The 69,905-nt window shown below is 45.7% G+C and overlaps 4 protein-coding genes across 6 annotated transcripts; 2 read left to right on the forward strand and 2 right to left on the reverse strand.

Moving 5' to 3' along the window:
* Positions 1–14,883: 14,883 nt before the first annotated feature.
* Positions 14,884–26,043, reverse strand: LOC116516202 (iduronate 2-sulfatase-like). The gene is made up of 9 exons (XM_032228622.1): positions 25,903–26,043; positions 23,883–24,064; positions 22,444–22,621; positions 22,264–22,352; positions 21,095–21,295; positions 19,480–19,650; positions 18,249–18,375; positions 17,061–17,234; positions 14,884–15,525 (listed from the first exon to the last, which is right to left on the reverse strand). Exons 1-9 carry the CDS (start codon positions 26,009–26,011, stop codon positions 15,023–15,025), a joined length of 1,734 nt encoding a protein of 577 aa, XP_032084513.1. The 5' UTR covers positions 26,012–26,043; the 3' UTR covers positions 14,884–15,022.
* Positions 26,044–27,627: 1,584 nt separating this feature from the next.
* On the forward strand, positions 27,628–41,389 carry LOC116515778 (transmembrane protein 185A-like). Of its 2 annotated transcripts, XM_032227996.1 has the most exons (7): positions 27,630–27,860; positions 34,395–34,571; positions 35,564–35,771; positions 36,911–36,994; positions 38,294–38,470; positions 39,217–39,340; positions 40,092–41,389. In XM_032227996.1, the coding sequence occupies exons 1-7, from the start codon at positions 27,823–27,825 to the stop codon at positions 40,334–40,336; spliced, it is 1,053 nt and encodes a 350-aa protein (XP_032083887.1). In that variant the 5' UTR covers positions 27,630–27,822; the 3' UTR covers positions 40,337–41,389. The 2 variants fall into 2 exon arrangements, with proteins under 2 accessions (XP_032083888.1, XP_032083887.1); XM_032227997.1 differs by lacking the exon at positions 34,395–34,571 and having other exon boundaries at positions 27,628–27,860.
* Positions 41,390–41,810: 421 nt separating this feature from the next.
* LOC116515779 (heat shock transcription factor, Y-linked-like) lies at positions 41,811–45,563 on the forward strand. Its single transcript, XM_032227998.1, has 2 exons — positions 41,811–43,298; positions 44,691–45,563. The coding sequence occupies exons 1-2, from the start codon at positions 42,738–42,740 to the stop codon at positions 45,465–45,467; spliced, it is 1,338 nt and encodes a 445-aa protein (XP_032083889.1). The 5' UTR covers positions 41,811–42,737; the 3' UTR covers positions 45,468–45,563.
* A 4,302-nt stretch (positions 45,564–49,865) lies between these two features.
* Positions 49,866–53,000, reverse strand: EOLA2 (endothelium and lymphocyte associated ASCH domain 2). 2 transcript variants are annotated; one of them, XM_032227167.1, is made up of 3 exons: positions 52,924–53,000; positions 51,302–51,595; positions 49,866–50,358 (listed from the first exon to the last, which is right to left on the reverse strand). In XM_032227167.1, the coding sequence occupies exons 2-3, from the start codon at positions 51,552–51,554 to the stop codon at positions 50,144–50,146; spliced, it is 468 nt and encodes a 155-aa protein (XP_032083058.1). In that variant the 5' UTR covers positions 51,555–51,595; positions 52,924–53,000; the 3' UTR covers positions 49,866–50,143. The 2 variants fall into 2 exon arrangements, with proteins under 2 accessions (XP_032083058.1, XP_032083059.1); XM_032227168.1 differs by having other exon boundaries at positions 51,302–51,592; positions 52,924–52,967.
* Positions 53,001–69,905: the final 16,905 nt, after the last annotated feature.

The following is a 69,905-nucleotide window of genomic DNA, read 5'->3' on the forward strand; positions in this document are numbered from 1 at the left end:
TCTTACAACCTTTCTTGCCTTGGTCGTTAAAGTGAATCGTTGCAGTTGATAAGTTAGTAGCCTGGTTGTTGAGTGAAACTGGATGTCTTCATTGACGTCGCTTGTCAGGAAGGGGATGACGTGGCCTGGGGACACAGCAACGGTCGTAAAATAGGATCCTGTTGCCAAGCGTCTGGATTTTGATCACACGATCCTCGCTGCAGTGGTCGTAAGTGTGAAATGTGGTCGTAAGCCACTTTTCTCAGTGCCGTTGTAACTTTGAACGGTCACTAAATGAACTTTTGTAAGTTGAGGACAACTTCTAGATACAGATGAAAACCCCATCATGGATATCATAAAATTATGAACCCTCCCAGCACCCAAATCCCCATCAACTGCGCCCCGTTTTTGGAGAAAGTACTTTTAAATAGGAGTTGTGGGTTCCTCTGATCTCCAAGTCAGCCCTGTTCCGGCTGCCATAAAGACTGTTAGGTCAACTCATGGACTGAGAGAACCTGTAGGAAATCTCACCATCATCATTTCTCTTCTCCAGGATTAATGGGGAGATTAATTGTGCCAGGAGCTTTAAGGGCTGCCAATTTCTCACACATTTATCTATTTAAATGTATTCCAGATTTACACAGTTCCCTTTGAGGAGTAAAAAGAAAACCATGCACCACGTCAACAAACCTTGAAGAGCAGCAAAAATTAAGGTCCAATCTTCTTTGCAGCAATCCTTGGTAGGGTTACACAGTGGCACAGTGGTTAGGGTGCAGTACTGCAGGCCACTTCAGCTGACTGTTATCTGCAGTTCAGCGGTTCAAATCTCACCGGCTCAAGGTTGACTCAGCCTTCCATCCTTCCAAGGTGGGTAAAATGAGGACCCGGATTGTTGGGGGCGATATGCTGACTCTCTGTAAACCGCTTAGAGAGGGCTGAAAGCCCTATGAAGCGGTATATAAGTCTAACTGCTATTGCTATTGCTATTGCTATTTAAAAATCCTACTGCTCAGCTAAGGAAAAAGGAAGGAGGTGAAAGGCAACCGAGGAAGAAAGAATGTCGAGAGAGAAAAGAAGGACCAGGGGAGACATGATAGCAGCCTTCCAATATTTGAGGGGCTGCCACAAAGAAGAGGGGGGGTCAAGCTATTCTCCAAAGCACCCGAGGGCAGGACAAGAAGCAATGGGTGGAAATTAATCAAGGAGAGAAGCAACCTGGGACTTAAGGAGAAACTTCCTGCCAGTTAGAACAATTAATCAGTAGAATGAGTAGCTCCATCATTGAAGGTTTTCCAGAAGAGATTAGATAGCCACTTGTCTGGAATGGTATAGGGTCTCTGGCTTGAGTAGGGGATTGGACTAGATGACCTCCAAGGTCCCTTCCAACTCTGTTATTCTGTCCCATTCTTCTCCTGCCTCTTTAAAGAGGGGCTTGGCAGGCGGAGAGGTGCAGTGCGGTGGCCTAGAGGTTTCAGCTCTCGCCTCACAATCAGGAGGCTGTGAATTTGGTCCTAGGTAGAGGCAAATATTTCTCTCTCTGGGCACAGTGAGAATATACTATCTGCTGAACAAAACTCCGCTCTGGTGACAGGAAGGGCATCCAGTCATTAAACGCTCTTCTAGCTCCATTCAGTTGCAAGGGATTATGGGGTTGTTAAAAGATGATGATGATAATGATGACGATGATGATGATGATGATGATGAAGAGGAGGAGGAGGAGATAGAAGAAGAAGAAGAAAGAAAGAAAGAAAGAAAGAAAGAAAGAAAGAAAGAAAGAAAGAAGGAAGGAAAGAAAGAAGGAAAGAAAGAAAGAAAGAAAGAGGGGCTTGGCAGACCCCAAGTCGCTTTAACGTACTCCAGAAGTTCTAAAAGGCTACTGATCATTTGCTCCTAAGTGTAACTCCTCCGCAACGCTCACCGGAGTATGTCGCTGGAGCGTATGAATTTAGACAGCTCATTGGCTGCAGGAGACTAAGCAGGATCTCGCCATAGTATATTTTCAGGTCTTTCAGAAATTAGAAGTCAAATGGAATCTCTTTTGCTGTGCCTACCTACGTATTCCAGCAGAACTCTGAATTACTACTCTGGTTCTTCCGTACAAACTTTGATGGCATCAGGAGAGTCCGTCCTTCTCCGTTCCTTTCCTTCATCCTCTTCTAATATATTGTTGTTATTATTATTATTAATACTATTAATAATATGGTTTTCCTCTTGTCTGGCTGCTACCTCCCAGTTGCCATCAACAGAAGTGCTGGTTCCTTCCTTCTGATGTGAGGTTAATTGGAATCTTAGAAATGAAACACGGCGTCACAACGATGACTTCTCTACCTCCGTCTGCAAGATCTGAGTGTCCCTTCATAATTATTCAATGCTAAATTCCTGCTTCTCCCTCCCTCCCTCCCTCCCTCCCTCCCTCTTGAAGCTGACAAGAGCAATGATAGGAAATGGTATTTGATTTGTTGCCATGGAAACCCATCGCTGAAGAGGTGGACTAAATGTGCGATAAACTTTGTCTCTTCAGACGGGTTTTTTTTCTCTCTCTCTCTCTCTCTTTCTCCCCCCCCCCCTTCTCTTTTTCGGACATTAAAAATAATAATAAGAACAATGAGACCAAGGTCAGTTTTAATAACTGTCTGGATTTCCCCGGTTGGGTATTCTTCATGGCAGATTTAGAATTTTCCTAAGAGAAAAAAAGTTTTTTCTTTTAAAAAAAAAAGCCTTTTTAAAAACTGTTCTGTTGTTTGCTTTCACGAAAGAGCGCATTTTGGAACACCCAAAGTGACGGCTGTGTCATATTAATAGACGGTGGTGCCTTTCATTGTTGTATCGGTGGCTTCGTTAAAGTTGCTTGCAACTCTCTGCATCGTCTTGAGAGATGCTAACCTTTTGCCAATCTTTGTTCTTGTGAAGGCACACAGAGACAGGGGGAATCTGTTCGACTTGCCAACAAAACGGTGTGGACAGGGTTTTTTTTTGTTTTTTTTATTAAAGTTTTTTAATTTTTAATTTAAAACAAATACAACATCCTTCTTTACATGCTATAGAAAGTGTATCAGTTGGTTACAAATAGACTTTTGCGCATCTCTTCCACAGTCAAGAAACATAGTTCATGTTAGCTCGAGCATTTTAACTCAAATATTCATACATGTCACCAAAACGGTGTGGACAGTTTTGCCGAATGCCAGCCTGGCTTAATCACTTCTATGCTTTGCTGGGGTGCCTGCTTGCAATGGCTGCTTACCCCAAACTTACGACTGGCATTCCAGGCTTACGACGGTAGGTGGAAATAGCCATAGGAGACAGAAGGAAGATCTGTAGGCTGGACAATAGACATGTACAAAGGTATCTTGGTCCCATAGAAGGAGGGGAGATGTGGAGTGGGGGGATTCAAAAAAGTGTTAACACGGGTTCTGTGGGCGTGGCTTGGTGGGCGTGGCAAAGGGAAGGATACTGCAAAGTCCCCATTCCCTCCCGATCAGCTGGGAGGCAGAGAGTAGATGGGGAGTGGGGCCAGTCAGAGGTGGTATTTACCCGTTCTCCAAACTACTCAAAATTTCCGCTACCGGTTCTCCAGAACTGGCCAGAACCTGCTGAATGCCACCTCTGGAGATGTGGGAAGAATCTCAGATGCCACCCTCCCTAGTTTTCCAGAGAGTAGAAGGAGAAGAGGGGAGAAACATTTTCGGACCGTGGGGTCCTCGGTGTAGATGTTTCACTACCCAACTAGGTAATATCATCAGTGCTAGAAAGGAGAAGGATTTGCAGGGGGAGGGGGGACTGTGGAGGTCCTTGCTGCCCTCTGAGCTTGGTTGTTTTCTTGCAGACGTTTCATCACCCAGCTAAGTAATATCATTAATTGTTATCGTTAATTGTCCTCACTAACAGGAAATTTCCCCTTAGTTCTAAGTTGCTTCTCTCCTTCATTCGTTTCCACCCATTGCTTCTTGTCCTACCCTCAGGTGCCTTGGAGAATAGCTTGACTCCCTCTTCTTTGTGGCAGCCCCTGAGATATCGGAAGACTGCTATCAGGTCAAATCCAATCTGGAGAACTGGGTTTCCTCCATTATTGAGTTCAATTCAGAACAGAGCTGGATGGGACCCTGGAGGTCTGCTAGTCCAACCCACTGCTGAAGCAGGAGACCATGTATCATTTCAGACAAAAGGTTGCCCCGTCTCTTCTTGAAAACCTCCAATGACGGAGCACCCACAACTTCTAAAGGCAAGTCTGATGAATTGTTCAGAAAATGCCTCCTCGTTTCTAAGTTGCTTCTCTCCTTGATTAATTTCCATCCGTTGCTTCTTGTCCTGCCTTCGGGGGCTTTGGAGAATAGCTGGAAACCCCCCCTCTTCTTTGTGGCAGCTGCCCAAATTTTGGAATTGGCATCACTTTAATTGAGCCCCACTATCTCCCCATCTTCAATAACCCTGGAAGTCATGCTTTGATTTGGAGATGCATCATTTTTGTTGAAATGTTTCCATTCTCTCCTTTGCAATAGGCTTTCCTGGAAAACCAGGATCACCATTAAATCCAATCCAATTGGTAGCATAGCCATGCTCTACACTTCAAGAACCTGGAAGGAAAAGACTTAACCATCAATTATATTGCCGGCCTGTTCTCGGAATAGCCACCGCAACAACACTCAAAGCAGAAAGAGTTTCCCTCCGGTTAACTAAATTTGAAATTTTAATTGACTTTCTATAGGCTCTTTTTTAAAAAGGTCATCTCGTTTAAAGCATTTTTTTCCCCATGTGATTGATGGATTTTATACTTCAAAAAACACCATCCTCCCTTTTGCAAAACCTCCCAGAATTTTCCCAGAAGCAACACCGGTTCAAGGAACAGGAGAGTCCTTCTCGTGTTTTCAATTCCTTCGCGCTCCAGGCTGCCTTTTAATTGTTCTTCATTTCGCAAATCCGTCTTCCGAAAAGAGCCAGAGGGCTGCACTGGGAAGGATGGAAATTGTCGGAGTCCTCCAAGATAATGGATTCCCCCTCTACCTTTTTCCTGCTTTTGAAAGAGAGATCATTGTGAACTGGAGGAGAGAAGCAGGAAGCTGAGAAGAGAAGGGGATCTTGGAGAGATCAATAGGAAACTGGAGAGGCAGGATTATATTTTCAGAGCTGGGAGGGTTGACTGGGCATTGATTTTTGAAAACCTTCAAATGCAGAACACTAATAAGGAACACATGGCTGGGAAAAGAAGGCCTTCCAATTGTCACACAGCCTGCTGTAAGCTTTATAAACTGACACAGCGCTGAAGGTTTAGTTAATTGTGCTGACGAGCTCTTGAGCTGGGTATTAAGCAGTGTGTGATCCCAGCCACGATTAAAGATACATTGGCTGGAGACTCACAGTCAACTTTTCACAACAGGAGTCCAAATTCCATCCTTTTTCTAGAGAAGAAAGATTAGCAGGCTTCCTATTGTGAACCGAAGATTTGTTTTCCTCTAAAATCTCACTTAAAAGCTGGGATGGCCGATCTGCAGCAGGATTTCTCGATCCTGAAAACTTTAATATGGGTGGATTTCAACTCTCAGATTATACAGAACTTAGACTGTCGACATCGCTGTCTTTTGGACACCTGAATTTGGATGGTTTAGTTCAGGGCTCAGCAACTCTGGAGCCGCATGTGGTTCTTTCATCCCTCTGCTGTGGCTCCCTGTCGCCAGTCGGCACCACAATTTTGAGAATTTTGTTCTGAAATGGACGTTTTCAAGGAGGCCTGGATATACATACATACATACATACATACATACATACATTGCTTTATTCCATCCTTAATTTGGTTTCTTCCGAACTAAGATTCAGTACTTTTGCAACAGAATAAATACATGAGCATTTTTAAAACTTTCAAACAGGAAACACTGGTTTAAAAGAATGATTTAAAAAAATCATTAGATATCTCTCGATATCTTTATCTATTTCTCTATCTATATCTATATGTCTATATCTCTCTATCTCTATCACTCTATCTATCTCTACCTATCTTTCTCTATCTACATCTATCTATCTCTATTGTCTATATCTATCTATCTCTATTCTCTCTCTCTCTCTCTCTCTCTCTCTCATCTATCCATCCATTTTTAAACCACCTTCAGATTTGTGTTCAAAAGAAACACCAAAAAGAAAATCTAACAACAGCAGAAAACCCAAATGCCGTCCACTTTGCCTTCTGGGTTAAAACCAAAGTTGAGATCTCTGTTGAATTGAAAAAGGAAAGTTCTGTTTCTCATTGGGGAAAAAAAAAGAAGCAGGAAAAGATATTTCCTATCTCCGAGATGCACACATGCAAAGATTTTTTGGGGGTTTGTTTGTTTTAATGGCAAAGTTGCTTGTCCCATTTTCCTCCCATTTCAGAAATGGAAGTTGATTTTTCTCTTCCTCGGTTGCCATCTGCTTCTGCTGCTAACAGTCTTCCCGAGTAAGGAGCCATCTGCTGATTTTCATCCGAAGAAGCTTTTTATAGAGCAGCAAAGTGGCGAAGCTTTTTTTTAAAAATGACTTAGAATAAGTTGGATATGAATGCGGGGATGAGTTTCTATTTTGTTTCTACTCAACGTACCTAAGGCAGCCTGTGTAGACATCAACAAATTTCACTATAACAACCTTCTTGAAGGAATGTGGTGGCTCAGTTTTTTGTTTCTACTCAAAGTACCTAAGACGTTGAGCTTGTCAATCAGAAAGATCAGCAATTCAGCAGGTTCGAATCCCCAGCGCCGCATAACAGAGTGAGCTCCGGTTTCTTGTCCCAGCTTCTGCCAACCTAGCAGTTCGAAAGCAGGTAAAAAATGCAAGTAGAAAAATAGGAACCACCTTTGGTGGGAAGGGAACAGCGTTCCGTGCGCCTTTGGCATTGAGTCATTCTGGCCACATGACCACGGAGACGTCTTTGGACAGTGCTGGCTCTTGGGCTTTGAAACGGAGATGAGCACCGCCCCCTAGAGTCGGGAATGACTAGCACGTATGTCTTTATCTTTACCGTTGAACCTTCTTGGGGTTATCACAAAAGGGAGTCTGCCTTCTAATGAGGCTCAACACTTAAAAGACAATGGCTACTCTTTTGAAGACAACTATGTCCATATTTTGGACAGGGAGGACCACTGGTTTGAAAGAGAGGTCAAAGAGGCCATTTATGTCGAAATTGAACAGCTCTCTTTCAACAGAGGGGGAGGGATACAACATCATCTATCTCCAGCCTACAACACAGATCTCAGGTGACCCAGAGGACACAGAAAAACGCCCAGGTGGCCTCAATGACCCTGATAAAAGAATACAAATGTCCAGCTGTCTGCAAGGAGTATAAATCCTTCCCTTCCCCTCCATCCAGCCAGAGCTGGAGAAGCTTCTGGGATGGGGAAGAGAAATGTCTTCAAAGAAAAACCAGAAAGTCCAGTTGCCTCTTGAAAAAGCACCTTTAGGAATTGGGGGTGTCTAGTGTAATGAAAAGAAGAGCCAGTTGACATGATGGAAGTCTTCCAATATCTCAGGGGCTGCCCCAAAGAAGAGGGAGTCAAGCTGTTCTCCAAAGCACCTGAGGGCAGGACAAGAAGCAATGGGTGGAAACTAATCAAGGAGAGAAGCAACTTAGAAGTAAAGAGGAATTTTCTGGCCATTGGAACAATTAATCAATGGAAAGTCTTGCCTCCGAAGGTTGGAGGTGCCCCAACACTGGAGGTTTTTAAGATTGAGCAACTATTTGTCTGAATTGGTATAAGGTTTCCTGCCTGAGAAGGGGGTTGGACTAGAAGACCTCCAAAGTCTCTTCCAACTCTATTATTCCGACCCTAGAAAGAGCGCAGAGAAGAGCAAGGGAGATGGTCCAGAGGCTAAATTCTCCACAGTCACAGTAGACACCTCTGTTGTGAGGCAAGTTGTGCATCGCAATGGGATCTCTGCTCTGCTCTTCTCTATCCCGCACAAGGCAAGCTGTCACGTCAAAACGTTTAGCAGAAACGCGATGGGAATTGAGAAGCGTTAATGTTTCCCAGACTGCCGTCTGCCACATTTACAAAATCTTTCCTCTTTCCAATAGACAATCCTGCCAATCACGGTGACAGTTTGAAGAACACCATTCATTGTTAATTAATTATTAGCTGTCAGCCCAAAGCTTCTGTTGAACTACCTGCGTTCAAGTGTTCACCTGTGATTTAAACTTTTTTTCTCTTTTAAAAAAAAAGGATACGGAATACCTTCAATTACTGGAGGGTGTGGAAATGCCTTCCGATATTCCTTTTCTTCAGCGACGGCTTCAGGTACAACATTCATAATTAACCGTTGCAAAGTTGCAAACGTGTCTTGGTGATATTTTTTTTTCCTCCCAAGGTTGGGAAACTCTAAAACAGGGAAAGGAATAAGGAGGCTCTCTTGGCAAGCCCTCCCAGCCACACCAGAAAGAAAGCATGAAGGTTGACTCAGCCTTCCATCCTTCTGAGGTGGGTGAAATGAGGACCCAGACTGTGGGGGCGATATGCTGACTCTGTAAACCGCTTAGAGAGGGCTGAACGCCCTATGAAGCGGTATATTAGTCTAACTGCTATTGCTATTATTAGTTAGCTGGGAAGAGATGGTGGAGAGAAAAATAAAATAAAGAGGGCAGGTTGCGGTGGGGGTATTTTTGCAAAATACAGTAAGGCGTTGACCAGATAAATGTTTTGAAGAAGAAGAAGAAAATTAAGGAAGACCATAATGACATCTATAGCCGAAGACCTGCAACGTGATTTTAATCATTTTGCGATCCCAACAGCGCCTCGGCTCAGCTCTTCGTTAACATAATTAAAGCAACTAAAAATAAGGGTACCTTTTCCAAGACGTTGTAATGAGATGCTTGGGAGGCTCCAAATATGCCGGAGGGGAATTGCTATTAAATATTGATTGTGTGTGTTGCCTGTCTGGCCGCGAGAGAGAGGAGGAGAGGCCACAAGGAAAAGAATGGGCGTCCATGTTTATCTGAGTGCGACTATATTTGTCATGGAACCGGAAGCAAAATTGTTAAGAATAGAAGCAGAGGCTGGACATCTTATTATCAGGATTTTTCCCCCGTCTGTTGTGGCCTGCCAGGAGAGCTGGCAGCAGAGTCAGACAGTGAGGAGGGTTGGGGAGGAACCTGGGCCAGTCCTGGAGTCTGGGGAAGATTCAGACAAGGGCTCTGTGTCAGAGGCAGAGAGGGGGCCAGAGCCATATGCCAGTTATCAGCTGCCTTTGGAGCTAGACAGCAGAGGAACAGCTGGAGCCTGTTCCCAGTGTCCACGTGTGCAGAGCTGCCAGAAGAAAAGAACAGCTCAGAAATCAGGGTCGACTTGGGAGTAAAGCCACAGGTGGACAGTGAATGGCCCCTCCCATAGGACATAAAAGAGGAGGGAAAGGGGAGGGAGCTTTTGCAGGAAACAATTTGTCCATTCATTTGTTTCAGGAGTGTGAAGATCTGTCTGTGAATCTTAGAGACTCTGTGCCAAGTTTTTTTCTTGCACAGCACCAGATTTGGAAAATATTTCCATGGCAGTTTTCCAAGCTAGATAAGGTCTGTGGTCATAACTTCACCTTTGGAAGACTGTTTGCCAGGCCTTTGATGAATGTGAATGAGAGGAATTCACATTCGTTTAATAAAAGGGGTTTTTGTCAGGACCAGGAATCTGCCTCATGGTTTTTGGGGTGGGAACATCGTCGGTCGGAACATCGTCAGAAGACTTTTTTGATTCCCAGAATTTACCAAAATGTGTCATTGTGGTTTGGAGAAGTGGAGGGGTTTGTGTGTGAAATGGAAAGAAGGGAAGAGTCAAGTTCCCAAAAATGCAAGTGAAAAACAAATGAGAGTTTAGCCGTTTTTCACAGGGTGGTAAGGATACCAACATTTATTCTGCAGTTTTTGAATTGCTCTCCTTCAATGTAATTTTTAATTTTATTTTTAGATTATTTTTATCTTGACTTAATTATTTTTATGAATGACTCAAAGTGGTGAATGTGTTTAACACCGTCTCCTATTTCCACCAGAACAACAACCCCTAGGTTGGGCTGAGAGAGAGGGACTGAACCAAAGTCACTCAACTGGTTTTTCATGGGGAACTAGAACTTCCAGTTTCCTTGTGATTGGCCCAAGGCATGCAGCCAACTTTCCTACCTAAGGTGGGACTAGAACTCACAAATCTTCTGGTGATTGGCCTAAAGTCACCAAACCATATTTCATAACTTAGGTGGGACTACAACTCACCATCTTCTGGTGATTGGCCCAAAATTACCCAACCATCTTTCATGGTGGCGATTTCTATTTTCAGAGAAAGATAGATAGATAATAGATAGATAGATAGATAGATAGATAGATAGATAGATAGATAGATGATAGATGGATGGATGGATGGATGGATGGATGGATGGATGGATGGATAGATAGATAGATAGATAGATAGATAGATAGATAGATAGATAGATGATAGATGGATGGATGGATGGATGGATGGATGGATGGATGGATGGATGGATGGATAGATAGATAGATAGATAGATAGATAGATAGATAGATAGATAGATAGATAATAGATAGATTCTTTAACTTTTATCGCTTGCATCTATTATGGAGAATTCTGTGAGTTGAAGTCCACACATCTTACAATTGCCAAGGTTGAGAAACAGAAGTTTAGATAATAATGGATTCAACACTTATGAAGACCCACTGGAATCATATGGCAAAAAAAATAACAAGAATTCCAATGCTGGAACTTTAAAATATTAATAGAGGGATACTCACTACAACTCCTGGATCCGAGACAAAGAATGTTACTAATTCAGCATGGATCCAGAATTTGAGAGAAAGGGGAAGTTCCATTAGTTAGCAAATGAAGCACCCGTTTTTATTAAGCCACTTGAAACGGACATATGGACCAGGATATACAGAAGAATGAAATGTATTAGAAAGCTGGAAATGAAACACCTCCCCCCTTCACTACTGGGAGAGATGGAGAAATTAGAGAGATGAATTTGCGAACTGGGTTGAGATGACATATTGAGATGTGTTATTTTGCATAAATATTGGACAAGCAAGTGAGTTAGTTTATATGATTGATCTTTCCATAATGGTTATTCTCCTTGCTCATGCTGAAATGATTTCACAATGCTGACTTTTTCTCTCGCTAATAAAGCAGGCAATAATAAATAAAACACACTTTGGTTGGATCCAAATTTAATCCTAGGTGAAGCGTCGCTACAGACATTGAAATGAATTCTAATTAATCCTATTGATTTTTAAGGAACCTGCCCCGGATGGCCATCGCTTTGATCCCGCCAATCCAAGCCATCATTTCCACTGATTGGGAAACAATCCAATATCTGCTTCATTATTTAGCTTTCCACTTGGATGGATGGGAATGCAATTAGACTTGCCATTTTTAAAGAAGGGAAACATGCAAAATGCAAACGAGGCAGCCATAATCTACCACCCAAAGGAAAGGGAGGATGAGTTTCGTAAAGAGCTATTGGGTGTTTACGCCATCAGATATTTATAGTGATGTCAGATGTAGGAAAATGATGGTAAGGGAGGACCTCTCCTCTGCCGTCTTGCTGGCCAAGTTCCATTTGTCAGAAGGTCATAATCAATAATAAAAGCAGGCTAGAGAGACAACATAATGAGACCTGCAATCCACTACTCTGTTTTATGCACGTCTCAATATCTTCCCTCAAACATCTCCGCCTCAAGTCTTTAGAGATAGTTATGGAGGCTTCTGTAACTCCATCCCATCTGAAGCTGATATAAAATTGGAGGAAATCTTATGAAGCTTATCAAGAGAGCCAGTTTGGTCTAGTGCGCAAGGCCCCAGGCTAGAATCCAGGAGACAGAGAGTTCTAGCCTTATTAGGCATGAAGGACAGCTGGGTGAGTTTGGGACAATCACCAGGAGACGGAGAGTCCTAGTCCTGCCTTAGCCATGAAAGCTGTAGGGTGACTTTGGGCTAATCACTAAGAGACGGGCTCTCAGTTATCAGCTGCCTTCGGAGTCAGACATCAGTGGGGCAGAAGAACAGCTGGAGCCTGTTCCCAGTGTGCGCATGTGCAGAGTGGCCAGACGAAGGGAACAGCTAAAGAACAGGGGTCGACTTGGGAGTCAGGCCACAGGGGGACCATGTGCAGCTCTGTCTGTCTTGTCATATCAAGCATGTATCTTTCCATGGTTCTTTGCGCCCCTCGTAACTTTTGTCTCTATTGTGAGGTTAGTGTCGATGTTTCACCAGCCGAGGTTAGAGATGATGATGATGATGATCATCATCATCATCATCATCATCATCTATTTTAAGAAGAAACGTGTCTGATCCCTAGGACGCTGGCAGCAACCTGTATCAACCATTAGCACCAGTCAATGGGATTTGTGACACATTTTTAAATGTTCACTTGTCTGATTTTCATGTTTAATGAATAAGAGAGATAAATTCCGCACTTTGAAGAGTTGGGATTAAAGCAATTTTTCTCTATAGTCCTAGTGACCTCTAGTGGATGAGGTTAGATTTACACCCTGCTGCTTTTCAGATGCATATCACATTATTTTTCAACTTTTACAATTTCCAAGACGTATGGACTTCAACTCCCAGAATTCCCCAGCCACCATCTCTAGACCTTAACGCCTAGAATCCCCCAGTCCATCCCAGCCAACTTCTGTTGCTAAGCAAGATGGTTATTAAGTAAGTCACATCCATTTTTACCGTTTTTTGTTTTGCCACAATTGTTATGCCAACCACTGCAGTTGTTAAGTGAATCACACAGTCGATAAGCAAGTCCCTCTTTTCCCATGGACTTTGCTTGTAGAAAGTCAACTGGGAAAGTCCCTGGGATACCGCAAAGCTGATAAATACATTCCAGTTGCCAAGATCCTGAATTTTGAAAACATCATCATACAGCTTTAAGGGCGAGGAGTAAGTTGTAAGACCATTTTTTTTCCCCACATATAATTTTCATTGTTTTATCCATGTATCAAATACAAAGAGAAACAAAAATAGAAAATTAAGGGAAGGAAAAATAGGAAAGGAAATACGAGATACAAGGGAGGGGAGAAAAAGGCATTGACTTCCCACTTTTCTTTACAAGATAACATTACAACCTCAACTTTTTACTTTTACACTTTATATTATTATATACAATATATTCCAGACTCCAGAGTACAAATGGTGCACAGTTTTGGTGAAATAAGAGAAACTCCAGGAAACTAGAAAACAGCCTCCAGGAAAACTAGCTAGTTGAAATCATGTGGAAGGAAGGACATCAGAACAACCTTAATAGATCTGGGACAAGACTCTGGACCTTCTGTCCCTCTTGGTAGTCAGATATTTCTCCAAAAGAGGAGGAGAGGTAGACCTTGGGAGCGGAATCAAGAGAGGACTCAGCCTAGAATCCTTAGATGTCCACAAATGTTCCAAATCTTGAATTCATCCCTTGAATCCCATTGACTTTTATCTGACACCAATTAATGTTGACTGTTAGTTGACTCTAGAGTCTTAAGTACAGACATAAGCAATAAATCAGTTTAACATGCGGCCCTGATTCTTTGCACCTGACGAAAACCTAAAAAGAAGGAATCACTGGCTCCCTGGGGGTTGTGGCCCGCCAATGGCCAGTGGGACTGGCAGCAGAGTCGGACAGGGAGGAGGTTGGGGAGGAGCATGGGACAGTCCTGGGGGCTGAGGAAAGCCCAGGCGAGGGCTCTGCATCGGAGGCAGAGAGGGAGCTAGGCAGCAGTGAGGCAGAAGAACAGCTGGAGCCTCTTCCCAGTGTGCGCATGCGCAGAGCTGCCAGAAGACAAGAACAACTAAGGAAGCAGGGTCGACTTGGGAGTAAAGCCCCACCTTGGAGGTGATTGACCCCTCCCCTAGGAAACAAAAGAGGAGCGAATGGGGAGGGGGCTTTTGCAGGGAATACTTCGGTCCTTCAGTCGTTTCAAGAGTGGAAAGTTCTGTTTGTGACTATAAGAGACTCTGTGCCAAGTTTTGCCTTTCCCTGCATTTGGAAACTGGTTTTATGGTAGCACTCCAAGGGAGATAAGGTGCGTGTGGATAAATATTCCTCTGAAAGACTGTTTGCCAAGCCTTGCTGACTGGGAATGAAAGGAATTCACAGTTCTGTAAATAAAAGGGGTCTTGCTTTTTAAGGAAGCCTGGCTCAGAACACTGGGGATGCAATTCAGAATTCCCATCCTGGTTCCTCCAGGGATTTCGAGACGCCTGTCAGAATTCCCAGCTAGCCTTTTCCTTGCTCTCCAAAAGAATATTCATAGAACCATAACGCAGATCACTTAACTACTTAATATTGCTGTTTTCTATCTCTTGTCTAATATTATTATTGTTTTTCTCCAGAACTATTTGACAAACATGACAGATTTCATATATACATATTCAAATGTATTATTTTATATTAATAATACATATATAAAGATTTATTTTTAATTTTTCAGTTTTAAAATCCATCTTTCCTTAAGCAGTAGTGTCATCTGGGCACAGATTTTTCTCTGCAACATTCTTCCATAAATTATAAGACATTGTACAGTTAAACCTTATAAATCTCTTCATTTTCTTCTTAACATGTCTTCTAATATAAATACAAATAATAACATTAAATGTAGGGTTTTTTTTCAGTAATGCCGACAATTATAATTTTATTTTTATCTCTGTCTTGGTACATTTTTCTATTGTTCTACCTTCTTTTATTTCCAATTGTCCTTTTTTGTTCTCTAACCATTGGCAAAACGCCTCCCACATCGTATAATCACGAGATTGTTCTTTCTCCTTAATTGCCCAAGTTAGTCTGTTCATTTCTGCGTATTCTAATATTTTCCTAATCACCTTCTCTTCAGTAGGAATCTCTTCACTTTTCCAATATTGTGCAAATATTTTCATTGGGGATATTAGCTGAAACTCATAATAAAGAGAATACATATTTAATTATTCATAAATTCAAATTTATTCCTATATCAGCATTTAAAACCTTTTGATACAAAAATGGAGCCGTCTTTGTGTACAACACAAAGCATGACGTCTATACGACCCCCATGGGAGGTCAATTGCTTGGCAGAGGTTCACTGAATTGAAGTGGATCCCAACGGATCAACTAGGCGGCAAAGCTTTGGAATGGGGGATCCCTGCAGGGTTTCGTGGTACCTGTTATGATCTTCATGGGGGTCGCTCTCCTCAAAATACAGCTCTCCCCCATGGATGTCCTTCACGTCGATGGTGAAGTTGTCGGGATTAAACCCAAACCAGACGGTGCACCTGTAACCGGCCGTACGGATGGAGTAACCCATGACTCTTATATCTTGAAGTAACGGCAAATCAGAATTCGGTGCAGGGGTGTCTCCCGGACGCGGATACTGGCTGAAGGCAACCGGGGTTCCTTTTCGCTTGGAGCCATGGTCTTCCCGCCCTCCGCCGGAGGATGGGAAGTACTGAACCAAGCTCTTCCCTTCACTGCAAAGAGGGACGTGGAAGGAGGGATGGGGACACGCAGGGGGGACGGTCAGTCCAGCCAGCTCTGCAAGGGTCGGGAAGAGAGACACCAACTCAACCATTTCTTTGGGTTTTCCTGGAGTGGGATAGGAGAAAGAATTAGAGTAGGGAGTGTCAATCAGCCAAGAACGATACCCGGAGTTACTTCTGTCCTTTGTTCTTTCTTACCCACAGACAGAATCGTGCCAAACTAAAGTAGCTATTCACATCGCCAAAGATACACTCTGAGAATAGTTAAGGAGGAGCCTGCCTAACTCTCTTCCTGTCTATCTAAGCCCGTGAGGGGGAACCTATGGCATGCAGGCCCAAAGTGGCATCTGGAGACACGTCGCCTGGCATTGCGCGGCGTCGCCAATTCCTCTTCTGGGTTTCTGGCGCCCAACGATCAGCTGGCCTTTGTGCGTGCGGCTGTGCCAGAAACTGGAAGACCTGGTTTCCTGGTGCGAGCATGCATGCCAGCCAGCTGTTCATTGCATGCACATGCATGCCAGTAACCAGAAGTCAGGCTGACCTCGAGCAGGCATCTGCTGGAAACTGGAAGTGCATTTTCCGGTGTGCGCATGACTCCTGGGCAGCTCCACTTCTGGGTTGCAGCCCAGACAAGCGCACGCAGAAAGCACACACACTCATGTGCTCCTCATGTGCTTAGATCAGTGATGGTGTCTCTTGGGAGCTTCTCCCTCCTTCCTGGAATCCAGACACCATTCCACCCCAGTGAGAACAGCAGAGGCAATTATTCGATGATCAATGCCCGGGAATCCATTCAAGATGGAGATACATTGGAACCCAACTGGAATCCTTGAGTTGAGTCCGTTAAAACCAATCAAGGACAAGGACAATCAACAGTTGATTGACCAACTTTGATCTAATTCAAGCAAGGGGAGCTTCTCTCTCTCTCTCTGGGGAGTTGATTCCACTGTCAAATTGCCTTCATTGTTAAGACCTGTTTTGCTCCCAACATTCAATCAGATTTGGTCCTCCTACGACCTACGTCCATTCTTCTGCGTCCCGTAGCGTGTGTTTTATGACAAATAGAATGCGAGTTCTATGGATGCCCTGCCTTGGTAAGCAGAGCCATTCTGGGCCTTTTCAACATTATAAATGAACTGAAGCCAGGAAACCTGGGGGAAAAACCGGTATCTACCAGGGATGAAATGCTCTGAAGTCTGCTATCAGTTTGCTTCACTGGCGCATGTACACCGTAAGTGCTAAGAAGCCTTTTCTGAGCCCTGGATCAGCTGTGCCACGTGACTTAGATTCCCTAAAAGGCAGGATTTCCTGCTTTCTAGCGAATATAAATCGAACGGCACAGCTGATAGTTGGAACTTTCTTTAGCATTTTTTATCACCGGTTTGGGCAAACCAGCCTGAATTGGTAGCATTTCACCTCTGGCATCTACTTACTTTGAAAGATTTTACTGTTTTTTTCCAGAATGGCTTACCAAACCAAAAACGGCCCCGCAGAATTTTCACGCTAAAATATACATTGGCATTGAATAAAATCTAACAAGGAAAACAGCCGCATGTCTGAAGCGAACAGGGAAGGCCTCCTCGGATTAGCAACCAAAGGTCAGGCTTTTTAATTTTTGCACTGTTAATGGTGGGTTTTTACCTGGAAGCGCAGAGCAGGAATCTTGAACAAAGGGATCAAGGAATGGGAAAACTTTCTGTCCCCGGTCAGAGATCAGAGTGGTCACTCCCGGCACGTAGAACATCAATGGCACTCGCGTGGCTACGTCGAAGTTGCTGTATTTCGCCCACTCGCCGTGTTCACCCAGGGACCAGCCTAAATGAAACCAAGAGCCATGAAGGGGAGACAGCATTGAGAGGAATCCTGTGGATCGACCACAAAGATATCAAGGAACAGCCGAGCTTTTAAAGTCTCCAAAACTCTCCAGCCAGTCTTAGAACCAAATAGGAGGTGATGATGTCGGAAAGAGACTGGACAAGGTGTGGAGAGGAGTCAAGCAGGGAATTAGTCTGGAATCATTAGGCACAAGAGGGCAAGTCCCACCCCGCTTCATTGTTTTTTAACGAACCCATAATCCCTTGCAGGATGGAGTCTGGGCAACTGAATGGAGCTAGCAGTGTGTTTAATGGCCGGATACCCTTCCTGTCGCCAATGCGGAGTTTTCTTCAGCAGATATATTCTCACAGTGCCCAGAAACACCTGCCTCTAGCTAGGATCGAACTCACAGCCTCCTGATTGCCAGGTGAGAGCTCCACCTCTAGGCCATCGCACCACTCCGGAGTAGGGAGGGAGTGGAGATTTTGCAGTCTCCGTCCCCTGCCACGCCCACAGAACCAGTGGTAAAAAAATGTTGAATCCCCCCCACTGCTTCAACTCCCAGAATCCCCCAGCTGGCTGGGAAGTTGCAGTTCACGCCTCTTAAAAGGTGCCAAGGTTGGGAAACCCTGACGTAACTCATTGGACGAGACAAGCCTTTGTGTAGGAGCTGCTTTATTCCGGAGGCCAAGAGCTGCAACAATCACCACCCTCCAGGCCTTCCGCAAAGGCCTTAAAACCTGGCTGTTCCGACAGGCCTGGGGCTAAAGAGCTGTTGCCCCCGTCTCGAATGGTATGACTGTTGTGTGTTTTTAAATTATGTATTGTTATGTCTTGCCTTTTTTATTCCCTTGTCTGTACCCCCTTCCCTGGTTTGAGTTGTGAGCCGCCCTGAGTCCCCTTCTGGGGAAAAGGGCGGCATATAAATATAATAAACGAAACGAAACGAATGTTCTCCAGAAAATGAAGCTGTGGAATTTGCGATGAAACTCCCAAGCGGCCAGGAAGTCTTACCGTGGTCTGCGGTGAAAACCACCACCGTGTTGTGCGAGAAGCCTGCCTCATCCAGGGCAGCCAGCAACTTCCCCACCAGCGTATCCACGTAGGAAACAGAGGCAAAATAACTCTGGCGAATCTTACGCTACAAAACAAAGTTTGCAAAAGGGGAAGAAAAAAAATGAGTTGTGGCTGCTACGCCGTCAATCAAAGCAGCCCCTGAAAGATCTTCCGTTTGCAATAGGCCTGTCTCCCCAATTAATGCAGGTAGTCCTCAACGTATGACCACACTGAGCCCAAAATTTCAGTGGCTGAGCAAGACCGTGTGAAGCGAGCTTTGCAACTTTTCCTTGCCACCGTTGTTAAGTGAATCCCTCCAGCTATTCAGGTAGTAACGTGGCTGTTAAGTGGGTGTGGCATTCCCCCATTGCCTTTGTTCGTTGCAAAACAAAGGGAGGAGGTGACTCCGGGACACTGCAACGGCCAGAAGCAGACGCCCGTTTCCAAGTGTCTGAATTTTGATCCCGTGACTCCCGGTCCTAATTCTGAAAAATTGTCATCATGGGCCTTCTCTGTAGCTGCGCCGGCCTTATGGAACGAGCTGCCCGCAGAGATCCGGACCCTTACCACTCTCCCGGCCTTCCGTAAAGCAACCAAGACCTGGCTGTTCCGGCCTTATGGAAGGAGCTGCCCGCAGAGATCCGGACCCTTACCACTCTCTAAAGCGACCGAGACCTGGCTGTTCCGGCAGGCCTGGGGCTACTGATTAAAATCCAGCCCCAAGTGAGTGAATGGATGATATTTTATTTTTAAATAATTGTATTTTTTTTGATATTTTTATGTTTTTACTTTTGTTGCGAGCCGCCCAGAGTCCCTAGGGAGTGGGCGGCATACAAATCTTATTAAAGTTGCGAAGTTACTTCTTTCAGCGCCATGGTAAATTTGAACCATCGCTGAATGAACTGTTGTAAGTTGAGGACTACCCACAGGAGAAAAAACAGGAGACTCGCCACCCAACTCCCTATCCCGGGGGCTTCTTTCAGACCACAACCGGACCATCATCTAATGCAGTGTTTCTCAACCTTGGCAACTTGAAGATGTCCGGACTTCAACTCCCAGAATTCCCCAGCCAGCATTCGCTGGCTGGGGAATTCTGGGAGTTGAAGTCCGGACATCTTCAAGTTGCCAAGGTTGAGAAACACTGATCTAATGGAAAGATGACCGAATGGACCCATAAGGGAAACTCTACCTGGAAGTGTTCTGGGATGGGCCCGTAAGGGAAACTGAGGTTCAAGGCTGCCACGTCGTCTCTCCGCCGCAGGTCCATCCAGGGATTGTAGGCAACGGGAGGAAGCTTTTTAGGGAGTGCCGGGTCGGGAGCCAAGGTGACATTTTCCAAAGGGTACAATTTGAGAAATTCCTGGAGAGAAGAGATGATCCAAATTGACTTCCTAACGAGACTCCATCACTTGGGCTGGGCTCAGTTGCTTTGACAACAGACAAATATTTTCCGAACAACACTCTTTTCCCGCATCTAACTCTGTCCTTTAGCTAATCTTCCCTACTCCAGGCAATCGAAACAGTGAGAGTGTGACCTTGTTCGTGAAACCCACTTTACATTTTTCCTCGTTGTTAACGACTCCATGCGACAGAAGAAGAATTGGATATTGGGGAGAAATTTGGACAGTTAGAAGGATACAGAGAAACCTCCATGATATACCCAAGGTCCATGTATATAGTTTGAATCAAGGTTTCTTTCCCTTGGCGGATTGAAGATTGTGGACTTCAACCCCCAGAATTCCTCAGTCAAGATGCCCGCCTGGGGAATTCTGGGAGTTGAAGTCCACACGTCTTCAAGTGGCCACAGGTGAGAAACACTGGTTTAGATAATCAACCAGCCGAGTCCCTTTTGACTTCTTCAATGCCAACTTTTCCTTTCTTTTGAAGACCCTTTCTTTTGAAAGGGTTGGACTGGATGACCTTCAAGGTCCCTTCCAACTCTGTTATTCTATTCTATTCTTTTTTTCATTCCAATATTTGTCCTGCCACATACCTCCCAACGACCAATTAGATCTCACAGGTTGGGCCTTCTCCGGGTGCCGTCGACCGGACAATGCCGGCTGGCGGCTCCTCGGAGGAGGGCCTTCTCTGTAGCTGCTCCGACCCTGTGGAGCGACCTACCCGTAGAGATCCGGACCCTTCCCACTCTCCCGGCCTTCCGAAAAGCCACTAAAACCTGGCTGCTCCGGCAGGCCTGGGGCTGTTGAACAAGGTCCAGCCCCACTTAAATGGAATGTATGGTGTGTTGTTTTTTAAATTATATCTCACGTTATTTTTTACTTCTTATTTTTATCCTGCTGTAAGCCGCCCAGAATCCCATGGGATTGGGCGGCATACAAATTTATTAAATTGCTAAATTTATTAAATTGCTAAATTGTCCTGTCCTATTCCTATCTGATCTTATTCCTATCCTGTCCTGTCCTTCATTCCACTATCTATTCTATTCTATTTCTATTTCTATTTCTATTTCTATTTCTATTTCTATTTCTATTTCTATTCCTATTCCTATTCCTATTCCTATTCTATTCCTATTCCATTTCTATTCTATTTCTATTCTATTTCTATTCTTCTATTTCTATTCTTCTATTTCTATTCCATTTCTATTCTATTCCTATTTCTATTCTATTCCTATTTCTATTCTATTCCTATTCCTATTCTGTTCTACTCTATTCTACTCTACTCTACTCTACTCTTATTTCTATTTCTATTTCTACATTTCTATTTCTTTTCTATCGATATGCCCTTCTAGGAGAGATGCCTTTGAGGACTCTCCCCTCTTCTTCCCTGCGGAGAGACTGCCTTACCCGAGGGAATCTGAATGGGATGTGGGGCTTGTGATAGCCGACAGCCAGGAAAAACTTCCTCTTGATTCGTTTCATGGCCTTCAGCAAACGGACGGCCTCCTCGGTGCTCTGGATATCTGGCAAAGTTCCCTCGGGCATCTCAGCCACCTCCACCGGGCAGATCAAGTTGGCGTGAAGCTTTCCGTCTTTGCCTTTGCAAACCTTGAAGGGAAAGAACAGCAGTCATAAAACAGATCTGGCCACTGGAAGGAGACCAGGGCAAACTCAAGAAGCCTCTAAGGAAGGTTGTAGGAGTCAGGAGAGAGACAGCCCTCTGGCTCCTACTAGCCTACTACTCGTTTCTCCAGCAGTGAAGTAATTCTCACCACTTCCTCAAATCATTCTCACCACTTCCTCAAATCAGTTGAGGAAAAGCGTAAAGAAAAAAGACTTCATCTCTATTTAGATTCTACTGCATACAAGTAATCTTTGAGAGTGGCGTGGTGGCCTAGAGGTGGAGCTCTGGCCTCGCAATCAGGAGGCTGTGAGTTTGATCCTAGGTAGTGGCAGGCATTTCTCTCTCTCTCTCTCTCTCTTGACACGAGGAGAATAGATTGGCTGAACAAAACTCTGCTCTGGCAACAAGAAGGGCAGGCGGCCAGTAAACACCCAGCTCCATTCAACTACCCAGACTCCACCATCTCCAAGGGATGATGGGGCTGTTAAAAGAAGCGGATGATGATATACAGGTAATCTTCGACTTGAAATTGTTCATTTAGCGACCATTTGAAGTTGCAACAGAGCTGAAAAAAAGAGACGTACGACTGTTTTTCATACATCCACTGCAATATCCTCACAGTCACGGGATCAAAATTTGGAGGCTTTGCCACCGACTCGTTATTTATGACGGTTGCAGGGTCCTGGGAGGGGGGGGGGGTCATGCCTTTTGCAACCTTCTGCTGGGCAAAGTTAATGGGGAAGACAGATTCGCTTAACGACCGTGCTGCTAACTTAGCAACGGCATTGATTTGCTCAACAACCATGGCAAGAAATGTCTCAAATGGGGCAAAACTCACTTAACAAATGTCTCGCTTAGCAACAGGAACTTTGGGCTCAATTGTGGCCGTAAGTTGAGGACCGCCTGTATTATCAGTGGTCACTCGTTGTCAACGACCGTAACGCCCGCCTACCTTCGTGTTTTCGTATTTTTCGGAAGACGGATGGAAAGCCGGAGCGGACCAGCTGAAGGGGAAATCGTCACTGTGGTTCGAGGAGATCCCTGGGGAGCAGAAAGGCGACACCCAGGTAAGGCTGGAGCCAGGCCTCGGATCGGACCCCAAACGCTCTTGGGAAGCCCCGAGGACGCTCACCTGGGTGGAAAACCTTCCCCACGGACAGGGTGACGTAGCCGTTCTCCTTGAAGTACTGCGGCAAGGTGGTGTAGTTTCCCGCGTGGCTTCGCCAATACGAGTTAAAGTCATAGAGCCTGGTAGAATCAGGTCTGCGGCCTGTGAGGAAGGAGACCCTGCTTGGGGCACAGACAGCTTGCTGGAGACAAAAGAAGACAGACAGAGAGAGGGAGGGAGGGAGGGAGAGAGAGGGAGAGGGGGAGAGAATGAGAGAGATACAGAGAGAAAGACAGTGAAAGACAGAGAGAGGGAGGGAGGGAGAGAGAAAGAGACAGACAGAGAGAGGGAGAGAGAGGGAGAGATACAGAGAGAGAGAGAAGGAGAGTGGAGGGAGGGGGAGAGAAAGAGAGAGATACAGAGAGAAAGACAGTGAGAGTGAGTGACAGAGAGACAAAGAGAGAGAAAGACAGAAAGAGAAGGACAGAGGGATGGGGAGGGAGAGAGAAAGAAAGAGAGAGGGACAGAGAGAGAATGACGGAGAGAGAAGAGGGAGAGAGAAAGAGAGAAAAAGAGAGGGGGAGGGAGGAGAAGAGACAGAGAGAGACAAAGACAGAAAGATAGAGAGAGGGAGGAGAGAGGGTGGGAGACAGAGAGAGGAGGGAGAGATAAAGAGACAGACAGAGAGAGACAGAGAGAGGGAGAGAGAGAAAGACAGAGAGAGAGAGAAGTAGAGGGGGAGGGAGTGGGAGAGAAAGAGAGAGATACAGAGAGAAAGACAGTGAAAGACAGAGAGAGTGAGTGACAGAGAGAGAAAGAGAGAGAAAGACAGAAAGAGAAGGAGAGAGGGATGGGGAGGGAGAAAGAAAGAGAGAGGGACAGAGAGAGAATGACAGAGAGAGAGGTGGGAGAGAGAAAGAGAGAAAGAGAGGGGGAGGGAGGAGGAGAGACAGAGAGGGACAAAGACAGAAAGATAGAGAGAGGGGAGGGAGAGAATATGGTTTAGCAATAAGGTATATATTGTGTGTGGCAGAAATCTCAAGTTCTAGATCAAAAAGATGACGGACGTTGTGAGTGCTCGATCACTGGAAGTTTTCAAGAAGAGGCTGGACAGCCATTTGTTCAGAATGTTACAGGGTCTCCTGCTCAAGCATATTTGGGCTGGGGAATTCTGGGAGTTGAAGTCCACATACCTTAAGATGGCCAAACACTCCTCCATGGTCTGGAGGAGAATCCCCCCCCCCCCGTTTCTGGCTTTAGTGGCACAGTGGGAGGGGGGTGGCAAAGAAAGGATGGTTCTACACTTGCTGGCCATTTCTGCAAAGGCCCACAAGTTGGGGACCCCTGGTCTGCAGAAAGGAAATCCTGATTTGTGAGGATGCTCCAGACAGCCAGACTAACCAAGACGCCCCCCTCCCTCCCACAAAAATTAAATAAGTAATGAAGATGATGATGTCAGTTACCTGGGCAAAGGCATTCTGGAACACCACACTCCTGGAAGCCAGCTGATCAATGTTGGGTGATCTCACCAGGGAGTCCCCGTAAGACCCCAAGGCGGGGCGCAAGTCATCCGCAATCAGGAAGAGAACATTTAAGCCTTGATTATAGACATCACGAAGAGGCCTGGGAGCACCATCCACCCATCCTAATTGGGGAAGAAGGAACATGGTGGAATGGAGAAGCAGATCGTTTTAAGCTTGTTAGCTCTACTTTTTAAAAGAAAAAAAAGATAGCAGTGGTTCAATACGGTACACCGGATACTTCCAAAGATTAATTCCCTGCTAAACTTCAGTTAGCAGATTTTATGAATGGCAAAACTAAAAAAAAAGGACTTCGATTGGGATAATGCACAGAGTTAATCGGATTGGATTGTGATATTTTAATCATCTCATCTAATTGCCCCACGGAAGGGAAGGGAAAACTATTGAGAAGGGAAGGGAAAGGAGAAGGGGAAGGGGAAAGGAAAGGAAAGACTACTGAGAAGACAGGAGAGGCTATAATTCCCAAAAATCTCCACTTCTGCTTTAGAGACTCTGCAAGAGCATTTAACGTAGGGAAATTTTTAGCAGTTCCTGTACATTTCCTGGTTTAAATGAACAGTGGTTTCATCGTGTTATTATGAATCATCCTCACATTTCTAAGCATCCTTGTGGGAGGAGAGAGAATTTCATAAACACATTTATTAAAAGTATAACGGTAACACAAGACCACTGGAAAAAAAATTCTGAAGGTCGGGGGCTTTGAACACTGAAAAGGAACAACAAAAAAATATTAATTTGGCTTTAATAGCTGACAAAAAGATCTATTTAGCTGCGGTTGAGACCAGCTGTTCACAGCCACCCACACAGGTTAAATTGCTAGTCTGCTTCTGGATGCAGGAGGACTTGGGTTCAAGGCTCACTCAACCACAAAGCCAATGAATTGAATTTGGATCTGTCACTTATACCTCCTTGCAGAGCTGCTGTGTGCTTATAAAACACAATAAAAGAAAGAATCCGATGGGCTTTCAAAATGTCAACAGAAGATAATATTTGCAGCTCAGGGTCGAAATGGGGGGGGGGGTCCTTGGTGCTCTCTGAGCTTGGTGGTTTTATTGCAGGATGTTTCATGAAGGTAACATGGTCAGCATTCATGCATTTGGGGTTTGCTCTCTGTTTAAGACCAACCTTTCGGACCTCAGGGACCACTAAATTTATAATTGCAAATCCCGTGGACCGCTAATATGATTTTTTTTAAAAGATAAATAGTATTTAGTGCAATATAAGTAGTCCACAAACCACTGGACACATCCTCTCCGGTAGCCAGAATACAGATAAACAGGGATTAACCCCAGACAAACAATCAAACAGAAAACAATCCCCCTAATCAAGGGGAAGGAGCAGGGAGAACAATTGTATCTCCAACAACACCGGCAAAGGAAGCTACTGTGTATAAACAGAGATCAAACCCCACACACCTAATAGCACTGATGAGGTTGCCTATTTGGGTAATGAAACATCTGCAAGAAAACAGGTAACCTCAACAGCATAAGGAGGACTCCGCTTCCAAAATAAGACGGGCGACTGAGGTGATATTCTGAAATAAGACATGAAGCAAACAGGCTGGAAACTGAACCATCCGCAGCAATCTTCTTCATCACCATGAGTTGGAAGGGACCTTGGAGGTCTTCTAGTCCAACCCCCTGCTCAAGCAGGAGACCCTTATCTAAACCATTTCTTTCCAGGTTATGGTACACACACCCCATCACCCCCTCCCCTAATTTTGCCCAGGGGGGCTCCAGGTAAGAGCGGGAGGTTTTCTAGCCCCCCTCCCTCCCTCTTTCTTCCTCTCCCCCTCCCACATTGCATCTCCCACCCACCCCCGGAGTCCCGCTTGCAGAGAGGGTGGCTCCCGGAGGGCCCTCGGAACCTCCCCTCGGGGGTCGCCCACGCCCCTGGGTGCACAGGCTTCCCACCCACCCGGACGGATCCGGGAGCGCCTCACCTGCGCCCATCCCCAGCCAGAGCCAGAAGGCGCCCAGGAACCCGAGCGACGCCGCTCGCAGGAGCCCCGACGGTGCCATAGCCTCGCCGGGGGGGAGGTCTTCTTTCATCGCCCAGCCAGGCTCCGGAGGAGGAGGAGGAGGAAGCGGCGGCGGGCAGGGCTTCCCAAGCGCCACCCCAGCCGCGGGGCGGCGGCTGAGGCTGCAAAGGGAGCCGAGCTGGCTGCGCGCACGAAGCTTGCAGATGATGCGCGCCCAGCTTGGCTCTGCAACCTTTCGTGGGAACCGCGTGCCAAGCCAACGCGCGTCTGCCTCGCCTTCTTCTTCTTCTTCCCCTCTTGTGGACGACCCTTAGACCCGCCTTAGGAAAGAGTCCCAGCCGCCCCGGGTCCCTTTCTTGGTTCCCCCCATTCATCCCAATGCATTGGGCGCGGAGGTTTTGCTCCAGAGGTTTCTGGGCTTTTTACAGCTCCCGTCTTTTGCATCGGCTTGGAGAGTATTTGTAGCTCAAGGTTGAAACGAGGTTGCTCGTTTTCTTGCAGACATTTCATTACCAAACTAGGTAACATCATCAGGGCTGGCAGGGAGTGAGGTTTGCAGGGAGGAAGAAGGAGGCCGACTGTGGGGTTCTTGGTGCTCGCTGAGCTTGCTAAGTTTCTTGCAGATCTTTCATCACCCAACATAGGCAACATTCATGTTCATGCATTTTAAGTTTCCTCTCTGTTTAAAACTAAGAACGCATCCTCTCCGGTAGCCAGAATCCAGATGAGCAGGGATTAACCCCAGACAAAGAATCAAGCAGAGAAGTAATCAAGGGATTATTACCAGGAAGAACAATCCTATCTCCACCAACACTGGCAATCCCCGAAGCGAATAAGTTTGGGCATTATGGTTTCCAATAAAGGAGAATATTTGTGTCCTCAGAATTGAAAGGAGGGGGGTCCCTCCTCGGTGGGCTCTCAGCTTGCTTGTTTCCTTGCAAGTCTCTTCTGTCGGTCCTTCTGCCAGAGATCACCACGTGGCACTCATCCCCCAAGAACCAGCCCTGCTGAGCAGTTTGTTCAGAAGTATTGGGACTCATAAAGTGTTGGCATTTGATGGGTTCCCTGAATTTGCCCCCCAAAATCAGTAAAAGCACGCACAGAAACCCTGATACTTATAGCTGTCATGGGCAAATTACAATAAATAAATAAATGAGCATTTAAAAGGCAGATAAAATGGACAGGTTTGCATAACACAGAAAAGTCAGCGCATAAATGCAATCAACTCACTCGAACCAGATGAAATCAGGGTCTTTCCTCCGTGGCAGCCCCGTTGTCTGGATCTGCCCCGACCATCTTCTGCAATCTGATTATTTTATTTCCCTGGTGCTTTCATAGCCTTCTTTCCATTCCAGGAGTTCAATGCGTATCAGTCCTCTTTCTTTTAACTTCTACGCTTCCCCTCTGCAATGAATGAAATGCATTCCTCCTCTGCTGCCCCGCATTAAATGGCATCCCTACAGACACGTGTTTAGCCACTTGTCAGAATCTGCCCTTAAATCCATCCTGGCACAGAATGCAGCCATCCCTGCAAAGGCTTCCGCCCGCCACGCCCATAAAAGGGCACGGCTTCTCGCTGCGTGTGACGTCACGCCCTTAGCGCGAGGGGGCGGAGCGCGAAGGCGCGGAAGGAAAGACTCGATGCTTCAGAGGTCGGGGTGGGCGGGGCCTGCCGTTTGTTCGGAGGTCCTCCGCGCGTGCGCGGCGCAGCCACGGCGCAACCGCAGTGCGGCCCTTCGGCGGAGTCGAGGGGAAGCGTCTGATGGTCGGTGGAGCTGAGGCGGGAGCCGGGTTTTTTTTCCCTCCTTCGCCGGGAGGCTTCGGGCCGGAGCCGCCATGTGGCCGTGGTGACCTAGCGGCGAGGGCGGGAGGAGGAGCGCCATGAACCTCAGGGGCCTGTTTCAAGATTTCAATCCGAGGTGAGGGGAGGCCGGAAATGGGCGGGGCCTGGCGGAAGGGGCGGGGCCGGCGATGAGTGGGGGATGGGTGGAAAAGCGACCTTGCAGTGCATCACTGGATTTGGGGCTGGGGGGGGGGAGAGATCCATCCCATTGGGGTAGGTCTGGATTATAATCCCCATAAGGCACAGCCAGTATTGGGGGGGGGGGGGAGATCCATCCCATTAGGGTAGGTCTGGATTATAATCCCCATAAGGCACAGCCAGTATTGGGAGGGAGATCCATCCCATTGGGGTAGGTCTGGATTATAATCCCCATAAGGCACAGCCAGTATTGGGGGGGGGGGAGATCCATCCCATTAGGGTAGGTCTGGATTATAATCCCCATAAGGCACAGCCAGTATTGGGAGGGAGATCCATCCCATTGGGGTAGGTCTGGATTATAATCCCCATAAAGCACAGCCAGTATTGGGGGGGGGAGATCCATCCCATTGGGGTAGGTCTGGATTATAATCCCCATAAGGCACAGCCAGTATTGGGGGGGGGAGATCCATCCCATTGGGGTAGGTCTGGATTATAATCCCCATAAGGCACAGCCAGTATTGGGGGGGGGGGAGATCCATCCCATTAGGGTAGGTCTGGATTATAATCCCCATAAAGCACAGCCAGTATTGGGGTGGAGGGGGAGATATCCATCCTGTTGGGGTAGGTCTGGATGATAGTCCCCATAAGGCACAGCCAGTATTGGGGTGGAGGGGGAGATATCCATCCTGTTGGGGTAGGTCTGGATGATAGTCCCCATAAGGCACAGCCAGTATTGGGGGGGAGATCCATCCCATTGGGGTAGGTCTGGATTATAATCCCCATAAGGCACAGCCAGTATTGGGGGGGGGGGAGATCCATCCCATTGGGGTAGGTCTGGATTATAATCCCCATAAAGCACAGCCAGTATTGGGGGGGGGAGATCCATCCCATTGGGGTAGGTCTGGATTATAATCCCCATAAGGCACAGCCAGTATTGGGGGGGGGGGAGATCCATCCCATTAGGGTAGGTCTGGATTATAATCCCCATAAGGCACAGCCAGTATTGGGAGGGAGATCCATCCCATTGGGGTAGGTCTGGATTATAATCCCCATAAGGCACAGCCAGTATTGGGGGGGGGGAGATCCATCCCATTAGGGTAGGTCTGGATTATAATCCCCATAAGGCACAGCCAGTATTGGGAGGGAGATCCATCCCATTGGGGTAGGTCTGGATTATAATCCCCATAAAGCACAGCCAGTATTGGGGGGGGGAGATCCATCCCATTGGGGTAGGTCTGGATTATAATCCCCATAAGGCACAGCCAGTATTGGGGGGGGGAGATCCATCCCATTGGGGTAGGTCTGGATTATAATCCCCATAAGGCACAGCCAGTATTGGGGGGGGGGAGATCCATCCCATTAGGGTAGGTCTGGATTATAATCCCCATAAAGCACAGCCAGTATTGGGGTGGAGGGGGAGATATCCATCCTGTTGGGGTAGGTCTGGATGATAGTCCCCATAAGGCACAGCCAGTATTGGGGTGGAGGGGGAGATATCCATCCTGTTGGGGTAGGTCTGGATGATAGTCCCCATAAGGCACAGCCAGTATTGGGGGGGAGATCCATCCCATTGGGGTAGGTCTGGATTATAATCCCCATAAGGCACAGCCAGTATTGGGGGGGGGGAGATCCATCCCATTGGGGTAGGTCTGGATTATAATCCCCATAAAGCACAGCCAGTATTGGGGGGGGGAGATCCATCCCATTGGGGTAGGTCTGGATTATAATCCCCATAAGGCACAGCCAGTATTGGGGGGGGGGAGATCCATCCCATTGGGGTAGGTCTGGATTATAATCCCCATAAGGCACAGCCAGTATTGGGGGGGGGGAGATCCATCCCATTAGGGTAGGTCTGGATTATAATCCCCATAAAGCACAGCCAGTATTGGGGTGGAGGGGGAGATATCCATCCTGTTGGGGTAGGTCTGGATGATAGTCCCCATAAGGCACAGCCAGTATTGGGGGGGGAGATCCATCCCATTGGGGTAGGTCTGGATTATAATCCCCATAAGGCACAGCCAGTATTGGGGGGGGGGGAGATCCATCCCATTGGGGTAGGTCTGGATTATAATCCCCATAAAGCACAGCCAGTATTGGGGTGGAGGGGGAGATATCCATCCCTTTGGGGTAGGTCTGGATGATAGTCCCCATAAGGCACAGCCAGTATTGGGGGGGAGATCCATCCCATTGGGGTAGGTCTGAATTATAATCCCCATAAGGCACAGCCAGTATTGGGGGGGAGATCCATCCCATTGGGGTAGGTCTGAATTATAATCCCCATAAGGCACAGCCAGTATTGGGGGGGAGATCCATCCCATTGGGGTAGGTCTGAATTATAATCCCCATAAGGCACAGCCAGTATTGGGGGGGGGGGAGATCCATCCCATTGGGGTAGGTCCTGATTATAATTCCCATAAAGCACAGCCAGTATTTGGAGCTAGGGTAGAGCGATCCATCCCTTTGGGGTAGGTCTGGATGATAGTCCCCATAAGGCACAGCCAGTATTTTTTCTTACCTATTGGGATATAGAGTATGCCGATAGCACCAAGAAAATCATTTCAAAATAACACCCTGCATTAAAAATTATTTTCAAGCGTGATTCTGGTATCCGAGTACTAACAGGAATTTTGGTGATGCTTGTAGAATACTCAATCTCAAATGTTGAGACTGCCCTTTTTTTAGAGTAAAACTGTAGTTTCAACAAGTAGTTGTAGAGCTTCACACTGAGTCCTTGGGATAGAAGAAACGGTGTAAATAAAATAATTGAAAGGAAGGAGCTTTCAGGACTGGTGGTTTCCCCCTTTTTTTAGTTTTTCACACTGAAGAGCATTTCTGCTTTATGCCTTCTGAAGAAATGGAAAAATCCTTCCTGCTTTTCTCATAAAGGGAATATTGTAAAATTTTCTTTTTCTCTTTACATCCTGCACACCTTCCCTCCTCCTTCATTTTCACCCATTAAGAGTCATTCCTGGCCTCTGCAGCTTTCTAATGAAGAAGAAGAAAAAGAACAGGCTGTTGTATTAAAGCTGCTTTTTACACAACGGCTCAATGGCGGAATACAAATTGAGCCTTCGGAGTTGGCTTGGCCCGATTAAACAGTGGGGAAAGTTTCCCAGTTGTGTCACTGCCACAGCTCTGTGGGAACCGAACAAGGCGGAGGGGGGCCCGTCAGTGCCAATTATTGCTTTTCAAGTAGGAAGATTTTCTCTTTTTTTAATTTAATTTTATTTAAACCCTAATTTTATTTTGATCCTATGACTATCACTAAGTGTTGTATCTTAAGATTTATGATGAATTTATTTTTATGATGACTATGGTCATGATTTATCACTTATAAGCTTTTATGTACAATGGAAGTTTATGCGCCAAAGACAAATTCCTTGTGTGTCAACTCACAGTTGGCCAATAAAGAACATTCTATTCCATTCATTTTCTATATTCTAGTCTAGCCTAGTCTACTCTAAATTCCCCATTCTATTCATTTTCTTATTCTATTTTATTCTAGTCCCTATTCTATTCTACTCTATTCTTATTTTTATTATACAATGGCACAAAAGGACAGAGAAGCGTCTTAGCAATGCTTGCTCCGTTTCTCATGCGCACAGAATTTCTTGAGCTATTTGAGAGAGTGACATTCTGGCTGCGGAAATCCCTTGAAGTTCAAATCTTTATTGTCAGCGCACAACATATATACAATGAGATTGGTTGAGCTCCCTCAGTGCATATCCCCCAACACAATACAATTCACAGTGAAGGGGAAAACACCCTAACCCAATAAATCATATTAACAAATACCCAGTCCTGTTGCACCAGTGTGAGCATGTTACACGTTGCACCAGCCCTGCAAGTCCATGGTACTAAGTAGTTAATGTAGGAGGGATGCAAATAATTCACCTTCCTCATCATAGATAGCATGTCTTTAATTTAAAGACTTTTAATGACTTTTAATGGAGCACATGGCTATGAAAAAGCATCTGAAATGCTGTTTTTAATTACTTTTAAAGACTCTTAATGACTTTTAAAGACTTTTAATGGATCACATGCTTGATTATTTGTCTGGGGTTAATCTCTGCTTATCTGGATTCTGGCTACTGGAGAGGATGTGTTCTAGTCTTAAGCAGACAGCAAACCCCAAACGCAGGAACACTGATCATGTTACCTAGTTGGGTCATGAAACATCTGCAAGAAAACCACCAAGCTCAGTGAACACCCAGGGCTCCACCTCTTTGCCCTACGACCATCCATTGACCCTTCCCAAGCTTCCTTCCACTCCAGCAGTGGTGTTTCTGCCGATGACACATCTGGCCCTCCTCAAAAATTACCATCCTGCTTTATTGCCCTCGAAGAACATCTCCAGGTTTACTCATCGTCCTCCAGACATGAAGCCATCCAGAAGCCTCCCATTCTCGGCTTGTATGAAAGTAAAATAAATACATATATCAGGCCTGGAAGCCACTTTTCCATTGGCCCTTCAGGCCTGCCCCATTTATTGCTGTGGGAAACTGGGAGGGGGGATTATATGGAGTACCCTCACCACCGTCCAGACCTTCCGCACAGCCCTCAAGATCTGGCTATCCCGTCAGGCCTGGGGATAAGACCCTAACCTCGCCCCACCCGAATGCTGAATGAATGTTGTGTTTTACTGGTTTATTTTTTATTCACACGGTTTTTTTCTTGTGTTTTGTCTTGCACCCCCTTCCTATTTATTGTAAGCCGCCCTGAGTCCCCTCAGGGAAAAGGGCGGCCTATAAATGTCATTAAAATGAAATGAAATGAGTATGGGAGAAATATAGTCAAAATAGCATTCCTTTCTCAAGGACGTCTTGCCCTGCACCTTGAGGGGTGTGACTGGACGGCATCTCCAGTTGGAACGGTGCCTAATTGGATCATGTGATGGACATGTGGGTGCTGGGCAGGGACATGGACTTTCTTTTGGGTGGGGAAAACCTGGAAGCTTCCGGATTCGGGGTTTCCCAGATGTGCTAATATGACGCCTGTAATAAAATGGAACTTTGAGGAACCTCGAGCCTCGGAGTCTTCGTTTTTTGGGGGTGTCACTTGGGACCCTGACAACATAATTGCAAGAGAGGCAGCGATAACCTGAAAGTCCCTTCCCTTACAGTCAGAGCAAACCATTGCAAGAATCCATCACCCAAGCGGCAAATATTTCCTATCCCTTCGCTGTCGCCCTTGCAGTCCTCTTCCTCTTGTTCTGCGCACATCTGTAAGCGGTGCCCAATCGGAGCTGTCTGCCTGGGCTCCCTCGCTCATAATCTTCCCTTCCTTTGTGTTGACTGAATAATGACAGTTTGAAGGCAGCTGCTGTGGTGTGAGTCAGCTTCCTGATGGGAGGCATTGGAAGGAAGCCCGTTGTGTTCCCTGCTAATGAGATTTTCTTCATTGTTTTGCCAAACGGAGAGGAAGGCAAAAGAGTTTTACCACCGTTTCTTGCCGTCTTTCACTGTCGACCATTGCAGCTTCCTCATGGTCACACAATCAAAATTCAGCTGCTTGGCACCTGGTTCATACTTACGACCGTTGCTGTGTCCCGGGGTCAGCTGATCCCCCTTTTGCGACCTTCCAGCGAGCAAAATCAGTGGGGGAATCCAGATCCACTTAACAACGGTGTTTCTAACTTAAGAGCTGCAGGCATTCACAGAACAACTTCTGACATAATAGATTTTAACCCCTGGGATCTTGGGTAGGACCCCACAGAGGCCATTGGCAGAGCCGAGGGCTCCATTTGGGTGTCTCATGAAATAATGGCTGCCCTTGACTTACGACCACAGCCGTTAACGTAGAAAACGAATCGGGCATGGAGGCGATAGCTGAATTCACCCGATGTTTTAAGACAGTGCTTGGATTCCCGTTGCAGGCTGAATAACCAAGTCCGTTTCCATTTAGGCCGCAGCGTCAATCTAGTCCATCTCTTTATTTATGACTGTAACCATGTGGCTTGTATCTTTACAATCTATATTGTTTTATTTGTTTCCTGGTACTATTTGATTGCTTATTAGTAACCTTGATGATCACTAAGCGTTGCGTCTTATGGTTCTTGATGAAGGTATTCTATTTTATTTTTCTTTATGTCCACTGAGAGCACATGCACCAAAGACAAATCCCTTGTGTCTCCAACCACACTTGGTTGTATAAATAAAGAATTCTATTCTATTCTATTTGCTCGGGAATTGAAGTCCAGATACCTTTAAATAGCTACAGCTGAGAAATACTTGGTCTCGCTTAAACGGGAAATGAAAATTATGATTTTAAAAGTGCGCTTGCAGCTGCCAAAGGGAATTTAAAAATCAGAAATTTCAGGGAGTCATTGGGAACTTTTCTTGTCTCCTTTTGTTCACCTCTTCTTAATGACTTACTGTTTTTGAAACACAAGCTACACACCACGATTGTGAAGGCGATAATATCCTAAATTGATCTCCTCTTCCCTTTTTTTTTTTTTTCTCTTCCTCCATAGCAAATTTCTTATTTATGCCTGTCTGCTGCTCTTCTCAATTTTGCTGTCTCTCCGGCTGGATGACAAGATCGAATGGAGCTACTGGGCTGTGTTTGCTCCGATATGGCTGTGGAAGTTAATGGTTATAGTGGGGGCCTCCGTAGGGACGGGGGTTTGGGCCCGGAACCCACAATATCGGTAAGAGGGACCCGTCCCTGCTTTGCAAATGTCTTTTTTCTTTTTTAATCGTCTTTTGAAGTTTCAGGTAGGACCCACTGTGAACAATTGTACAGTTGGTCTCAACTTACAACAGTTTGTTTAATGACCGTTTGAAGTTACGACGGCACTGGGGGGAAAAGGTGATTTATTGCCGTTTTTCACTTTGGGCCGTTGCCGCATCCTCACAGTCACGTGATCAAAATTCAAACCTTTGAGAACAGGCTCACATTTATGATGGTCACAAGTGTCCCGGGGTCACCTGATCCCCTTTTGTGACCTTCCAACAAGCAACCGGGGCGGGGGGGGGAGGTGTGTTTCCAGTTTTGCTTTACAACGGGGTTACTAACTTAACAGCTGTAGTGATTCACTTAACAACTCTGGCAAAGAAAGAGTTGGAGGTGAAATGGAGCAGAACTCAATGCATGTCTCACTTAGCGATAAAAATGTTGGCCTCTGTTGTGGTCGTAAGTCGAGGACTACCAGTTAAAGTGTGCAGATGCTGGACCCTTTTGTGATCCAGGTAGCTCCAAGTAGCTTCCGAAGTAGTTGGTTCATTTTTGACTCGCTATAACTGCAGCTGCCGATCCAGGTGAGATGCCTTGGATTTGATTATGTTTTTTTAACTAAATCAATGGATTAGATTCACACTAGGCGCCACAGCCTAAACGGAAACAGGGTTGCATGTTTGGTTATTCATCATGTGATGGGAATCCAAGCGCCATCTTTGAAACCTTGTGTGAACCTGGGTGTGACTCCACCCACAGTTCATTTTCTGGGCTGGGCATTTCTCCGTAGACCTAAGAGTTGTGTTGTTTGAGAAGCCCAGTTTTTTCTTTTTATGCCTGCTTAGCAACTTCACTTTGCAAATGGGTCATTTTCCAGGGATGAAGCTCAGTCCAACGTCAGGAAACGTTTGGGTTAACCTTGTAGTAGGGGTGAACTAACAGAACTGATTTCCCTTTACTCTTTAGAGCAGAAGGGGAAACGTGTGTGGAATTCAAAGCCATGTTAATTGCCGTTGGCATCCACCTCCTCCTGCTGATGTTTGAAGTTCTGGTTTGTGACGGAATCGAGCGAGGGACCCGTTTCTGGCTGTTGGTTTTCATGCCCCTCTTCTTCGTGTCTCCGGTATCGGTGGCTGCTTGCGTGTGGGGCTTCCGGCACGACCGATCTCTGGAGGTGAGGACAGTCCATATTAGAAAAATAGAGCAGTGGGTCATCATTCAAAGCTAGTCCCACATTTTAGTGACGTTTTGTAAGGGTTTTGTTCTAATGATTTTGTGTGCCTTTGGGACAGTGTGACACCTGTAGGAGTATCGGGCTGTAGGTGGGGTGAAATGTAATCTGGATTCCCAGGAAGGAGAGGCTTTTTCCCAGAGGGTAGAGAGACAGTGGAAAATTTGGCCAGCGGGAAGGAGTGTTAAAACTGTCAGAGTTTGTTGCAAAAATCAAATCCAGAAAGCACACGCAGATAACTGATTCAGCTGGATTGATTTAAATAAGAAATGTCTTCATATACCTAATAACACATGAGCAAATGTACAATACCAAGAGTGATTCTTCAGTTTCAGATCAGAGCAGCAGACTAGTTTAGTTTTCAGCACAGACTGCTTTCAGTTTCAATTCTCAGCACAGCATTCAGAGCTGCAGGGCTAAACCACACCCAGGCTCAAATCTGTTTCATCTCCCATTGGCTATTCTGTTGCTATGCCTATTCATTGGCTGACCTTATTACCATGTCTCTGCCAGTCATGAATTCTCTGACCAAAAACAGCTCATCCCGTAGTATATCAGTAGTTATGCAAATAGTTGCTTTAGCCTGGCAAGAGCAATAAAGGAAACTACTCTTAAGGAATCCCACGTGTCCCAACAGAAAGTTTTATAATTCAGAATATTTATTGTGTGTGTCAGAGAGAGAGAGATAGAGGGAGGGAGAGAGATGTTCCCCTCATTCAAGGAAGAGCAGAATTCTACTTGCCTGAAGTAAGAGACGAGTATCTTCTTTGCAAATGTATTTCATGAGTCTTCTTTTTTTTTTTGAAGATTCATACAGGAGTCATGGTGAACAATTGTACTGGTAGTCCTCAACTTACAACAGTTCGGCAAGAGAAGTCATAAAACAGGGCAAAACTCCCTTGATAAATTTCTCACTCAGCGACAAATTTTGGGCTCAGTTGCAGCCGTAAGTCGAGGACTACCTGTATTCAGGTGACAGGTACTTTGTAACTTGTGGCTTTGCTACCTCAAGCAAGATACTCGTTGCTGGTTGCAGCAAAATCCATTCTGACTCTAATCCGCTTGCTTTGGTTCTCTCCTAGCTGGAGATCCTGTGCTCCGTCAACATACTCCAGTTCATATTCATTGCCCTCCGACTGGACGAAATCATCAAGTGGCCGTGGCTTGTACGTAAAGCTGTAAAGATCCTCCTCTGTTCAGAATGTCAGGGTTGTTGGGCCAGTAGCGGCTGGCAGGCCGAAATGAGCCGTCAATAGATTTTGACAATGGGGCCTACTTGCAGAGGGATCTGGTGGAGGAGTGGGGGGAACGGAATGACTTTAAATTGTCACCGTCACGCAGACAAGTGAAGCAAGGGGAGACCTCATGAGTACTTGAATGATATTCCTCTAGGAAGCTCCAGCCTGTAGCTGGGACTGGAGACGCCATGGTAGGAAGCATTTGGTGGAATTGGGTAAAACAATAATAATCCTTGCCTGATGCCCAAAATGAATGTTTCAATAGAAAATTAATTTTTGTAGGTCAAGGTTGAACTGTTGTGGGTTTTGGTGCTCTCTGAACTTGGTTGTTAGTGCTCTGACCGAGGCTTCCCAAGAGCCCGAAGCCAATTCCTTGTCCCGACAAAAAACCCTTTTATTAATTGACTGTGAATTCTGCCCATTCACCTCCAGCAAAGTCTTTCAAGGGAGGATTTACGATCACAGACCTTCTCTGGCTTGGAGAGCTGCCAGGCCCATATCTGCAGAATTTGGCCAGGAGTCTCGGAGAGTCAGGAACCAATTAAGCGAACTAATGGTCTCCTGCAAACTCCCCTTTCGCTCCTCTCTTATTTCCTCTGGGAGGGGCCATTCATCGTCCACCTGTGGCCTTACTCCCAAGTCGACCCCTGTTCCTTAGCTGTTCCCTTCATCTGGCAACTCTGCACATGCGCACACTGGGAACAGGCTCCAGGCTTCTTCTGCCCCACTGATGTCTGACTCTGAAGGCAGCTGATAACTGTTGGGTGGCCCTGGCCCCCTCTCTGCCTCCGACACAGAGCCCTCCTCAGAGCCTTCCCCGGACTCCAGGACTGGCCCAGGTTCCCCCCCAACCTCCTCACTGTTTGCATTCCTCAGCCAGCTCTGCTGGCTGCTGGCGGGACACAACAGTTAGATGTTTCATGACCCAACTAGGTAGCGTCATCAGTGCTAGAAGGAAGCAGGATTTGCAGAGTGGAGGAGAACAATGGCCGTGGGGTCCTTGGTGCTCTCTCTGAGCTCGGTTGTTACCTTGCAGGCGTTTCGTGACCCAACTATGTAACGTCATCAGTGCTCGAAGGAACCCCGCATAAATATTTCAAAACATATTTCATGCTCATGGTTAGAGCCTCGCTTTTCAAACATCCAATGCGTAGAATGGAAATGAGTGGTCCTTTTGAGTGACAGGTGACTCTCTCTCCCTCCCCTCCCCCCCGTTTTAATTCCTAGGTTGTTTGTGTCCCTCTGTGGATCCTGATGTCCTTCCTCTGCCTGGTGGTGCTGTATTATATCGTCTGGTCAGTCTTGTTCTTGCGCTCGATGGACGTGATCGCCGAACAGAGAAGAACCCACATTACGATGGCCGTCAGTTGGATGACCATCGTGGTTCCGTTGCTCACCTTTGAAGTAGGTTGAACCATATATATGTAGAAGCCATTGAGATAGAAAAACGCCCACACAGCATGAACAGGCGGGACGATACCTCCCGCCTGCCAGCCATTTGGATGATACCTCCCGCCTGCTAGCCTTATTGATAAACGAGTCCCTAACATGATGAATGGCACCAGGCCCACACTCACAAGAGCCACACAGGATGTCACCACCAAACATTCACAAAGAAAGCAGACAAAAACCCACACTGATGAGGAGGCACGACCAAGGACCAGAAGCCAGACTGCAAATGCACCATTAGCCTCTTCAAACCCCTCCTATCCTTACATGAAACACAAACCCCCACCCAATCAGGACACAGCCAAGCCCCCACCCAATCAGCTGAAACCCCCACTGGCAGTTAAAAGGAAGAAACAGCCGAGATCTCACATTGCTCCTGGAAGCACCAAGCCTGAAGATGACGAATGAGACTTCGTCGAAACGTCGCCAAGACATCTCCAATTTTACACGGGAGAAAACCCGAATAACCAAGGACCTACATATACATGTACATACATACATACGAGATAGATAGATAGATAGATAGATAGATAGATAGATAGATAGATAGATAGATAGATAGATAGATTAATCTTGTGTGTATTGTTCCTTTTCTCAAAAAACTGCCCCATTAGATCTACGGCTGCAGGGATTTAAATGCTGCCTGGGCTCCTGTTCCCTCCAGATCACTGAAGCCGCCCGTTTTTCTCTCTCTCTCTCAGATCCTGCTGGTGCACAGGCTGGATGGGCACAACTCCTTCTCCTACATCCCCGTCTTCGTCCCGCTGTGGCTTTCGCTGATCACTTTGATGGCAACAACCTTTGGCCAGAAAGGGGGCAATCATTGTAAGTAGGCGAGAGCAGAACTCGGCCTCCTTCTGCCAACGGAGACCCAAGGGCAGAGAGAGGGGAAGAACAGAGGGGAATATTTGTAGCTCAGGGTTGAACTGCGGGGTCCTGAGCTTGGTGATTCTCTCGTAGATGTTTCGTGACCCACCTAGGTAGCATCATCAGTGCTGGAAGGGGAGTGGGGTTTGCAGACAGGAGGAAGACAATTGTGGGGTCCTTGATGCTCTCTGAGTTGAGTGGCTGATGCTGCATTGCCCATCTAGTCTAAGTAACATCATCCGTGCTAGTAAGGGGAGGGGTGGGGTTGCTCTCAGTTTACATTCTAGTGCAGTGTTTCTCAACCTTGGCAACTTGAAGATGTCCGGACTTCAACTCCCAGAATTCCCCAGCCAGCATTCGCTGGCTGGGGAATTCTGGGAGTTGAAGTCCGGACATCTTCAAGTTGCCAAGGTTGAGAAACACTGTTGTAGTGCCTTGCCGGGAAACAGCCCAACCAAAGACCCCCCCTAAGGCTTTTGTTCTATTAATTGACTGTCCAATCCCACCAGCACTGACAGGGAAAGCCTATAGAATATAAACTTGGGAGCAAAAACCCACCCCTCACTAGCACCGCTCACGAAATGTCTGTAAGGAAACCAGCTCCGAGAGCACGAAGGGTCCTTCCGGAGAGGGAGAAAGAGGGGCCAGGGCTTCCCAAGGTGGACAGGCGAGTGACTTTGCCCCCCGCTTCCCCCCCCCCCCTGCGCAGGGTGGTTCGGGATCCGCAAAGACTTCTGCCAGTTCCTGCTGGAGATCTTCCCCTTCCTGAGGGAGTACGGCAACATTTCTTACGACCTGCATCACGAAGACAACGAGGAAGCGGAAGAAACGCCCCTCCCGGAGGCCCCCAAAATCGCTCCGATGTTCCGGAAGAAAGCCGGGGTGGTCATTACCCAGAGCCCCGGGAAGTACATCATCCCGCCGCCCAAGCTGAATATCGACACGCCAGATTAAAAGCGGAACTTTTGTTTTGCCGAGGACGGATGTCTCCCCCGTGATTTCACCACTGGCTTCTCCTCAGCCGACACTATAATGATTTATTATTTTAATTCCATGCCTTTGTTTTTAGTTTGTTGACGGCTAGGGATCGGGGACCACTGTGGATTTGCATTCATAAGACGTTCCCTTAACATGTGTCCATCCCGGGGTGTCAAAATATCACCCGAGTGAAAGCAGGAAGAGTTCAGTAACTCTGGCCAGGTGCAGCAGTGGGAACGGCTGAGTCTCTGGTCACAGAACGGCAGCCTTAGATTCAAAGTCATCGTTTGCCACTACTAATATTCTTTCACAGTCCCCTAACACACAAACACACACACACACACACACGAGTTCTTCCTGTCCACTGTTCCCCCTGGACAAAGGCCCCCGGAGGGCTTTGCGCTCACTTTCTCCCGCAGTGGTGGATGGGTGTTTATTTTGGAGAAGCCAAAAAAGGAGGTTCCTGAACGTAGGAACCTTCCTCCTTGGCGGAAGTCACGTTTTCCTGTACATAGTATTTATATGAACTTTTGGCAATGTAATATATTGGGAGGGGTGGAAACAGGAGTCTGTACATTATAAATATGGATGTAAAAAGTATTTTTTAAAAGGCTGTACGAAAGGCGTAATCTCCGGTGCGCGAAACACCCCCGTTCCGTGTTCCTCTTGGCTTCTATTTCTCGGTTTGAAGGACCTTCGGCAAAAGTGGTTCACGCATTTCGAATCCCTCCCCCCCCCCCCCGGCATCGAACCACGAACCTTAACTACTATTCCGATGTGAGTCTTTGCGCACGACTGTTGGCACTTCTCGTTCTGGATTAAATTGGCTTGGAAAGAGGTATGTAAATTTCTCTGTGAATAGCCTCAGTCTTTGTAACCATCTGCGGTGGAGAGGGAAGAGACTGCCAGACCCTCAAAAAAAAATAATAATAATAATACTCCCACTTTTGTTAACGCTACACATTTGGGCAAAGGCTGGTTTCTCACAGCCTCCCTTTTGGCCTGTTCAATAAAGCGTCCCCAAATTTTTTTGAGTGCTAATGTTTTTGTGTGTCAAGCTTACCCACCTGCAGGATTTTTTGCAAGCCTGTTTTCTTGCAGGAGGTGAAAAATGTCAGCCTAACCACCTCAAATACCCTGGGTAGAAGTTGTCAGGCAAGATCTATTGAAGGAGGACTTCACTGGTGTGAGAGTTTGGTAGAACGTTTCCTCAAGATCAGAAACAAGAACATAACATGGGGAGAACGAGAAAGGACCTTTAAGAGATTAACAGAGTTGGACGGGACCTTGTAGGTCATCTAGTCCAACCCCCACCCAAGCAGGAGAGCCTCCACCATTTCTAACCGATGGTAGTCCAGTCTTTTCTTGAAAGCCTCCAGGGATGAAGCTCCCACAACTTGTGAAGGCAGCTTCTGTTCCATTGGTTGATTGTTCTCCCTGTCAGAAAATGTTCTCCTTATTTCCAGGTTGAAGCTCTCCTTGCTCAGTTTCCATCCGTTATTCCTTGCTTGGCCTTCGGGTGCTTTTGGAAAAGCTGCTAGGAAAATGTGTCCCATCACAGCACAGGAGAATACAGAAGAGGACCCAAAGAGAAGCCGTGATGAGAATTGGGGAGCCCTGCTCATCCACCCAGTCCATGCGAGAAGACTACAAGTTCCCTAAAGGGAGAAAAAAGACCCTTATTTGATGCAGCCCTGAGTTCCTAGATCGTGGAAGTCGAACCTTTAGCGACTTAAGACTTGTGGGCTTCAATGCCCAGAGTTCCCCAGCCAGCTATGCTTAAAAGTTGCATTCTGTGAGTTGAAATCCACGAGTCTTAAAAGTTGGACACACACACACCCCCCCTGTACTGGGTGGGAAACCCCTTTAGCATTGAAAAGTATCTTTAGATCCTCCCAAATCTTATTTCTTTATAAACTTGCACCTTAGCAAACGCCAAGTAAAGTCGGCTTGGTGGCGAGGTGCAGAATTCTCTTCTGGATTTCCTTTTCAGGGTGCAGAGTGCGTAGAGGAATCCCCAGTGAGGGATCTTGCTGTGTCTCCACTCTTGCACAACTTATACGGTGCTGGTTGAGGTTGGCGGCTTACTTTGAAATAAAGTCTTTACTCCATCTCCCCTCTCTTCTTCTCAGCCCCCCAAGTCCTCTCTTCTCCTCCAGCGCAGCTGCAAATAAAACCTTTCCTGTCATTATGATCTCGTTTGCTAGGAAACCAGCGTTCATTGTGTGATGTCACACTCGGTCTCCAGATAAAAGCATTGTGATGTTCTAGAACTCTTTCCTGAAGCTCCTGCTGCCTAGCCTCTCTCTTTGGGGTTTTGTTTTTTAATAGACCTGCCGGCACTCTTCCCCGGCATGGTTCGTCAAACAGCATAACAATGGCGACCGCGGAAAGCTACCTGGGTGACCACAGGGAACTGGACACGGCTCTTCCCACTGTGCAGACTCAGCCCGTTTCAGACGAAGATGAGGCGAGGCCTCCGGCGATTCCCCTCCCCTCCGCCCCCATGCACAACAAAACCGCCGGCGGCGACTTTGCCCTGCGGTCGATGATCGAAGAGAACGCCTTCCAAGCGTTGAGCGACGGGCCCTGGGCGAAGCGGCCCCGCCTGTCGCTCTGCGAGGAAGCCGGCCTGGAAGACAACGATTTCCTCTCGCTGACTTTCCCCAAGAAGCTCTGGAAGATCGTGGAGAGCGAGCAGTTCAAGTCTCTCTGGTGGGACGACGAGGGCAGCTGCGTGGTGATCGACGAGGAGCTGTTCAAGAAGGAGGTGCTGGAGCGCAAAGGGCCCATGCGCATCTTCGAGACGGACTGCATGAAAAGCTTCATCCGCCAGCTGAACCTCTACGGCTTTAGCAAGATGAGGCAGAACTTCCAGCGGTCGGCCTCCCTGGTCGAGTTTTTAGCGGAGGAAAAGGCCGCTTACGCGTTCAGCAAGGTAAGGCCCTCCGCCAAACCAGTTAACGGTGGTTCTACCTTGCTGTATCCACCACGCCGGGCTTACACCGTCGTTTGCCAAACCAGTAACGGTGGCTCCACCTCTTGCATCCACCATAATGGGCTCATGCTATCTTTCGCCACACTAGTAATGGAGGTTGCACCCCTTGTATCCACCACAATGGGCTCACGTCTTTTGCCAAACCAGCAACAGTGGCTGCACCTTCTGTATCCACCGCGCTGGGTTCATGCTGTCATTTGCCAAACCAATAATGGTGGTTCCACCCTCTTGTGCCCACACTGTGCTCGCGTCATCTTTTGCCAAACCAATAATGATGATTCCACTTCTTATGTCCACCACGAGGGGCTCATTTGCCAAACCAGTAATGCCACTTTCTATATCCACCACTCCGGGCTCACACCGTCTTCTGCCAGACAAATAACGGTACCACTTCTTGTAGCCACCACTCTGGGTTCACATCATCTTTTGCCGAACCAGTAATGGTTCCACTCCTCGTAGCCACCAATCTGGGTTCAAGGCGTCTTTTGCCAAACCAGTAACGGTGGTTTCACGTTCAGTATCCACCACATTGGGCGCACGGCATCATTTGCCAAACCAGTTATGGTGGTTCCACCCTCTTGGGTCCACCACACTGGGCCCGCACCATCCCTTTCCTTCTCCCACGGGTACAGAATGCCAACGATTCCTGGCAAAAAGAATTGTCGTCATTGCAAGTGGCATGGCTCAAAAACATCCAGTATATGCATGAAATTAATGGACAAGGGAACAAAATGTTTCCTGTTCCTCCCTTAAGAGCCCGTAAAGGGAAGATTTGTTTCAACGAAGATGGGCAAGGTGCGAGCGGGATGCTTGTTTGTTATGACCTACTAGATGTCTTGATTGTGGTTTAATTCACACAAGGTGGGTGAATAGATTGTGTGAACTCAAGACATTTACAGCTTATTTCTAAAGGTAAAGCGTCCTATGACTTCACGGGCTGCATTACTCCAGTCTTGTCCCATGCAAGTAGAAAAATAGGAACCCACTTTGGTGGGAAGGGAACAGCGCTCCGTGCACCTTCGGCATTGAGTCATGCCAGCCACATGCCCACGGAGACGTCTTCGGACAGCGCTGGCTCTTTGGCTTTGAAACAGAGATGAGCACAGCCCCCTAGAGTCAGTAACGATTAGCACACATGTGCGAGGGGAACTTTTACCTTTACCCTCGTTATCTATTCCTCCCCCTTCCCATATCTTGTCCGGCCACCACTGTGGCATCCCCGAAGACGCCAAGAGAAGATGGCTCCAGGGATGACCGGACCTTTTAGTTCTCTCATCTTTCGATTCCTCCTCAGAAGGTTAACTAACTCCCGTTTTTCCCCCCTGTCTCTAGCTCCAGTTCTACCATAACCCCAATTTTAAGAGAGGATGCCCCCACCTTCTCGCGAGGTGCAAGCGAAGAGTTGGAATCAAAAACATGCCGCCCGTTGCTTTCTCGCTAGAGGAAGATTTCGGCGAAATCTGTCTGAAGAGCAGGTCCGGAAGCCCAGAAGGTCCACCTTCTCTGGGGTCTTCTTCCCGGGAAAACAGCTTCCTGACCACTTCTCCCAAAGATAAGATGCACAAACTTGGTCTTCGGAAGCCACCTGTGACCAAAGGCCTTGCTGGAACGGTAGGCCGTCTGAGAAGCGGGTTCGCGCCTTCTCCGACCCCTTTGAGGTCTTCAGATCAGGGTCCACCCGAGGACACTGAGAACAAGATCAACCAGCTGGCGCCTTTCCACTTGCCCCAGCACCCCAACCATGCTCGAGTCAACACCCATGAGATCGATTCCACCACCACCACGTCAGCTACCTCATTGTATCACGTCATACCTCCCGTCCCCAACAGCCCCTTTGCGCCAATGATTGGGCTGCCCGCCTTCCCAACCATGTATCCAGACTTATCCGCCATGCAAGCTCACTGGGCCAGCATCCTTCCCTTCTGCAACCCGTGGTTCTCCATGCCGATGATAGCGGCCGCTTCGGCTATTTCTATGTCCAGGTCTTCCCATCACCACCGAACTCCTTCATACCACCATTGTCCTAACTGCAACTGTACGTCCAACCCTCCGTCCGCTTCCAAAGGAGCCGGACCCAAAACAGCAGACTATGCCGGGTACCATCGATAAAAAGGACTGGGGAAATTCTGGAGACGTTTTGCATCTACTTAAAATAAGGGAATCTATCCACGGCATTGGCTGAAGAATAAACTTTTGTTCTTCCTGTCTGGTTTACCTAGGTGAACTTCTTTGTATTTCTTTCATCACGGATAACACAGGAAGGATGTTTTCCCCCTCAAAAGTTTCCTTGTTTAAATGTATAGATCAGGGGTCGGCAACCTTAAACACTCAGAGCCACAAAGGTCCTAACCGGAAACCCCCCCCCATTCAATTCTGGAGCCAACCGGAAGAGTCCGGTTCCCGCACCATAGAGTCTCCTCCTAGCACTGCGTCCATTTTCCCCTACCTGTCCTAACCGAAAGCCCTATCAATTGTGGAGCTGACCAGGGACAGGGAGCCACAACAGAGGGATGAAAGAGCCACATGCGGCTCCAGAGCCATGGGTTGCCGACCCCTGGTATAGATTGAGGAGAAATGCCTAGGGAAGGAATTGCATTGATTTGAATTAATAAGTTTCCTACTTCTGTTGCCACGGCTTTTAAAAAAAAAAGCTGCAGCCTATACAAAAATCTTTTTTTGGGTGGAAACTAATCAAGGAGAGAAGCAACTTAGAACTAAGGAGAAATTTCCAGACAGTTAGACCATTTGTCTGGTGTAGGGGGTTGGACTCGAAGACCTCCCAGGTCCCCTCCAACTCTGTTATTCTATTTGTATTCTATTCATTTTAAAGTTCTTGGTCTGTCATCATTTTCAAGTTAGCCACTGGTGGTTAGGAACATCTGGTGCAAAATAGTTCTCAGACACCCAAGGGTGTTAAAAACCTGTATACGAGATCATTATGAATTTGACCAGCTATAAAATGTAGAGAATTGGCATTGGCATCAGAACTTGGGAAGGCAAAAAGTGTGAAGGATGCTTGCAAAGGAACAATATGTGACATGGTGTTATGGTGGGGGAATCACAATTACGTGTGTTGACCTTTGTTGGGGGACGTTGCCCTCCCAATTCTCAAGGTAAGTATTCTAGAGAATAAAATAGTGTTTCTCAACCTTGGGTATTGGAAGACATGTGGACTTCAACTCCCAGAATTCCTTGTGGCTGGGGAATTCAGGGTGATGATGATTGGGGAATTCTGGATGTTGAAGTCCACAAGTACCCAAGGTTGAGGAACACTAAAAATTGACCACTTCCTAAGTTCTTACTACGAATCTTTTCAATCTACTGAGATCCGGGCTTTACGTCACGAAGAAACAATCACCACAACAGATTTCGACCTTAAGGTTATTAATATGCACCTATTATTATAATGGTGTCATTCGATGCTTAAGGGACAGTGATTTGTTAAATGAAACATTGGCTGAATTATGAGATATTTTTTTACTGTGTGTCTAGATCTTGTTCACATTTTTTAAAAGGTGGGGAAAGAGTTGATTGAATCTGAAGTACAAGACAGTTGGACTATAGGCAGTCAGAGCACCAACAGTGAATTCCTCAAAACATTTTTAATTTGCTATTGTGACCCCCCTGTACAGTATTTATAAATCCTCAGCTCGGATCTCGGCTTAATCAAGTTTGAAGATCTGGTGAAGTCAAACAGGACAAGTTACTTCTTGGTTGAAGTAGCGACTGATTTTAATAATGCTCATCTTGTTTCTTCTGTTCAGTTTAACTAGAGTTTTTCCCCTTTTTTAATTCAGCAAATTAATATTTTGAGGAGCCAGAAGCATATTCTAAATGTATTTAAATTGGCTAAAACATCTAAAAGATTCTGAGTTCAGTTTGCTTTCCCTGAAACGCATCTTTCGATATTCATGGATGTTACAAAATGAAGCTATCTTTCTTTAATAAAAGTGGTAGACAAAAATTGATATCAAGAATTGCAGGCTGTGAGCAAAAAGTATAATCCTAGCGAATGTTTAGTTTGGATGAGGAGTCACCTCTGACACATTATTTATAAACTATGGGGCCATTCTCTAATTAACATTTGTCGCCTTAAAGAAACATGACTTCACCTTTTACTTTCATAATTTTTCAGCTATGTATTAGCAAAGCAGGAATTCATTTTATCAACAGTAAAAGTATTTGCTTTTACTTGACATGGTGCTAATAATATTAAATTTGGCAAATCCTGTAGCAATATTGTGCTGTTGATTTGAAACCTAAAATGTGGAATAATAAAATGCTTCAAAGCAGTTGACTCAACCATTGTTATGGGAATGTAGGTTACTGGATAATGTATGCACGGAGGAAGAGAAAATATGTTTTGAAATAAAAAAATACCGGTAAATAAATCGGTGCTTTTAGTTTAATGAACCAGCTTTATGCCATCTACAGCTTTATTTTTTCAGAATTCCCTGGATACCGCATTTATTCCACGTCCAGTGATAAGGAATCACAGCCTAAATGCGCCATTAAATTTATCGGGATCTAAATTGAGAACCATTGTTCTGCTAAAATCCTTCACGAGTCCTAAGGAAGGGGGGGGGAAGTCAAATTATCATATTTACATTTGAACTGCTTAACTTGCTGAAACTTCATTTCTAGCTCACCAATTTGAAAGCTGCAGAGCACTGTAATTTAAGGCACTGGGGGGATATTTTAAAAGTGTGGATGCAGACTAATTTGTTCAGACTTGAAGAATTCCCTCTGCGCTGCCAAATTCTCCCATTGCTTTCAAGTGTTTACATAGACACTATAGAAGTGCAGATTAAAAATAGGACATGAAACCGCGCAGAGAGAGAGGGGGGGACGGAGGGAGAAAGAAAGAGAGTTTAAACACCTAGCATTTTGAAGAATAGAGTTCTATTAGATTAAAAAATAGTATACAAACAGCATTAATTCCATAAGTTTTGACGTTTCAAAAACATTGTCAAAGCACAACAAGGAATGTCTTTTCTGTGCCAACTCAGAAAGCTCAAACTGCCCCAGGAGCTTCTGATTCTGTTCTACAGATGGATTATTGAGTCCGTCATCTGCACCTCCGAAACTGTCTGGTTTGGCTCTGCAACCCAACAAGACAGACATGGACTTCAGGGGGTAATTAGAAAAAACAATGGCCACCAACCTGCCTTCCATCGAGGACCTGTACACTCAAAAAGAGAGCCGTGAAAATATCTACAGACCCCTCACATCCTGGACATAAATTGTTTCAACTCCTACCCTCAAAACGACACTATAGGGCACTGCACATCAAGACAACTAGACACAAGGGCAGTTTTTCCCTGAACGCCATCACTCTGCTAAACAAATAATTCCCTCCCCACTTTCAAACTATTCACTAAGTCTGCATTACTATTAAACTTCTCATCGTTCCTATCACCCATTTCCTCTCCCACTTATGGTCGTATGACTTTCTTGCTTGTATCTTTATGATTTATATTGTTTCCTAGTATGATTTGATGTGTACCCTATGACTACCATTAAGTGTTGTACCTTATGATTCGTGATGAATGAATTTTGTTTTTTTTATGTACACTGAGAGCATCAAGAGCATATGCACCTAAGTCAAGGATCATTAAATTTGGCAAAGAGAATCCCGTAGTAATGTGTATGGAGATTCTCCGTCATCCTGGTCATGGTTGTCCCAAAGGGGCTTTTTCAAGAGGCAACTGGACTTTCTGGTTTTACTTGGAAGAGGTTTCGCTTCCCATCCAAGGAGCTTCTTTTGGCTTCTCTTAGAACTGAAGAAGCTTCTTGGGTGAGAAGCGAAACAACTTCAAAGTAAAATCAGAAAGACCAGTTGCCCCTTGAAAAAAAGCACCTTTGGGACATCCTGTAGCAATATTGTGCATTAATGATTTGAAGTCTAAAATGTGACTTAACAAACGCTTCAAAACTGATCACCTCATTTATGTTATGAGATGCAAGTTACTGTATAATGTACTCACAAAGAGCATGTTTTAAAATAAAAAATAAATCGCTGCTTCTAATTAAATGAACTTCAGCTTTATAGTCATCTAATCATAACACCTCTGGAATACTTTGGAATTCCATACATATAATTATAAACAATGTTCATATTTTACTTAAACATACCTCTTATCTCTAACCATTGACAACCTGAATATATGCCTATATCTGTTAAATATGTTAATATATTTAACAGGAACATAAATAAGTGAATATAATTATAAATATGGTTAGAATTATTTTGTTGTATCACTATTATTGCAATTAGTGTATGTGTTATCTTTTTTTTTACCAAACTTGGTACACAGATTATTTCTCTCTGGAAACAAATACTGTGGGAGTAAGACACCCCTAACACCTCTCGGGGTGTATGTTCTGTTAACATACAGCCTGTTGTACCTTAAAATGGCTTCTACCGTACTGCCTTAAAATGGCTTCTACGCTACAGTGCTGTGGAGTTGCCAACAGCTTCATAGTACTCCACAAGGGGGCTCCCTCTGGTAAGGGGGGAAATCCAACATTAAAAATTGCAGTGAAGTTCACGGAAGGAGGATTGGGATAAATAAATACCCGAACAGTGCTGGGTATTATCAGCTAGTATATAAATAAATAAAAAAATTTACCGGAATAGTTCAGAATTCCCTAGAGGCTGAATTTATCCCAAGTCCAATGATGAGGAATCAAACAAACAGTTCTGAACGTACAGTTAAATTTGCTGTGATCGAAACTTGTTCCGTTCCATCACATCGCAAGCAGGAGAGCGAGTTCGAAGGAATTCAACGGACTGGAATCAGATCTTCTGGGATGTCCACCTCCCAGATGTCCTTGTGTCCTCGTGCAGGAATGGCTCTCTGCAGCCATCTGGGGTTGGAAATCACCGTCAAGTATTTTCCTTCCAGATCCCGGAGGACAGCTTTGTTCTCCAACTGTAAAATGTCTTCAGGAGGCAAACGGTCAGCGCACCGGAAAGTCTCTCCGATGTCAATGAGGCCTGTATATAAAGAGCCAAAGGCATGACTCAATTTTTTGAGATAATCAAGAAGATACTAAACGGTGCAGAAAAGGATAGATTGACGTTGAAAATTAAGCAGAAAGAAGACACGGGATGCCATCAAACATGGAATCTATTTTACCAGCAGTTGGGAAAAAAGAGTGGAGATTAAGAATATAATCAGAATTGTTAAGGAAATTAAATAACCCAGACAACACAATGCTTCTTAAGCACTAAGAAATGTAATTAATAAAAAAAAATCAATAAAATGCAAGTAAATTAAAAAAAGACAGAAGTCCCCAACTCCTCGCCTGTAGGAGAGCCCCAGTCTGCGTTGTTCTGACCCGGCTTTCGCAGGAGCAAGAAACAGACTCCCCGCAAAGCAAAACCCCACTTTATTTGCACCTTGGGAATTAACTGCATTCCAGGCAAGAATCCTGGGAGGAGTTAACTGAAACAATAGTCCTTATCAGCTCCTTAAGATAAATGCAAGGCTGTGAGCTCCCAGCCAGGAGGCTGCAAATTAAGTCAGTTCAAACAGAGAAATTACACAAACCTCAGTTCTGTCAAGGCAGTCTTTGATGCACAAAACACGATGAGCAAAATCTCCAGAAATACGAACTGTTGTCTCCTACGACAACCACTCCCCTTTCCTTCTATTTATTCCCCAGCCAGGGAGGGGCCATTCAGCGTCCACATGTGCTTTGCTTCCCAAGTCTACTATTTGTCCTCTGTTGTTCCCCCCTCCTATGTGCATGCATGCATCTGGAACAGGCCCCAGCTGTTCCTCCTCCTCCTCACTCATCTCTGAATCCAAGGGGAGCTGCCTCTCCGGTGGCTGGGAAATGCCAGACGGCCCTGGGTCTCTCCACGGAACCGGTTCTTGGTGCCCAAACTTTTTGGAGGCCTGCTGGCTTAAAAAACAAGTCTCCTTTGGACTTACCAGCAATCACCCCTCGGCCAAATTTCTCCCCCTGCGCTAACAGATGGTCAACCTGAGCCGAAGTCCAGCCGAGTCTGTTCAAGAGAAGGTCTCTCCAGCTGTCATCTTCCCAGTCTCTGAAGGCGATGTGGACAGCAAGAGTCTCATCTTGGTGGTCGGCTAACAGCGGCCGCCAGCGGCTCTCGATGGTCTTGACATTGTTCAATACCAGCCCGGCGTACGGTTGTCGAAAGGAGAGGCAGGCAAACTTCATTTTCCTGTGGCGGTTTATATTCCCCCGGATCCTATCGTCTGCTACACGCACCCGAATGAGAATAAAATCAGAATTAAGGAGCAACAGACTTATACACTGCTTCACGGCCTTCTCTAAGCGGTTTACAGAGTCTGCCTCTTGCCCCCAACCATCTGGGTCCTCATTTGACCCACCTCGGAAGGAGGGAAGGCTGAGTCAACCTTGAACCAGCGAGAATCGAACCCCTGGCAGTGGGCAGAGTTCTAAATAAGATAGTTTAGATCAGTGTTTCTCAACCTTGGTAACTTGAAGATGTCCGGACTTCAACTTCCAGAATTCCCCAGCCAGCATTCCCTCCCTCCCTCCCTCCCTCCCTCCCTCCCTTCCTTCCTTCCTTCTTCCCTCTCTCCCTCCCTCCCTCCCTCCCTTCCTTCCCAGTGGTTAGAACAGTGTTTCTCAACCTTGGCAACTTGAAGATGTCCGGACTTCAACTCCCAGAATTCCCCAGCCAGCATTCGCTGGCTGGGGAATTCTGGGAGTTGAAGTCCGGACATCTTCAAGTTGCCAAGGTTGAGAAACACTGGTTTAGATACTGACTAGGCAATCAAATCATACTAGGAAACTAAATAAAACTATGTAAATCGTAAAGATACAAGCAACAAGGTTGTAGCCGTGCAGAAGGTGATGGGAAATAGCCCCCAAAACCAAAAACGTTAAAATCAATTGGATGTCCAGCACGGTTGTAACTTTTTTGGGGTGGGGTGGGGGGGTGATACGTTGATCACTTTGTGGAGGCCAATAAGCGGTTTCCTTTTGCAAATAAAACCCATCCCTTATTAGATTGCATTTTTCTGCATTGAAATGCCCCTGGCTCCATTGAAACGCCCCTTGCAATAAATCAAATCAAATCATTTCCAATTTTTTTCTTAGCAATCTGACCCTTTCCGCTTCTGTATGCCAGGCCCACAACAACCCACCAGAAATACAACTCGGGACACCGAATCTACAAAGGGGACCTCCGAAGCCACACGGCTGCACAAATTAAAGCACAAAAGATAAAAAGAGATTTGCAATTTGCTTGCTCTGTTTTGCTCCCAGCCCTCCAGTATCCGAAATCTTTACCAGCTGCAAAAAAGAGAAAAGAACTTTGCAACGTCCCACAGATCTCTTGGGGGGTCCTTTCCTGATTTGGGGAGGGGGGGAATCCAATGCTTCAGTCCGTGCAACAGGCAAAAAAAAAATGCCATTGGGGGGTGGGGGCAGAAAAGATTTGCATTGTTGACTTTTGCAAAGAAAGAGGCTCGAACCCGTCCCGGGGTTGCTTGGGATCCCAGGGGGGCTTGGAGAGAAGAGGGGCTGGTCTGCACCTCCCCACCCAGAGGCAGTCTACCTTGGAGAGAAGCCCAGAAGAGATCTCCCCGTCTTCCTCGTCCCGCAGGCGGGCTCCGGCTGCAAGCGAACTACGACTCCCAGAGGCCTTCGCGCCGCAGGACGTCGGCCAGGCATGCCGGGAGTTGGAGTTCGCAAGGTCCGCCCACCTGTTCTCCCAGCCTGGCCCTTCGCGGAGCATCATTGTTGCGCCAGGTGGAGGAGGATGGGACTTGTCGTCCCAAGGGAGGGAGGCACGTAAGCAGGCTGAGGAAGCAGAAGGGCCCCCTTCCCCCCTCCCCCTCCTTCCAGCAATCTGCCTATATGGAAGGGAAAGCAAGCCCAACGCCAGCCCTGCAAGGTAGACCACGTTGAGGTGGGGGGGAAGGCTTGGAAAGGCTCTGCTCGCCCCCCTCCCTGCAAACAGCTTTAAAAAAAAATGGACATCTATTTATTTCTATCCTGCCTGTATTATTTTCCCAAATAAGAGCCGAGGTGGCGCAGTGGTTAAATGCAGCACTGCAGGCTACTTCAGCTGACTGCTATCTCCAGTTCAGCAGTTCAAATCTCACCGGCTCAGGGTTGACTCAGCCTTCCATCCTTCTGAGGTGGGTAAAATGAGGACCCGGATTGTTGTTGGGGGCGATATGCTGACTCTGTAAACCGCTTAGAGAGGGCTGAAAGCCCTATGAAGCGGGATATAAGTCTAACTGCTATTGCTATTCCTTCCTTCTCCCTCTATCCCTCCCTCCATCCTTTTCCTTCCTTCCTTCTCCCCTATCCCTCCCTCCATCCTTTTCCTTCCTTCCTTCTCCCCTATCCCTCTATCTCTCTCTCCATCCTTTTCCTTCCTTCCTTCCTTCCTTTCTTCCTTCCTTCCTTCAAGGTTGACTCAGCCTTCCATCCTTCCGAGGTGGGTGAAATGAGGACCCGGATTGTTGTTGGGGGCGATATGCTGACTCTGTAAACCGCTTAGAGAGGGCTGAAAGCCCCATGAAGCGGTATCTAACTGCTATTGCTATTGCTATAACTAAAGGCAACGGATATATCTAACACGCCTTCCTCCTCCTATTCTCCCCCCCCCACAACAACAACCCTGTGAGGTGAGCTGGGCTGAGAGAGAATGAGCAGCTCAGGGTCCCCCAGATACCTTTCATCCCTAAGGCAGGACTAGAACTCCCTGCCACCCACTGTCTAGGCCAGCGATGGCTCAGCTCTTCACCATCACCTGCCAAAATCAGGGGGACCGCAGCGGTGGGGGAGGGTGTCGTGTGCATAATTCTATGCGCCCTTCCCCCCCCCGTGCAAGTCCGCGACCCCCCCCCCCCACCTCCCCCTGCTTTTGGTGGCCGTTGGCCCGGTGGACCCATTTTCCGCCCTCCCAAGGCTCCAGAGGCTTTCTATAGGAGCCTGGGGAGGGCGAAAACGGTTTTCCCCGCCACCCCCAGAGACCCTCCGGAGGCCTCAAACGGCCCATTTTCCAACTTCCGGTTTGCACTGTGGGCAGTTTTTCGGGGGGGGGGGCCCAGATGCTTCAAGAGACTTCCCTGAAGCCTCCGGAGGGCGAAAAACGGCCGAAAATCATGGCCGGGATCAGCTGGCCAGCACGCGGATGTGCACAATGCCTCACCTGCCCCCAGAAATGGCTCTGGATGCCACCTGTGGAACGCATGCCATAGGGTTCGCCATCACGGGCCTAGGCACAGGTTTCCCTGAATTATTATTATAGACTTTTATTCATTAAACATGAAAGTCAAGTGAACATTTGAAGATGCGTCTCAAATCCCATTGACTGGTGCTAATGGTTGATACGGGTTGCTGCCAGCATCCTAGGTATCATCCAAGGACCTTCTTAAGATGTATGATCATCTCCTCCTCCACCACCACCTTCTCTTCTCCTCCTTCTCCTCTCCCTCCTCCTCTTCTTCCCCTTCTTCTTCTCCTTCTCCTCCTCCTCCTCCTCTCTCCGCCTCCTCCTCTTATTATTATTTCTTTTATTCATTGAAGATGAAACTCAGTCAACTGAACATTTAAAGATGCGTCTCAAATACCATTGACTGGTACTAATGGTTGATACGGGTTGCTGCCAGCGTCCTAGGGATCAACCAAGGACCTTCTTAAAATGTGCGATGCTCCAAGTAGCACGTTTTTTTGCAATTCCACTGGTGTTATAGTTTATAGTTTTTAGATTATAGTTTTATTGATTTGTATGCCGCCCACTCCCGAAGGACTCCGGGCAGCTTACAATAAAACAACGGAGGGGGAATAATACACAAACAACATTAAAATATACAACAATCACATTTATTGCAGGAAGCTGCAATTTCTTGATGTGTTTTATAAAATTCTTGGACATGGTGCCAAGTGCCCCGATGACAATGGGTATCACTGTTACATGCTTCATCCATAATCACATAATTTGGATGACCAGGTCACGATATTTCATGATTTCTTCCAGTTCTTTTTCCTTCAACTCTGGCGTCTCCTGGTACAGCGATATCAATCAACTGTACTCTTCGGCCCTCGACAACCGTGATAATCTGGCGTGTTGTGCTCCGAATGACGATCCGTTTGTATTCGAAAGTCCCACAAGATTTTCACCTTCTTGTTTTCGACAACTTTTTCCATTTTAGGTTCTCATGACATTTCGGATACAGGTAAGTCGTGTTTTTTTTTTTTACATAATGACCAGTGGATTAATTTAGCAACTCGGTCATATCTAGCTTTGTACTCTGCGCGATTATGTGCACTCACATATTAAGTGTGAACAGTTTCGGCTTTGTCCTTGCAAAGTTGGCAGTTTGGGTTGTCGGTGGATTTTTGTATCTTCGCTTTCATGGCCTTAGTTTGCAGTGCTTGTTCTTGAGCAGCCAGTATTAAACCTTCCGTTTCTTTCTGGATGGTTCCCATCTTAAGCCATGTCCATGTCAAGTTGTCGTCACATTTTCCTTCGATGTTTTTCAAGTGCTGTCCATGCGAAGCTTTGGTGGTAGTGGTGGCGGTGTGTTTTATAGAAATAAAGCTTGTCTTACCTTCAGCCCGTGGTTCTGAGCCACACTGTGGTATCTGTTTTGATCCGGGCTTCCCCAAAAAGCACGAAGCAGATTCCTTATCCCAACAAAACCCCTTTTATTAAACGGATGTGAATTCCTCTCATTCACATTCAGCCAAGGCCTGGCAAACAGTCTTTCAAAGGTGAATTTATGACCACAGACCTTATGTAGCTTGGAAAGCTGCCATGTAAACACTTTCCAACTGAAGTGCTCTGCAAGGAAAGGCTGGGCACAGAGTCTCTGGGATTCACGGACAGATCTTCACACTCCTTAAATGAATCTAATGACTGAAGGAATGAATTGTTTCCTGCAAAAGCCCCTTCCCCTTTCGCTCCTCTTTTATTTCCTATGGGGGGGGGGGGAAATCACCTTCCACCTGTGCCTTTACTCCCAAGTCGATCCTTGTTCTTTAGCCATTCCCTTCGTCTGGCCACTCTGTGCATGTGCACACTGGGAACAGGCTCCATCTGTTCTTCTGCCCCACTGATGTCTGACTCTGAAGGCAGCTGATAACTGTCAGATGGCCCTGGCCCCCTCTATGCCTCCGACACAGAGCCCTCATCAGAGCCTTCTCCAGAGTCCAGGACTGGCCCAGATTCCTCCCCAACCCTCCTCACTGTCTGAATCTCCTGCCAGCTCTGCTGGACTCTGGCGGGCCACAACAGTACCCTGGTTCTGTGAAAACGAACAAGGAATAATTCCTCTTGCTCCTGCAGAATTCAAAGCAAATTATTACAGCTTCCGAGGCTGTTAGCAATATATTTAGACTGAAGCAGCGGCAAGGAAACTACCCTGAAAACAAACACTGTGTGTGTTTTTACTTACGTTCAACTAAGTGAGCGATTAAAAGTGAAACAGTGAAATAAATTGAGCTTGGCAACCAACCAAATACTAAAATATGCCTCAGGCAGCCACAGCAAAAGATTTCATGTTTCTCTCTCTCTCTCTCTCTCTCTTTTCCACGCTTCTTTCCTTTTTTTTTTTTTTTTTAAATTTTGTTAGATTGCATTTCCAGGGGAAGATGTATTTATTTTATTTTATTTTCTGCAAACAACAGGGGTGTCATTCAGAACTCAGGTATCAACTATTTTTGACATTCTTTTCAAAAGGGATTTTGATATTATCAGGGGATCAGTTGTGCAAACGTAGTGTGAAGATCCTACTTATCTTGAACGGGCGAATTGCTCTCCATCACCTATGGACAGAAGCGGTGGGATTTGCACTTGCTCTGAGGATGGGGATGATTGTATTTTGATGAAGGGCTTTTTGTGAAGCAATAGCAACATGGTTGACGTCCCTCCATGGAGTTTGCTTGGCTGAAGCTGGCTGGGCAGGTCGCAAATGGGGGTCGTCACGTGACCCCTGGATACGGCAACCGTTGTCAGGAGATGCTGGTTGCCAAGGGCCCAAGTGGGGATGCTGAAATGGTGGAGGACAAGCCCTGGTTCTTCCATTTCCTTTTTCAGTGCTGTTATAACTGCAAACGGTCAGTAAACGGATGATTGTAAGTCAAGGATTATCTGTATAGCAACATACTGTCAGAGGTGGATTCCCACCAGTTCGCACCTGTTCGGTAGAACCGGTTTGTCAAATCTACCAAACTGGTTCCACCAGTGGACCCGGAAAGCAGGACACACCTACAGAAGAAGTTCCAAATTTTTTTGAAACCCACCACTGACACACACACACACACACACGCACACACTCACACACAGAGAGAGAGAGACAGACAGAAGACAGACAGACAGACAGACTGGCACACACACACACACACACACACAGAGAAAGGAAGGAAGGAAGAAAGAAAGAAAGAAAGAGAGAGAGAGAGAGAGAGAGAAATGAAAGAAAAAAAGAAAAAAGGGACAGAGAGACAAAAGGAAGGAGAGAGAGGGGGGGGGGAGAGAAAACACATTGCCAGCAAGCCACTCCCACAAAGGAGGCCACACCCACCAAGTAGGTTCCAAAAATTTTTGAAACCCACCACTGCATAATGTATACACCAGATAGATAGGTAGGTAGGTAGGTAGGTAGGTAGGTAGGTAGGTAGGTAGATGATAGATAGATAGATAGATAGATAGATAGATAGATAGATAGATAGATAGATGATAGATAGATAGATAGATAGATAGATGATAGATAAGCTATAGATACACACAGACGCACGCACACACACGCACACACACACACACACACACACAAGAGCAAAAGATAGTTTAGTTTAGTTTTATTAAACTTGTATGCTGCCCTATTCCCCGAGGGGACTCAGGGCGGCTAACAAAACCAAATAGGGAAAGGGGGAGTACAAAAGACAAGAAGACAAAACAAATTCAAACAACAAATTAAAAACTCATCAACAGCAACCATTCGAGTGGGCCCCAGGCCTGCCGGAACAGCCAGGTTTTAACGGCTTTGCGGAAAGCCTGAAGGGTGGTGAGGGTCCGAATCTCCACGGGGAGATCGTTCCAGAGGGCCGGAGCAGCCACATAGGCATAAAAGCCAATGCAATACAATACATGAAACAACACAATAACATTAGTGGCAATCACTGAGATTAGTTGTAATCTTCAATTGTAGCTGGGAGTTTTTGGGACTAATAGGATTAATTTACTCCCTGTTGTATCTGCTTGTGTTAAACAGATAACCTTCTCCTTGGAAAAGAAAAGGGGGAAAATATCCGTGGTGTGTTGGAGAATAATGAAAGAAAGAACTTTTTGAGATTTCACAGAAGCCAAAGAATGATTTCTGTTTACTGGAGTGGTGAGAAGTACAGATATAAAACGGAAGGAAACTTGGATCATTCCATTGGGGAGAACCATCGTGACTTTCCAGGCAGTCCTCAACTTACAACAGTTCATTTAGTGGTCATCCAAAGTTACAACGGCATTGAAAAAAAATGACTTACAATGGTTTTTCACACTCACTGCAGCATCCCCGTGGGCATGTGCTCAAAATTCTGACCGCTTGGCAACTGACTCATATTTATGACGGTTGCTGTGTCCCAAGGTCATCTGATTCTCTTTTGTGACCTTCTGAGAAGCAAAGTCAAAAGGGAATCCAGATTCACTTAACAACCATGTTACTAACTGAACTCAGTGATTTGCTTAACAACTGTGGCAAGAACATTTTGAAGTGGAGCAAACTCACTTAACAACTGTTTCACTTAGGAACAAAAGGTTTGGCCAAATTGTGGTCGTAAGTCCAGGACTGCCTGTATTAACACATCCTGAAGAAATGCCCCAATCTTGAGATCTACGTTTGCAAACTTAATAGCAAGAGCAGTTAGACTTATATACCGCTTCATAGGGCTTTCAGCCCTCTCTAAGCGGTTTACAGAGTCAGCCTTTTGCCCCCAACAATCGGGGTCCTCATTTGACCCACCTCGGAAGGATGGAAGGCTGAGTCAACCCTGAGCCGGTGAGATTTGAACCGCCAAACTGCAGCTAACAGTCAGCTGAAGTGGCTTGCAGTGCTGGACTCTAACCACTGCGCCACCTCGGCTCCTAGAAATGCCAGCTCATCAATCAGCTTGTGAGAAGGAGCTGGACCAAGGATGACCTTAGAGAAGCAATCTCCAGCGTTGGTAACTTTAAGACTTGTGGACTTCAACTCCCAGAATTCCCCAAGCTGGCTGAGGAATTCGGACAGTGAGGAGGTTGGGCCAATCCTGGAGTCTGGGGAAGGCTCTGAAGAGGGATCTGTGTCGGAGGCAGAGAGGGGGCCAGAGCCCTATGCCAGTTATCAGCTGCCTTCAGAGTCAGACATCAGTGAGGCAGAAGAACAGCTGGAGCCTGTTCCCAGTGTGCGCATGAGCAGAACTGCCAGTCGAAGGGAAGAGCTAAAGAACAGGGGTCGACTTGAGGGTAAGGCCACAGGTGGATAATGAATGGCCCCTCCCAGAGGAACTAAAAGAGGAGCAAAAGGGGAGTTTGCAGGAGGCAATTAGTTCGCTTAATTGGTTCGTGACCCTCCGAGACTCCTTGCCAAGTTCTGCAGATATCGGCCTGGCAGCTCTCCAAGCAAGATAAGGTCTGTGACTGTAAATCCTCCCTCGGAAGACTTTGATGGATGCGAATGAGCAGAATTCACAGTCAATTAATAAAAGAGGTTTTCGTTGGGACAAGGAGTTGGCTTCAGGCTCTCGGGAAGCCTCGGTCAGAACAGGAATTCTGGGACTTGAAGTCCACAAGTCTTAAAGTTGCCAACTTTGGAGACCCCTAGTTTGTAGATGGTAACATCAGGAGGGACGGACACAAGGAAACACAATGATATCCAAATGGCAATTTCAGGAAAACCCGTAACGCTGTTTGACAAACGTGCTTTAGTGAGTGTCCAAGAATATACGGCCACCGAATCAAATAAAAATTCTATTGGTGTTGGTTTGAAAGGGCTAATGATGTTTGACAAATCCATTTAGGATGGAAGCAACATCTCTGAATAGACACAAATAAACCATTTCAATTTATACTCCGTTGCTCCTCATTGTTCGGGAGCCAAGAACATTTTATGGGGAGAGATTGTATTTTTAGCCGTGTTGGCTGGATCTTATTTTAGCAATGTTATTAATTCTATTTATCATATTGTATTGAGGAGGGCGGGAAGCATTGTTCTCGTGTCGTGAGACCTGCATCCAATATACTATGTGCAGGAATCAGGATGTCGGTTGATCTTGAAGATGTCCTTCAAATTCGGGGAAGGTGGGAAAGTTTTTCTTTTGATGGCCTTGGACAGTCAAGCTGGAGGTCATTGGGTGGGGAAAGTCCATGGATTCCTTTGGGAGAGAAAAATAATTCCATAACCACTTCAGCTTGTCAAACTCTCTCTGCTTCAACTATCTTACAGAATGGCCTTTAAGACTGGATGCTGGCCAACATATACATTAACCAGAAGTCCTTTCAGAAAAGGAGCAATAGCAATAGCAGTTAGACCTATATACCGCTTCATAGGGCTTTCAGCCCTCTCTAAGCGGTTTACAGAGTCAGCATATTGCCCCCAACAACAATCCGGGTCCTCATTTCACCCACCTCGGAAGGATGGAAGGCTGAGTCAACCTTGAGCTGGTGAGATTTGAACCGCCGAACAGCAGATAACAGTCAGCTGAAGTGGCCTGCAGTACTGCACCCTAACCACTGCGCCACCTCAGCATGACAGGTTGGTGACGCTCCATGTCCATTTGTGTATCAAAGTGGAATTTCTGGATAAGTTTGAATCTATGGAAGTCAATTTCCTTTGCTTGCTATTTATATCCATCCATCCCACCAACCACCCCTCCTTCCCTCCCTCTCCCCCATCTCCCCCCCCCCATCCATCCATCCATCTCTGTCCATTTTCTGACATCTATGTATCACTATCTAGCTGGACTCCAGGGTTACTTAGATATTCTGCAGATACATACAGTATATAGCCAAGTTTGTTATTAGATGGATTTTCTTAATTACATTTGGAAATTCTACTTCTGCTTTCAAGCTGTAAATTAATGTTTGATACCCTTGTGTTATGTATGAAAATGTAGAAAAAAGAAAAAAAACATAATATAATTGGATTACAGTATGAAAATAAAAATTAGGTTACCTTCGCTGCAAAATTTGTCACGGTAAGGGGACATCTATCTATCATCTATCCATCCATCCATCCATCCATCTTCTAAACTATCTATGTATTACTATCATCTAACTGTGTATCAACTATCATGTACCAACTATCGCTATCTTTTTAGCTCATTATCCACCCTTCTATTGTCTATGTATTGTCTATCTATTATCTATCTGTCATCTATCTAGCCATCTAGCGTTCCTCTATTTATCCATCTGTTTATCGATCTACAAGTCTTAACTTCCTGGTTCCAATTGGTTAACAAACCTGTTTTTTTCTGTGCATGGAATCTATAAAGCTGAGGTTCTATTAAGTTCATCTTTGTGATAGGGCCCCTTAATCAACAAAGGGGAACAATAGTTTTTCAGCTTTCCCTTCTCTAAGCAACGGTGAGTGTGTTAGTGTGGGTGTGTATTGTTGTTTGTTTTGATATATACCGCAACATTAGAACAGCTCCATCTTTTAGTGAGTATCTGGAGCACCATTTCTTCACGCTCCCTACTCAAAATATTGAAACATTGAAGGATTGATGCATATTTCCCCTTTAGCCTCAACTAACGACTTACTCAGGTGTCATAGTATGTAGTCCCAGCTTTCTAACAACAACAACAACAACCAGAGAGCACAATTCAGAAAGGAAGGAACCACAATCCCATCAGCAAGCAGGTAGCGAGTAAATCTGCTTAGGCTGAGACCCTCCAGGAGCCTGTTTTCCTCCCCTAAAGTATTTATTTTCCTCCCTCTCTAAATATTCTGAAAACAGGGATTAAAAAGGAACAGGCGAGGCAGCCTTTTCTCTTGTCTTTCCGTTGCTCCTGCTTTTCCGCCCCGCCAGTGAAAAATCTCTGCCTTCCACCTTGTTCAACGAGGCATTAATTTTTCCTAGCCCACGACCGCATAATGACAACCTGCTGTGACAGGGTGTGTAATACATACTTGTGTGCGCGATAACCATGGAGAGCTCAAGATTTTTAATCATGGGGAATCAGTTTACCCAGGCAGGGAAGAGGGGCAGGGAAGGGTGATGGGTGTGGGGCTTGTAGGGACATCCTTTCAAATAGGAGTTGAGGGCGATAGAGGATTAGCAAAGACCCCCACCCACCCCACCCTGAAAATGTCTATTTAAGCCCCAACTCAAAACTCGTTGTACATACACACACTCACGGACGTCTTTTTTCTCTCTTCTAGTTTTCTGTTTCTGCACCAACGGGCAGTTGACATTTCCAGAAAGGGTTTACTTTTGTGGAATGACATGCACGCACGCACACCCCCCCATGCCTCACAACGAACAAATATTTGAGGCAAATCCGCTTGTTATATGAGGTGAAGAACCAAAATGAAGAATCGTAGAGAATGATAGAGAACCCAAAACAGTGGTGAGCCCCCAAATTCTCAACTAGCCTTGTTCCTCTAATGACTGTATAATGAAATCCATAGGCTAGTTTCCAGATGTGGGGCAAATACTCTTGTTCTATGAGATGAAGAACCACAGAGAACCCGAATGAAGAATCATAGAGAACGATAGAGGACCCAAAACAGTGGTGAGCCCCCAAATTCTCAACTAGCCTTGTTCCTCTAATGACTATAATGAAATCCATAGGCTAGTTTCCAGATGTGGGGCAAATACTCTTGTTCTATGAGATGAAGAACCACAGAGAACCCGAATGAAGAATCATAGACAACGATAGAGGACCCAAAACAGTGGTGAGCCCCCAAATTCTCAACTAGCCTTGTTCCTCTAATGACTGTATAATGAAATCCATAGGCTAGTTTCCAGATGTGGGGCAAATACTCTTGTTCTATGAGATGAAGAACCACAGAGAACCCGAATGAAGAATCGTAGAGAACGATAGAGGACCCAAAACAGTGGTGAGCCCCCAAATTCTCAACTAGCCTTGTTTATTTGAACTGGGATGCTACAGAGTGGCCTGTAGCCCTGGGACTGTCTCTTATTTTATGATGGGGTCACTTCCTTTGGTTTCTCTTCCTGCTTCTCTGAAGACCCTCAAGTGAGCCTGTTTGGCTCCAAATGAGGTGGCGGTAAGAAGAGTTCCGTCGAAGCCGGTCTCGTTCAGTCGGCCAAATGGCTCATGGTTGAGTCTAACAATCTCGGTTTGGGTCTCTTTTTTTTCTTTTACTTCTCACGTAAGAGCAGGACAAGAAGCAATGGGTGGAAACTAATCAAGGAGAGAAGCAACCTAGAACTAAGGAGAAATTTCTTGACAGTGAGAACAATTAATCAGTGGAACAACTTCAGATGTTTTGAATGCTCCAGCACTGGAAGTTTTTAAAAAGAGATTGGATAACCACTTGTCTGAAGTGGTGTAGGGTTTTCTGCCTCAGCAGGGGGTTGGACTAGAAGACCTCCAAGGTCCCTTCCCACTCTGTTATTCTATTCTATTCTAAATAGCAGATCAAACGTTAGGTACATCCTTAAAAGCGGTTGGAAGACACCCTGAGATTGTCTTCAGAACTACCTGGTTTGGAAAGAGCCAGGATGAAACGTTGAGGCCGTAATTTTAGAGAGCCGAGGTGGCGCAGTGGTTAGGGTGCAGTACTGCAGGCTACTTTAGCTGACTGCAGTTCTGCAGTTCGGCGGTTCTAATCTCACCGGCTCAAGGTTGACTCAGCCTTCCATCCTTCCGAGGTGGATAAAATGAGGACCCGGATTGTTGTTGGGGGCAATATGCTGACTCTGTAAACTGCTTAGAGAGGGCTGGAAGCCCTGTGAAGCGGTATATAAGTCTAATAAATAAATAAATAAATAAATAAATAAATAAATAAATAGTTTACGTGCTGATTAAGTGTGTACAAGTTAAAAGTTGAGACAACCATTTTATTTTGTGTCTTACTGCGCTGAAAACAAAGTCTATGCTTCTTTTTCCCTGCCTTCTTCATTCCACATTTTTCTTTCCCTTCCCTCCCCCCCCACAACCTTTATTTTCATTTGTGATTTATGAGCATCTTAATAACAATTAGTTTTTTAAAAAAAAAAAGTTTAGGCTGTGCTCCCAAGCTGAGTTGAGGATCTGGAGCAGCCAAAATCTGTTGAGAAAGATGTAGATTTGAATGGACCTCAAGCTGGTAACTCTCCCCAAAGACTTGTTGGCTCATAATTTCATTTCAGCAAATACAAAAAGATTCAACTACATTTTATTTTATTTTATTTATTTAATTTGTTAAACATGTAAAAGATAGCAGGTGTAAGTATAAACATAAATATGAGCACAGTAAATGGGTACGAATAAATGGAGACAGTAGGACTCGTTTTAGGCACGCTGGTGCACTTATGCACACACACACCCCTCTTTACGGACCTCTTGGGAATGGGGTGAGGTCCACGGTGGACAGTTTAAGGTTGAAGTTCTGGGAGTTTGAGGATGTAACAACGGAGTCATGTAGAGCATGCCAGGCGTTGACCTCTCTGTTGCTGACGTCGTACTTTCTGCAACCAAGTTTGGAACGGTGTACCTTGAGTTTGTATCTATTGCTTCCCCGTGTATTATTGAGGTTGAAGCTGAAGTAGTCGTTGACAGGTAGGACATTATAGCAGACAATTTTGTGTACTACGCTTAAGTCAGACCGTAGGGGGCGTAGTTCCAGATTGTCCGAGGCCAAAATTTTGAGCCTGGTGGCCTAAGGGATTCCGTTGTGAGCAGAGGAGTGGAGGACTCTTCTCGTGAAATACCTCTGGAGCCACTCAATCATATTAATGTCCGATATACTGTGTGGATTCCAGGCGGACGAGCTGTATTGGAGGATTGGTCTGGCAAAGGTTTTGTATGCCCTAGTTAGTAGCACAATGTTACTGGAGAAGAAGCTTTGCCTGATTAGGTTAAGGACTCTTAATGCCTCTTTAGCAATGCTGTTACAGTGAGCTCTGGCGCATAAATCACCACTTACTGTCTGCAGTCACAGAGACAAAGAAGAAGAAGAGAGACGTCTTATCGGGATTTCAATTCCCATTAATGTTCCATACAGACCTAAGAAGATCCCATGTGCTTTGACCAGAAGAAGACAGGACCAGATTAAATTCTTTCATCCTGGGGCCTGCTGGTCACGTTATTGGTTGTTGTTGTTGTTGTTGTTGTTTTTAAATACATCCTGGATCGTCTTGTTCCATATCTGTACCAAATCTCGAGGCAAGGTTTAATAAAAAAAAAAAAATTCACTAACGCTGGAAAAAGAGAGAGCATGTCCTTTGCAAACCAACATATAAACAAAATGCAATTCATCCCTAATTAAAATTGCACCGGTTTAAACATGTATTACATTTGCCTACTTCCTGCTACAGCTTGTAAGTGTCTGCTGTATTAGGAGATGCAAATGCCAATACCATTCACCAACCCTTTTCTTTGCAAATGTTAAAAGCAGTGAGATTCTTTTTAAATTATAATGACAAATTCTTCAGGGCCAATGAAACCTAATAAACCTATTTCTCTGTCGCAATCTCCTAAGAGAATCCTGACAGTTTAGTGCATGATTGTTTATCCTATTTTTGAGCTGGGGGCAGATATTATCAAAGCATTTGGGGAAACGGGATTATTCATGTTAGATAAATCTTTTATAGTTAACATCTCCCTTCGGGTCCCTTCCGGATACAATTCTTACTCTGGAGGTCTTCCAAATATAGGATATAGAAGAATAGGGTTGGAAGGGACCTTGGAGGGCTTCTAGTCCAACCCCCGGCTCAAGCAGGAGACGCTACACCATTCCAGACAAGTGGCTGCCCAACATCTCCTTGAAAACCTCCTGTGATGGATCCCCCACAACTTCTAAAGACAACCTGTTGCCCTAATTCATTGTTCTCACTCTCAGGACGTTTCTCCTTAGTTCCAGGTTGGGTCTCTCTCTTTATAATAGTCCGTAGAGATTCTCAGTCCTCCAGAGGCCACTCTTGTCCCAAAGGGGCTTTTTCAGGAGGGAACTGGACTTTTTTTATTTATTTGTTTCTTTTGAAGACGTTTTGCTTCTCATCCAAGAAGCTTCTTCAGCTCCTCTCAGAACTGAAGAAGCTTCTTGGGTAATAAGCATCTTCAAAGATGTTTGATGACACAGGTAAACCTCCTAGTGCTTCAATGAACCTCTAAAAGTTTGCAAAGGACCAGCAAGGAATATGAATCCTTCCATTCCCCACCATCTAGTCAGAGCTGAAGAAGCTTCTTGGATGAGAAGCAAAACGTCTTCAAAAGAAAGAAAAAAACAAGAAGGTCCAGTTGTCCATGGGGTCGCGATGGGTCGGACACGAATTCTCAACTAACAACAGAATATTTCAAAGATTACAATTCCTCGTTCTTGGTGAGACCGAAGCAACCGAACGAATCATTTTTATCCATAGTGATCTTCTGTTTGTCTCTTAAGAAGTCTGGAATACATTGTCAGCATTACGAATGTACAATAGTTTTCTTATGCAAGTAGGAAACGAAATACATTCTATAGTTCCTTTGGTTAGGACTGGTAATAACTACTCATAGTATCCAGATTCTCCACTTTGTGTTACCGTATCCTCAAAGGAACTCTTCCTCAGGGGCAAGTTGGAGTATATTAAAACTGCGGCATGGGTTGTAATATATATTTTTTGTTGTTTCTGGTGGAATTTGGGTTGAAACCTATATTGAATCGTAACTATATGATATAGGGAGCCGCATACAAAACCTATTTTTTAAAGGTTATTGAATGTCTTTTTCCATGCATCTTCGGTTATGAAGAGGGCTGTTAACCCCTAGGAAACATCACTACTGATTCAACTAGCCTTTAATTGATTTTGCATTTAGATACAAGCAAGGAGGGAAAAGATTGCAGGTGGTTTATTAAGCCCATGTAATCCAAAGCTTGCTTCTAATAAAATAAAATAAAAACAGCCACATTCTGCACCCAACCCACATTTCAATCTGGGTTGTGTTTTTGTGAACTGAATACCTCTTTGATCCTTCCATGCAAAATATATAATTGCTTTCTTCTGAAATGGTATATTGGCCTCTCCCAAATGATGAAATTATTTAGCTAAACGAATAGATGAACAAATGTAAAGCAGTTTTGCCTCACCATGATATGTCATATCGTATTGACCCAAGAATAAGCCCTATTGAATTCAGTACAGCCTCTGACCTCTGAAAAGTTAAGCTTCAAGGCTTGTTTTAGAGTAACATCATTTGCGAATGAAAATCAAATGCCTGTTACGGGGCAAAAACTTCTCATTCTTTCCACATGTTGCAGTTAAAGGTTCACTTTACTAAGGACATCACTTCACTAAGTGATGTCCTTAAATCTATTTTGGAAAACCTGTGGGGCTGCTAATTTTCAAGGAGGTTCACTCAAATTTAAGAAGGTCTCCATCCAGTACTATAAGAGATTATGAATTGAAGTCGGGATGGAGAAGCAACTATACTTTACGGATCAACTGTTGCATCTACCAAGATTTAATGAAGGTTACTAACTTGAAGTCAAGGTGGCTAGGACGCTGAGCTTGTCGATCAGAAAGGTCGGTAATTCGGTAGTTTGAATCCCCAGCACCGCATAATGGAGTGAGCTCCTGTGACTTGTCCCAGCTTCTGCCAACCTAGCAGTTCGAAAGCACGTAAAAAATGCAAGTAGAAAAATAGGAACCACCTTTGGTGGGAAGGGAACAACGTTCTGTGCGCCTTTGGTGTTGAGTCTTCTCCACATGACCACGGAGACGTCTTCGGACAGCGCTGGCTCTTCGGCTTTGAAACAGAGATGAGCACCGCCCCCTAGAGTCAGGAACGACTAGCACATATGTGCAAGGGGAACCTTTACCCTAATAACTTGAATGACTTCAAAAGACCGGATATATAGATAAGGATGTGGTTACCATTAGCTGCAGCTGTAAAATATTATTTCTCCTGTTAGAGGCAGTAAAATCTTTCATTGCCACTTGCCAGGAACTGAAATAGAAGATGATTGCACATTTTCTTCTTGAGGAGTTTCTACGATCTTTGGATTCAAGAAAGACGATGGGTTTGATGAGTCTTGAATCTGGGACTTCTTGTACTGTTGTCCAGATCATGTCACCCACATTTATTCAAGAAACAGAAGGGATGGACACCGTGGATGATGGCATTCAGTTTCAGGACAATGCTTCCCATTCAGACGAAAGTCCAGAGATGAATTCTAGGAGGATTGTACAAATAATGTTCATGTTAACCTGGTGGGGAAATATCTGCAGGAAAACAACTAAGCCCAGATACCACCAAAAAGCCAGCATCAAGGCCAATTTATAGCTCCTCCGTGAAGAGGGAGCTAAAATCTAACTCCATCAATAAACAGGATTGCATAAAGTAAGGTGAGATCTTGGAAGACTAGGATGGACTTGCAATGGGACCTTCTAATCTCTCCTAAGTTTTTTTTTACTTTTCTTCTTTTTATTCCTCTAACTCAGCAGTCACCAACTGGGGGTCTGTGAGGAAATTCTGGTAGTTTGCAGAAAAAATATTTGCATTTTTTGTATTGCACTAAATCGGGGGTCCACAAACTACCCTCCTGGGCCGGATACGTGCAATGAACGCCTGTGTTGCTGCAGAGAGTCTCCCCCTTTGGCGAATGCTGGCTGGGGAATTCTGGGAGTTGAAGTCCGGACATCTTCAAGTGACCAAGGTTGAGAAACACTGCTTTAAAGGAACTGGATTTGGTTCCCAGCCCTGCAGTTAAAGTCTCAATCCGTTAGATGGAGCCCTTCTGTTAGCTGTACTTTCGGGTCGGAATTTAAGCCTAGAGGTCTCCTATCCGTTGTGTCCTTCAACTACTCAGCTTCTTCTCCTGCGTTCAGGAGAAGCTGCTCACTCTGCTCATCATTAATTAGGCCCCATCCTCACATTACTGGGAACAGGTGGAACTAAGGATGTGGAAGCCCACAGCTTCCTTTTCAGTGACCACAAGGGTGAGACACCAGCCATGGGACCTGTTTACAAGACCCTACAAATTAGTTTGCGTCCATCCTTAATGTTCCTCTAATGACTATAATGAAATCCATAGGCTAGTTTCCAGATGTGGGGCAAATACTCTTGTTCTATGAGATGAAGAACCACAGAGAACCCGAATGAAGAATCATAGAGAACGATAGAGGACCCAAAACAGTGGTGAGCCCCCAAATTCTCAACTAGCCTTGTTCCTCTAATGACTGTATAATGAAATCCATAGGCTAGTTTCCAGATGTGGGGCAAATACTCTTGTTCTATGAGATGAAGAACCACAGAGAACCCGAATGAAGAATCGTAGAGAACGATAGAGGACCCAAAACAGTGGTGAGCCCCCAAATTCTCAACTAGCCTTGTTCCTCTAATGACTATAATGAAATCCATAGGCTAGTTTCCAGATGTGGGGCAAATACTCTTGTTCTATGAGA

The sequence above is a fragment of the Thamnophis elegans genome, chromosome 12 (assembly GCF_009769535.1).
Source record: "Thamnophis elegans isolate rThaEle1 chromosome 12, rThaEle1.pri, whole genome shotgun sequence".
NCBI lineage: Eukaryota > Metazoa > Chordata > Lepidosauria > Squamata > Colubridae > Thamnophis > Thamnophis elegans.

Excerpts from the sequence above, each read along its gene's own strand:
- LOC116515778 (XM_032227996.1), top strand. The coding sequence starts at position 27,823 with ATGAACCTCAGGGGCCTGTTTCAAGATTTCAATCCGAG. Across the intron at positions 27,861-34,394 it reads TTTCAAGATTTCAATCCGAG|CAAATTTCTTATTTATGCCT; the intron begins GTGAGGGGAGGC and ends CTTCCTCCATAG. Across the intron at positions 38,471-39,216 it reads TTCCGTTGCTCACCTTTGAA|ATCCTGCTGGTGCACAGGCT; the intron begins GTAGGTTGAACC and ends TCTCTCTCTCAG.
- LOC116515779 (XM_032227998.1), top strand. The coding sequence starts at position 42,738 with ATGGCGACCGCGGAAAGCTACCTGGGTGACCACAGGGAACTGGACACG. Across the intron at positions 43,299-44,690 it reads CCGCTTACGCGTTCAGCAAG|CTCCAGTTCTACCATAACCC; the intron begins GTAAGGCCCTCC and ends CCCTGTCTCTAG.
- EOLA2 (XM_032227167.1), bottom strand. The coding sequence starts at position 51,554 with ATGAAGTTTGCCTGCCTCTCCTTTCGACAACCGTACGCCGGGCTGGTA. Across the intron at positions 50,359-51,301 it reads TGGCCGAGGGGTGATTGCTG|GCCTCATTGACATCGGAGAG; the intron begins GTAAGTCCAAAG and ends CTTTATATACAG.
- LOC116516202 (XM_032228622.1), bottom strand. The coding sequence starts at position 26,011 with ATGAAAGAAGACCTCCCCCCCGGCGAGGCTATGGCACCGTCGGGGCTC. Across the intron at positions 24,065-25,902 it reads CTGGCTGGGGATGGGCGCAG|GATGGGTGGATGGTGCTCCC; the intron begins GTGAGGCGCTCC and ends TTCCCCAATTAG. Across the intron at positions 22,622-23,882 it reads TCCAGAATGCCTTTGCCCAG|CAAGCTGTCTGTGCCCCAAG; the intron begins GTAACTGACATC and ends TTTTGTCTCCAG.